The sequence below is a fragment of the Phasianus colchicus genome, chromosome 1 (genome assembly GCF_987193195.1).
Source record: "Phasianus colchicus chromosome 1, bPhaCol1.hap1.1, whole genome shotgun sequence".
Taxonomy (NCBI): Eukaryota; Metazoa; Chordata; class Aves; order Galliformes; family Phasianidae; genus Phasianus; species Phasianus colchicus.
In genome coordinates, this window is record NC_143436.1 from 183,672,816 (window position 1) to 183,744,306 (window position 71,491).

Here is a 71,491-nt window from a genome sequence, read left to right on the forward strand (position 1 = left end):
ATTCCTCAAACTCTGTGGGTATCCACAGAACTTCGTCCTGTCCACTTTCAGCCGAACCACTTTTAAAAACTCTGAGAACAGTTTATGAGGTCTTTAGTATCTGAAGCATCATTCCAACAGGTTTTGGTGAGAAAATGCTGTGATAAAATCTTACAAAACTATAGTGAAGCAACATCCTGATGAGCCTGCTTCATACTTTTTCAATTAGCTGTAGGCTACTATCAGTTAATAAAGCACCAAATAATCCCTTCCAAACAAGTCATGACTCTGATATTTAACATGAAAAAAATAATTAAAAAAAAAATCTGTTATTTCTTATTATTGAACCAGTAGTGCCAGCTGAAGAAACTGCTGCTCTAGCTGATGCCTCCCTGGCATGCTTAGTGACTAAGAGCACTCTTGTGTTCCTTTGATGTAATTCACTTGTAAAGGCCACCACATTTTTCAGGCACTATTTGCCCTTAGTCAAGTCGTAATAGCTGGCTAAGGGTCATTGTAGATTGCTACAAAAAGTGGTGGTCATATATAGATAAAAAGAAAGGACAAGAAAATATAAAGATGTCAAAGAACTCCAAGTTTATTAATGTCAAACACCTCCAAAAAATGGACTGCTACCACCACAGTCACATAGAGCTTAAGGCTGCGTCAATCACAGGCCAAGTGCATCACTCAGTGTTTAAAATGGTTATTCTAATCTCTGCACCTGAATAACTAAATACATTGCACCTACTACAAGTCATCTGTATCCAAAAAATTTTCTTCTTAAGAAGCATTGATTCAGAAACCATATTTTACACGTGATCTACACATGAAAGATAGCATGTAACATGAACTGAGGACCAAGACTGCCTACAGCTGATTGCCTAAATTTTCAAATGGTATCAATCACATACACCATCAGAATGACAGGCAGCTTCCTAGAGTACAACCCTGTTCTCCCTGCTCATGTCCAAAAGAATCAGAAAGCTCAGGCTTCTAAAAGAGGTGCCTTGAGCTTCAGTATGGTATAGTATCTTGGCTGAATATCTAAGTCACATTATCAAAGCTGTATGCTTTTTCCAGTCAGCACAAAAAAGAATTTCAGAACTTACAGTCTCTTTGAAGGACCATGTTCTTCACCTCTCCCTCTTCTTCTCTACCTCTTCTTAATCACTCCATTGTAATACTGATATTCATTACAGTGGATGAAATAACAGAATAATATTAATGACATGATTTATCTAATCATCTAACTGAACAAGTCAAATACTTAAGCTGTTGTTAAGAGATATGATCAACCATACATATGGATTTGTTTTCTGTCCTAAAAAACCAAGAAGCTTCAGTATACTTTCTTGGGGCTAAATGATCATCACCTTAACTGCCACCCTAAAGATCTGATAGCTTGTTGATATAGACTTAATAATGGAATAAGAATCAAACAAGCTGGGTCCTTATCCATGAAAGTGAGTGTTTTGGGAGAGAAAAGGGGTGCAGCATTTACCAACTTCTTCAGCAAGAAGGGTTGGATCATGAATACATTTCAGTTTCTTCTCTGTCTTGCTGTACTGGGGCACTGGCATAGTCTGAAGCTATTAGCTGCCAGCATGGCAAAGAGAAAACAGTGAATTAATTGTGTCTCACAACCACAGTGCTTCCTGCCTCACCCATTGCTCAAGGCCACATCTAACTTCAGATTATAGCCCCAGTAAATTGCCAATTATGAGAAGTCACATACAAGGTGCCAAATTTCAAAATTTTTATTCCAATTGAGGTCTGCAAACCTCAAAATTATGCAGCATTCTGAACTTTTTGTTTAATGACTGGTGACATAACATCAATGAATCCCAATCACTTTGTGAACATCTTCATGAGAAAATAAGCCAGAATTCAATGAGAGGAAATGACATGCAGCTTACGAAACTTGTTTATATAAATCAGCTAAATAGAAATGCGTAAATGATTTTGGTTTTGTTATTGTAGATAATACTTACGGACAGAATACCCATACAAAAAATATATCTAATTCCTAATTAATTAAAATCAGCCACTGAGCTTATCTCTACGTGCTATCTCTCAGTTTGCAATGAAATCTGGACAAAATGCCCAGCTGAAGTAGAAAAAAAAGAGTTCATTAGCAGGAGTTGTATGTAATAAAAGTAGGATGTAAAATCTCCTAATGAACAGAAGTATAGGAGACAAATACCAGACAAAACTGTGCTATTCAACTCAATACTTACTTTAGGCTCATTTTCAGAAGTCTCAAAATACTGTCATCCAGAGATAAAGTATTTCATTTTACAGTCAATGTTCTTTGATTTCACTGACTTTTAATAGCAAACCTATTTCTTTTGTTTTCACATGGCAAAGGCAGAAACCCCAGTCATTCCTAAAACGTAATTCCCTAAGCTATTTTAAAAAGTAAAATAACACAAACCCAACCAGTAAGTTAGAAAAGCCAGAAGGTAGAGCATAATGCCCTTGAGTTATTCAGAATATATTCCATTTCTGTAAAACTAATTTACTGAACCTCATTTACAACACAAGCAATTACTCTTTGGGAATATCCAAATGAACATGCAAGGCTCTGCTAAATTTTCTGTTTGTGTACCCATCCCAATCACTTCCTTGCTTTCTTCAAGTTAGCCAACACTGTGGCTCATATAATGATACAAAGTGCTTTTGTCATTCCTTGCTAAGTTATTGCTCCTCAAACCTCAGAACCTCTCCTGTGAATTTATCTTACAGATCTCTTCAAGTGGAAAATAAAAGCAGCATCTTGAAGGATGTGATGAAAGTCCTTCTTTCATGCCAGAATACATCCAAGATCTTCATAGTCCATCCTGCTTTTTTGGCACTAGCTGGGGAGAGTTTAGAAGCAGTATGAGGGAGGAAGAGCTGGGAGAGAAGGTATCTACCGTTCCTTCAATAAATGTAAGGGGTGAAATCATAGTGTATATGTGTCTAGTTTCTTCAAGCTTCCTTTGACTTAATGAGCCGTTGTTCATACAGTTAATGGCAATTGTGTGTATGAGTACTTTAAGTGTACTTCCACTTCTTTCCACAAGAAAAACTGCCAAACAAAACTGGCATGACACCTCTGAGTGGAATTTCAACCGCATAAAAATAAGAAGTGGCAAAATTCCCAGCTAAAATTTTGACAAATCTACTAAAATCCTGGCACTTGGGCTAGCCCTCATAAGATGATGTGAATTATGCTGTCAGAGAACAAGCAGTTCTGTGGTGGCAAATGCTCAGTCCCACTGCAGTGGTCTTCCTGGGAAAGTACCCACACAAGTCCCTTAATGCAATGATTAAGGCACGCACTGGTGATAGGGGATGTATGAGTCTGAGAGCAGATGGGGTGAGGGAAGAAATGAGCAGTATTCCCGAATTCATCCTGGCTGCTTTGCTGCTGCGTAAGCATCACCACTGTGTGATCTCCAGGGCAGTCAGTGGGCAACAGCCACCTCCAAGCTCACCAAAGGAAGCTGCCTCTCAGAGCAGAGGGCAATATCTATGTCTCATTGGATTTTACCTGTAGGGCCAGAGCATGAAAAAGGTACTGACTTGCTCAGCCTTGTCAAGAGGAAAGCACTTCTGGGATCTCAAGAACCCATGCAGGGCAGAAAGCACTATGGGAGGTCATTTCTTTCGTTCAGATCACCCCATGTAAATCACAGATGTGCCTTTCTTGATGTATCTCCACCATGTCCACTGGCCATGTGATTGTCAAGCATACTAAGCCTTTGATTAAAGCCAGAAAACAGTTCCTACTCACATTCTGTGGTACCTAAAGAGCTTTCCTTCATTTGAACCCTAAAAGGTTCAAATGGGTCTTTGGGGCCAGCACAAAGAAGGCAAGTCCTTTCCTGGATCTGCACGCAGGGGAAAAGCAAAGGCTTGCTCACACGCTTCAGTCATGCAGGATGCCTCACTGTGAATTTTCCCCACTTGTGCTGCCAAATGCACTGAGAAGGCAACAGCCAGCCCTTCCTCGGCACTCAACTGCCACTCCAGAAACATCAGCTCAAGCATGGACACAGCACAACAGCTACAGAGGAGCTGTAGCAAATCTACCTATTGGCAGCCCTGCAAAAGTCAGCAAGAAAAAATAGTTTGCTAAATATTAGACAGGGCTTGCTAAAAGGTTTGCCAATTGGGTTTGCTACATCTAACTTCTTCATCCCAGATCTCTTGGATGCAGCAAGCAGAGCGTTGACAAAATATGTAGCTGAAATCTAAGAGGATAACTTCCATATGTTAACTGCTGCTGCTAGGTGCAAAGAGATACAAACATTGTATTTAAAATGTTCATGCTTCACATCTGAATTTCTTTTCAGAAATACAAACACCGCACGCTACAAATGCAGTTTGGGGTGCCGTTCCACGACAAACTGAGACAAATGTTTACCTTGTTGCTGCCAAAAGGAGAGGGCCCAGTATCCCATTTTCATGCCTGGCTTACTCCCTGCATCCCCATTCCCATCTGTGCTGTCCCACCCCTCTTTTGTACTGGTGCTCTGCTCATGCCATAGGGAACCAAAAGAAAACAACTACAATTCATTTTTGTGGGGTACCTTTCTGTGGCTTCAGCCCTTTGAACCAGTTGCCCCAAGGGTTCACTTGATATTAGAGGGCATGGGGAAAGAGCAGGAATGCTGGCCAGAATGGGAGAAGCAGGAGCACACCTTTACAACAGCGGTGAGCTCTTGGCAGAGCCACCCTCATCCCACTACAGCCTCAGACACAAACATCGGTGCCTTGGCTCAGCGGTTCAGGGCTGTGACCTGGGTCAGGCATGCAGTGCAACCTTCTCCAGCCCATCAGTTCAGCTCCAGTTGCCTTTGGAAGGAGGCCATGCCCTCTCCCCAGGCCACCTTGCAGACTGCAGAGCTCAGCTGCTGCGGTGCCAGGGTTGTTTTTTGAAGCTTCCAATAAATTTGCTTTTTCTGGAAAAGTGGGCTTTTTTAACCTTCTTTGTCTCATGATCAAAACCAAGCAGATTATTTTTAGGTCAGTCTTCTCCTTTTGAACTTACATTTAGGCATTAAGTCAACACACAGGACTTTTGCTTCAAAAGACAGTGAGAAAGAAGTCGCTGTGTGATGGCTGTTCTGCAGCATCAGTAAAAAGTGTAATGCACCACATTCAGAAAAAGAATTGAGAAAAAAAAAGTAGAACTTCCAGCAAATCTGAGAACTTGAAATCTACAACTAAAATTATTGTCACCTTCCACTTAATTCTGGAGATGCATTACATTTTTATTTTTTTTTTAAGTCTCCATACCCCCAAGTAGTAGTCTCTAGGGCAATTTCCACCATTTCTTCTTTAGCTGTGAGAATACCCTTGGCTGATGTTCTGTATAGACCCAGATATGATCTGGGATGCTTTACTGAGACCTTTACATTGCGATGTGTGGGTTTCCAGAGGTGAATATGGGAGAAAAAGAAGGCAGCCATAAATCTGTGATTCCATGGGCCAGGCAGCAGCACAGGGGATGGTTCTGTTACTGTGGTTGGGGTGCTAGGGCTGCTCAAGAGGTGAAAATAAATAGATCATTTGTATTCTCGACTAAATCACTATAATTATCAGGCTAAAGGAAGGGGTTCATTCCTGAGGTGCTCAGGTACTGCACAGGTCCCACACTGAGAAAGGTGAAAGCTGTTTTCTGTAAGTCTCCTGTTAGGTGCCCCACGGAATCACAGACTGGTGTCCCTCACAAACACCAGGTCCCTGCAGCACCTCTGAAAAATGAGGTAAATTTTATCCAGGTGATCAGTTATAGAGATAGATACTTGCAGGATTAAAATACTGGTCCAGCTTAGGAATGAAGGGGAGAAGATACTGTCCGGTAATATGATTGCAAAATCATGGGTTTTCAGGGAAGGTAAACGGTCATGTGTTAGTCTGCTTCTAAAACGAAATTTGTTTTCTGTGTTTCTGTGGGAAATCAGAGGATGTTATTAACTGAGTCATGCAGCTGTTGACTTTAGCAAGCAAGCAACTGATATAAATAGAGAAGCACCAGTGAGCCTTGGACAGAAGAAGTGGTTGAGAGGTCTTCTTGAGAGGGCTCTGTCCAAGGACAGGGAGGCAGAGATGGAAATGAAGATGCTTGCTTTCCTGGGCTTGCTGTGTGTTTCATACTCTTATGCTTTGCCAGTGGCTCCAGAAACTGAAGATATGCAGTTTGCTCAGGTAAATTCTATAGACAAAATGTAAAAAACAATTTACTAAGAAAAAATGAATATAGTGAATATAATGTTAGTGATGCAGAATATTTCACTAACAACTCTTTGCCTTTGAAAAGAAATATTTATGCTCTAAACTGTTACATTTCCTTCCCAACAGAAATATCTGGAAAACTTTTATGATTTTAAAGAAGATAAAAGCTCTTTATTTAAATCAACAACTCTCGCTCACATGGCTGACAAAATCCGAGAAATGCAGTCATTCTTTGGGCTGGAGGTGACTGGGGAGCTGAACCGTAAGACGATGGACATGATGAAGCAGCCCAGATGCGGAATACCAGATGTCCGCTCATACAGCACCTTCCCACACAACCCTAGATGGCACAAGGAAGATGTGACATATCGGTAACATACATTAAAGCACGTTTCCCTGCACGTCAGTTTTGTGTCTGCCAGGCAGATGTAATGCCAGCAGGTTCTTTACTATTTTCTCCTGCGTTCTTGCAAGAACCTCATTCAGGGTGGCAGGGCCAAGAACGTGGGGAGCATTTGTGTCTTTTGCATTAGACTTCCAAATACTAATAAAAGAGACCAGAATAGGAGCCTACATTAGTTTACTAAGAGCATACTAAAGAATTTAATTAGTGAATAGGAGGGATACAACTGAGAGTAACTTTTGGGATTTCTGAAAGGTCTGAAAGAAAACTCTGAAATCTTCTCCTATTACATAAGCAGATAACTGGAAAATAAACAACCCAACATATAAATAATAACAATCAGTTCTTAAAATATTTGACCTCAGTATTATGTGCCCTAGACACAGTTCTGGTTGTTTTTAATTCCTTCTGTCTTGTTTTACAGGATTTTGAACTACACTCCTGACATGCTGCAAGCTGATGTGGACGAAGCAATTGCAAGAGCATTCCAGCTCTGGAGCAGTGTTACGCCTTTGAGGTTCACCAGGCTATACAGTGGTGATGCAGATATAATGATCTCCTTTGCTTCTGGATGTAAGGGAGCCCCTTGCTGGGGAATGATAATTGTCACTTTTTCTTGCTGAGCTGATGGAAAGTTTCACTTGCTTTTACTTCTTTATTTTAGTTCATGGTGACTTCTATTCCTTCGACGGTCCAGGAGGAACACTAGCTCATGCCTACCCCCCCAACAGAGGCATAGGAGGAGATGCCCACTTTGATGAAGATGAAAACTGGACCAAGTTTACCACCTATAGTGGCAAGTTGCCTTAAAAATTGTGTTGCTTGTTTTTTATTAGATAGTGTTTGTCTTGAAGACACTGTGAAGTAAAAGGCACTATGGCAGAAATCCCCACATTTGCTGAGATGTAAAATGTCAGAGTAACTTAGAAAAATGATTGTGCATATTCTGATCTATGCTGCAGACATGACAATTCTCAGAAGTTAATTCATATACTGTAACTGCAGCTCCAGTGAAGAAAATGAGATTAACATGAAATAGCAATTGGGTAAACATGACATTGTAAAGCAGGGAATTTGGGCCATTAGGAATGACCTTAAAATTTTTAATAGTGAGCTCTCCTTTTTTTTTAATAAAATTATTTAAACCTTTAAATTCTGTAAAGAAATAAAAGGGCCATGAATTTGTTGGTAAGCATAATTTTGAGATTTTCTGATGTCCAGCAATGTTCAGGGGTGATATCAGAGCTCACATGCTACCAGCCTTCCTGTAGTAGTCACCAACTGAATTCCATGCCACTTACGATGCCTAAAATACAACCAGATTATTAAAGCATTCTCATCCAATTTTCAGTCTTTGTTAACATTAAAGAATCCTTGATTCTTTGTTGGCAAGAAAATTTCTGCAGCATGAGCAAGCAATGTTCCCCAACTGGCTCCCCTGTGAGCAACAAACATTTATAATTGGAAACTCGTTTCTTTTCCAAGGTTTTAGAGAACGTCTTAACTGGACAATTTAAATTTCCTGTTTTATTAACACAATGAATAATATATAATGAGAAGTTAGAATGTGCATCCCACTGTCAAGAAGAAATTTTGTTTAGTGTTTGTTCTCTGCTGGATTTTTTTTTAGGGTACAATTTATTCCTTGTTGCTGCTCATGAGTTGGGCCACTCACTGGGTCTTGGTCATTCCAATGTCTTTGGTGCCTTGATGTATCCCATATATATGGCCAAGGATACAAGAAACTACAGGCTTCATCAGGATGATATCAATGGCATTCAGGCCCTCTATGGTAAGCAAGAAGCATAATTTTTGTTGGCCAATGGAAAAGCATTTACAATAAATTTTACTCAATAGCTAAAAAGTATTTATTTCTACTTCAGGAAGGATATTGAGATTTAATTTCCTGATTACATTTTGTGCAAATCTCTCAGTCTCTTTGTGGCTAAAAGACAATATTTGCAACATGAAATCTGTGAGCTGTGTCCATGCCAGTAAAACAAAATGTTTTACTCTGGTAGCTTCTTTTAAAGCTACCAGAGGAAGAAGTTACAGCCTGTAACTGTAGTATTAACTCTCTTACCACCCATAAAAAGATGTTCATATGCACGACTGCTATTTGAAAATTGGTTTTGCTCTACATTAATCCCTGAGCAAATGCAGTTTGAGCTAGCAATTACTTGTCATGGTAAAATCATGCAAGAGACTATTATAATGGTTAGCAACACAGACAGCCAACTTAAATTGCCCAATTTCCACTGGCATTAGCTTACTAGCTGAATTATAAACTCACCTGTACCTTAGGCTCAGTAGGGTACACTCTGAAGCTCTGCAGTGCAAAATTCTATTCCACCATCCAATTTTACACTTATCTGTTTCCCAAAGGACCCCCAAGGGAATCTCCTGCATTTCCAACAAAAGCATTTCTCCCACAAGAACCAACTGAAATGCCACCTACGGAAGAACCAACTCAAATGTCACCCCGGGAAGAACCAACAGAAATGGCACCCACAAAAAGACCAGAGGACTGTGACCCTCATTTGACTTTTGATGCTATCACTACTCTCCGTGGGGAAATTCTGTTCTTCAAAGGCAGGTAAGCGATTTCATTTCTACCAGCACCTGCTTCTGAGGCTCACAAAGGTAAAACATAATGTTCATTTCAAGGAATTTATCTTCCTTTGGTTACAAGGGAAAATATTTCTTTCTGGAAGTATTAAGACAGTTTTGCAAATTTTTACTAGTCCAGCAAGAGTTGGGTGAGTAACACGGTTTACTGACAGGTGAGTAAACTGTAGCAAGCCATAATCCATCATCACTGTTACAGTTGTGCAAGGCTGAATAATCTCAGCATCACTCCTCAGCCTGCAGCTAGTTCATACATAGCACTTTCCTCATCACACCACTCCAGGTATGGGTCATGGAGCTGTGGGAAGTCCTACTGGTATCTTTTGGCAGCACTCTAACCAAGGGGTACAGAGTGAACTAGTGCCCAGTACTGCTCATAGAGAGTCCCTGCCATTAGATGGCCCTGCTGTTTCTGTTTGTTCTGACACTGAGCACTTAACAGGGGATTGGCAATGTGCTTCCACTCTGGAGAAAGGGGACAGCATGTCAGGCCTAGGGTTTCATTCACTTCTTGGGTTGGTGACTGTGTTTCAATTGAATAAACTTCCTTTGATGAAGTGGGTCTGATTCATCTTCTAAAGCATGTGATGAAGAATTGTAGATTAAAAATATTCTAGGGAAGGAGAGGAAGGAGGAATTCCTCCTTACTTTGAGTTTTAATGTATTTTCCAAGGATATTTAGCGAATCTTGGTAACCAAATTGAAATTAGGAACAGAGCTGTACCAGCCCAAGTGGTACATGGTGAAGACAAAGCTGTAGTCATCAGCATTACTACAGGCATCATGTGTTGATGGGCGAGCCACTGGAGTCTTGGTGAAGTAGTCTGTAGCGCAAGCAGCTCTAAGTGGCACTGTTTGAGCAAAGATGTACAAGATCACCTCCAGAGATTCCTTCGCTCAACCATTCTGTGATACCAGAGTAACTAGTAGTAAAGGGGAAATGTCTGAGAGAGCAGGGCTAAGTGAAGCATTCCATCCCAGAAGGGGTGATGGCATTGCCCAGTAGTGAGAACTGGCTTCAGCATCCAGACAGTAGCATTTTAAGTATAATTCCGTGCAGCTGATCTCATAGTGAAATACGAACAATGGAACACTGCTGATTTTGTTTCTATCAGCTATGTCTGGCGCAAAAGTCCCTACTTCTCACAAATCGAGCACGACACCATCTCCACATTCTGGCCATCACTGGCAGCTGGTTTTGATGCCGCTTATGAGATTGACAAGAAGGATCGAGTGATCTTTTTTAAAGGTATTTCTCTTACATTTCCTTCTGTTCTTTTTATGAATTAATAAAGTTGTTGTAGTACTAGGAGCCTGTATATGTTTGTGCATGTTATAAGATAATAATGGAAGTAATATAATAATAACAATATATATTCTTAATATTTAAACCCATTTTCACTTTCCAAAAGCTAATAATGTCATCCCAGCAGCCCTTTACAATATGATATTATTCTTGCTACTAAGAGAGATAAGAACTGAGACAAAACTCATTACCTGCATTGCTATTTAAATATATTTTTAAAGGTGCCCAATACACCTAAAAACATGCTTAACTTTAGACACCGAGTGTTATAATATCATAATGAGTGTTAAAAATGAAAAATCCAACATCCAGTATCTGTATAATTCAAAGTTGTTCTAAAGGGACATCTTCTTATCCAGATATGTGTGTTACTTAGGGATCTTTACTACTCAGAAAACTTTGATGGGAAGTTCTGGGGCTTTGATGAAAAGTTCAGCCTCTTCAGGGATCCTACTAATATTTTCTGTTTTTCTTGACAGACAACCAGTACTGGGCTGTCAGTGGCTACAGAATAGAGCCAGGTTTCCCCAAGTCTATTCAGAACCTGGGCTTTCCCAGAAGTGTTAGGAAAATAGATGCTGCTGTTCATGATCAAAATACCAAGAAAACCTATATCTTTGTTGGCAACAAGTACTGGAGGTAAGGCTACTTCCTCTCTTGTGCAGCAGATAATCAAGATGGTTGTTTTTTAAAAATCAAACTACATAAGAATTTATACAGTAAATTTGTGGCCTCTTGTCATTCTTTTTAGCTAATATAATGCTAAAATCAAAGGCAGTTATTCATATCTTTTATAGCAAAAAGTTTGTAAAGATAATGTAGACATCAATTTGCTGTTATCAATCTGCAATTAAGAAACACAAGCAAACAAGCACTATTTATCTGTTAAAAAGTGTTATTACATGAAATTAGTACAAAATTTAGTACAAAAAGCCAATGTGAGTAGGCTTTGACATCATTTCTTTCACTCAGGATCTCTTAAGGGGCAGGTGCACTCTCTGAAATTTGTAAGTAAAGGACCTATCAAGAAAGCTGTGAAAGGAGATCAAAATATTGAATTTTTAAAGAAACAGTTCAGTGAAGGAGTAATATTTACCCTAATAATATAACTGGGAAAATATTATCCTGTTACACCAAAATTTACATCCAGTCATGAAGTCAATTCTTTGGTTGGATACTGTCGAAGTGAATTAATCAATTTGAATAAAGAGTTAAGCTTATTACTCAGTACGAACATTGACCAGCCTTGTTATCAGACTTGGGAAATAGAGTTGAACTATTTAGTCTGATGCTCTGAAAACAGCCTTGCTCATGACAGTAAAGATATGAATTTTACACAGGATTTATACAGTTCAGTTAGTATCAGTACAGATGTGTTTGATTAATTCTTCATAAGAGTAGGCTTATTTAGTAAAAAATTCACCTGGTTTTACCATTAAATATTACACTCTTTCTTCTTTTCATTCATTTCTTTATGCAGTTTTGATGAAAATACCCAAACAATGGAAAGAGGATATCCGAGAAAAATAGCAGCTGACTTCCAAGGGATTGGTCACACTGTTGATGCTGCCCTTCAGAAAAACGGTAAGTAAAAATGGAAGTAAAAACAAAATAGAAGACCATCAACTGATGCAAACAAAAAAAATATATGGATGTTTCAAATATATATGGATATGAAAGATTTTTTTAATCATCCAGGAAAACAGAAATTACGTATCAATAAGTAAACAAAAATTAAATACTAATTTGCTATTACTTTGTCCTTCTCATTCCAGGACATTTCTACTTTTTCCATGGATCAAACCAGTATGAGGTTGACATCAAGAACAAGAAACTTGTCCGTAAAATGAAGAGCAACAGCTGGTTTGATTGCTAGAAACCTGAAATGATAATGCAAGTTTGCATTTGCTCCAAAAATGTTTTTCTCATGTTCCTTGGCTATAACCAATATCACTCAGCTGTTACTGTGCATTTGAGTCTGCAATTACGGTCTTTGAAGAATCTAATTTAAAATTTTAATAATGTAAAACTTAATGTACAGTTTTAATTTATTTTTCCAAGTATTTATTAATCAAACTAGTTTTGAGTAATAAAAGTATTTTGCTGGAGAATAGTAGTGCGTTCTGGTTAATTTCTCTGGTGACAATACTCCCTGGATAACTGCACACAAGCCTGAACAGACCCAGGACCCCACTGCCATTTTCAGAAGTGCTCAGTGTCTGTAGCAGGGAAGTTAAAGAGAATCTGAAGCTGCTGCGCTGTTTTGAGGCACAATGAGAAATGATCTGAGGGACAGACTGGGGAAAGGAATGCACTCAGAAAAGTTGTGGGGGGACAGAAGAAGTAGAAACAGATCCTACAGAAGGAGAATCCAAACAGCAGCATTGGTAAGGATTCTGGGAGCCATGTCCTCACCTACCTTGACGTCACGGCACGAAGGAAGAGAGGTGAGGGCAGGAATGGAGACGGATCCTTACTGGTGGAAGGGGAACATGACAATAAGTTAAGAGGATACATGCTTTTGTGCCGCTTTGGGGTGGGCAGAGTTGGGAAGTTGGTATGGCAGGATTAAAGTAACTGGAGAGAAGAGCTGGGTAACAAGTTTGGGGATAGAGACAGTCTGCAGACAGGATGAGATGTGATGGTAGTATTGTCACGGTGTAATCACTAGGGAGCAAGGGGATTATTCCTGCTGAGTTGTGACCATGTGCTATGCTCCCAGTGCTGGACGGGAACCACTGCAATAACCACTTCCCATAGCAAAAAAGCTGAAGTTATAAGACAAAAAACAGGATTTTTGTGTAACCACTGCAGATGACTCCTCTGGAGGAAGAGCAGTAAGGCACAAACAAGAGCACACACATTTCCTCCTCTTGTTTGGGTTGCAGCATGAACCTCCTTGTAGTCTCCTCCACTATGCAGTCCATCATGTCACGACATGCATTCCCTTGGCAAATACACTAACACCCATGAACATGTACTGTGATCAATTTGCAGTGTATGTACAACTGAAACAGTCAAGTCAGACTGTAAATTTACTTACCTCTCAGAGTTAACAGAAAGAGTCATAACCCTCCCTCTGCTAGTCCAAACTAGTAAGGTACCGGGCTGTTCAGTCATCCAGCAAGAAGCCAGTGCAGTTATGCCATTTTCCCCTCTTGTCCTGAGTCTGCACTGTGTAAAGAGCCATCAGGTCAGCCTGATTCCTCTGCATTATTGATTGAGAACTGTGAAAATCCAGTTTGCTGAAGAAAGACATGCCTGATGCACAATAGGCCTCAGCACAGTAGTGGAGCCGTGCTAAAGGCCTCAGTTACATAACTGAGCATACAACATATATATTATATACATATATATATGTTGTATGTATAATATAATATATTAATATTAATTATATATACTTACATGGTAATAGCATAAACATTGCTACTGAGTGATGTCTCAGTGGCTAGAATACCTGTTCGACTGTAAGAAAGCTTGGCTGATCTTCATCTTCCTCTTTAAGGGATTTGATCTCATCTCCTATAACACTGATCTGATGGTGTGATTGTGTGAGGAAGGCAACTCTTCTGAACTGTTCCTTTTTCTCTCACAGCACTGGCAAAAGCAGCAGGAGTGGATGGGAATGGCTGATGAGGACGATCTTCCAGTTGTTGCTGTTCAAAATCTCTTATCTGCCATGTTTTGCTCCCTGTGTGAGCAATATGTAATGCTAACTGAGCAGTGCTGAAACAGGATGATAAACTAAACTAGGGGAGAAACTGAGCTGTTAATCTCAGCCTGCTTTAAAAGCCTATTAGGGACTGACTGGCTCAGCATTGCCACAAAGGCTGCGGTGCACCAGAGTGAAGTAATGAGCTGACAAGTGGGTGAGCTCACCTGGCAGGAGCCCAGGGAGGGCAGAGACACAGTGCAGCTGGTGTTGCCTCGACATCTCTCATTACCTTCATCAAATGTTTGTCTGTACACAGCCTGTACAGAAGAAACTTCTGTCCAAGGACATTAGGTGCCTCCAGGGTGAAGCAGGGCTCTCAGGAGTGCTTCTTGTGCATTCCTTTTCATTTTGAAAGTGCCTACACACTTTGATATCCTAATGAGACACCTACTTGCATGCCCAGGTTACCTTCAGGAATCAGGCCTTTAGGTCCTGTTTGTTGGCTGAGTATTGAAAGCGATGAAAGGGAAACCAAAAAGAACACATCAGCAATGGAGGGACAGAGCACTGATAGAGTTGACTCACCGTTACCATTATATATGTATAATGTATATAATGTATAGAAAATGCTTTAAGATAAGACTGGTACTGAGTTATCACCTCAACAAGACAGCTAACTGAAAGTAAAATACTGGCCTCACCCCCAGGTGTTAGTTAGCGTAAACTGCTTGCATGTGAAAAATGAATGGTAGTTACTTTGCTGTAAATGTAATCCAGCAAGTTCTCTGTTTTTTCATCTGACCAAGACTACAAATGGAAGAAGAAAAGGAATGAATTTTACCCTTACAGAGGAGCTGGTCAGTAGTGTTAACTGTGGATTTCCCATCTGTATTTCTGCTTTCTCAATGTCCTAAATTTTGGCAAAAAAAAATTGAATTGAGCAAAGCAAGAAAATTCCTGGAAAATGATATAATAATAAGTAACTCCAATTGTTTTGGAAACAGGAGCACCGAAACTGCCTGTTGGCACTTACTGAGCAAGTGGAACTTTCTTGTTGCTATGATTTCTTTATAACTCATAAATGGTTACTAGAATTAAGAGCATTAATACCAGCATACGAAATTTGCTCATAAATATAATTTCAGTAAGAATTTCTAAGTGTATGGACTTTCTCTGAGAACAGGCATGAAGATAGATGATGCACAGAATGCATCAACAGATGAAGATAGAGATGCACAGAAACATCATCTCTCAAATTCTTGATTGTACAACTGTCCTCCCAGACACAACCTATTGCACATCAAAACTCATGCAAAAATATCTTAATGACTTTAGTGGCAACTTTATAAGGCTCTTAAAGAGTATTAGGTGAATGAGCTAATAACGGTGCATCCTGACACAAAAATTTCACAAGAACAAGTGGTAAATGCTACAGCAAAGCAGCGGGCTCCAGACCCAGACATCAGTCAGTTCTCTCACACGGACTCAGTCTACAGCTGATGGATTGGTTTAGTGTTACCAGCAGTAGCCGTCATATGTTGCTTTTGGGGAAGGGAAAAGACTGTGTCACACAGAAGTCTTTGGAGATGTTGTGACAAGGATCTTCCCACGGCAGAACTGCTTTTCCTCTTCTTGAAGAAGTTGGATTTTCAACATTGTTGTTATGGTTCTAGAGGAGATTATGGAAAATATCTATCTAGTGCTGTTCTCTGTGGCTAGGATTTGAGATCTTCCTGGGCAGGTTTTCCATATAAAGCAAGCTTCCACTCACATACAGACAGCACTGCTACAATCATGGAGAAGATGAAGATGAATTATGCAGTAAGGAGGCCCTGACTCAGCACTGGACAGGAAGGGTGACCTGTGAGAAAGCTGACCGTGACAAGAGGAGCCCTGCTGGTGAATCAGCATTACTGTGATAAAAACAGGTGACTGTAATATAAAAAAAAAAAAAAAAAGCAGAAGCTAGTCTCACGTTCATCTTTACCACTAATATGTTATTTTTGAGACAGCACATGGTTTGCAGCAGAGCTAGGCAGGAGGTAAGCACTGCTCAACATCACTACGGGCTGAGGCAGATTAGAACCATCTTAGGCAAAAAACTGATTCTGAAAGAGGGGAAAAAAGGGCCAATTTTGAAAGATTGTCCTTTTTGAAGGGTTAAAAGGAAGAGAACATAACTTTCACACTCACTTCTTTAAGCCAGAACACCTGATTTTTTTGATGAAGTCTCCTCAAAAGACAACTTCAAAGGACATTGTTGTGGATTTTTCTTCATAAGACCTATTCTAGATAATTGAAAGATGTTTGATTTGGTGATTGATCTCTTGTGGGAAATGATGAAGAGAGAGAAAATGTTGTCAAAATAGCAACAGGATGTATTTCAGAAGGATGACAATCAGAAGATTGCATAAATTTCACCAGTACCCCTCTAGATCATCTCAACCTCCTCTTGGCCCACCCATTAGATAGAAAGAATAGTGAGGAATATTTGTACCGACTTTTACAGGTCAGAAAGTTACTTCTGTGCACTGGGACCATGGAGACACCATACACATAGAGACACATTGAACACTTGGTGAGAAGTTGCATCTCATGTGGGAAGTGAAAAAAAGCTATAAAGCTTCAGTGGGTTAGTTTGCAAGTACTAGAAGCTATTTCTACAAGTGATATTGTGGGTGTGTAAGCTGCATAGGAGAACATCACACTCAATTTATAGATTCATCTCACCCACCCAGTGTGACATACCTAGCAGAATAAGAGCAGAATTATCAGAAGATGCCTGTACGAGCTCTCTTGTGGTTCTCTTCCCGAATGCAGCTCAATTGTCCCAGTTCAGCATCATTCCCCAAGTATGTCCATCTCCTCCCAGGACCGAGGAGGAGGTCTTTGCCCCTTATGTAAATATTCCAATTAGTTGTCTGCTCTCAGGGCAGGAGTTCAGCCCTTGGTGACCTGTCTCCCCTGCCGAGCCCAATAAGCTGCCTTCTTGCTTCCATCTAGTCCAGGATTTGTCTGCATTCCATTTGCATTCTGTTTTTCAAAACGCTCTCCACAATGCCCTGCAGGAAGAGACAAGCTCAGTAAATGCTGGAAATACATACGTTGCTCTGAAAATAATGCCTCCTATTTTTTTCCATGGAAATTGCAACACCTACAAAGAACATAATAACACTATTTGATAGAGCAAATTCTCAGCGACAAAACTCTACTTTTCAGCATAGTCACCACCATTAGCCATGCAATTTCACCAGCAATGAACAAGAGTCTGCATGCTACATGTTAATATCACAGAATGGCCAGGGTTGGAAGGGACCTCAAGGATCATGAATCTCCAACCCCCTATCTGCATAGCTGTCCAGAATGCGGCTTGTCTTTCACATCACCACTTCTGAAACATGCCACTCATCACCTCACTGCACTCACGTCCTCTTTTTGATCTCCATTAGCATCAACACAGCAAGTGTTGATGAGTGTCAATGGGTGCCATTTTTTCTACACGGAGGATCTGCGCACATTTGAGTCTCAGCTTTCCTTACCAGCAGTAGCAGGCACAGAGAACAGAGAACTTCCTCTGAAGTTCTCTGAAGAAGGGGCAAAGCATCAGAGAGCTACACTAGAAAACCTCAGTGCTTTTGAAACATGAAAATCAGCAGGCAGGTAAGAGACTATGAAATAGGAATTTATCTGGCAATGTTCTGATGCTGAACATTCCTGAAAAAAGAGGCATTTTTATAAAAAGCTTAACATGACTATGCTGAAAAAGGTATTTTCGTTTCCTTGTGGGTGTTTTGCATTTTCCTGCAGACAAAAAGAAGCTCAATCCAGGTGAGAACTGTATCAAAGAAAAACTGCACAAAGCACTGCTTCTGCAAACAGTGCATTACAGCACTAATCTTCTCATTTTGAAAGTCTTCCCAAGGAAGAAATGATGGTACTACAATAATCTCCAAAATTACATACTCCCATATAGGCAACATGAAAAAATAAATAAAACAAAACAAAACAAATAAAAAATTTACTATCTACAGTTGTGTAACATTGTGTTTGTTTTTTGTTTAAGTGCTTTAACAACCCAGGTGGAAGTTTCCAAGGAACTTTAGATGGAAAATGTTGAAGTGACATGCATTAAGTTTTGGAAAGAAAGGCTACAGTTGTATAACAAGATCATTAATCTTTTAGTTATTAAGATCTACATGTCTGTTATCACCTCATTAATAAGATTTCCATGTTGCGAAACCTCCAAGAGGGTGGAACCGGATGAAAGACAGTACCAATCTTTTTACGTTAAAACTACTTTTTTTCACGTACTCTGTTGCTAACTGAAGATTGTGAGAAACAGTGAGTCAGAGACTGGAAGCTTTGTAAAGCAAATGAGAGCTATATAAAGGTGAAGCAGGTGTGTGACATACTCCAAAGAAAACTTTTCCAGGGGCAAGTGAAAAAGAAAATGAAGAACCTTCCAGTTCTCCTGCTATTATATGCAGCACTTTCTCATGCTTTTCCTGCACATACTGGGCAAAAGAAAGAAGAAGGTATGCAGCTTATCCAGGTGAGGATGGTAAACCTCAGGGGCTGAGGTCTCTAACTGTCTAGCATCCACTGTAGTAGCTGAAATAATACTAGTATATAGCAAAACTGGGGAGCTACTATACAATGCAAAATGTACTGCAAATTCCGTTAGAATGAATAACAAGATTATTTCTCAGAGTGGAGCTTCGTTACGTACTGTGACGGCAAAAGCTGCTTTAATCTTGACTCATCACTGTTTTATTTTTTGCAGAGAGGAATTAAAACTGATGACACATTCATTACATCAGTGATGAATTGATTCTACAAATAATGAAACATCTGAGTCAGTATACATTTGATTTATAGCGAGGTGAAAATGTAGTAATTTATGTGACTTCTGGTATTATGAGATGCAGCTCTTCATAAGATGTGGATTTTATTTTTTTTCCAAATTATTACTCTAGAAAATATGGTGTATAGGATACTGCTACTTAAATTTTGAAGTTACTCATATGTTTCTGTTTTTTCACTGCTGGCTTTAAAAGACTCTAGATAACCCTGGAGCACAGAGTAGGTAGAGGGCACACTATCAGAAAATATTCAACTTATTAGACAAATAATGAATCGAAATGTATTTTGAGTAAAACACAAAGCATTTGTAGTCATAATATAATCTAAAAAGAACTCACTAAGAGAAAAACATCCATACAGTCTATAACAAGCTCTGTTATTCATGTTCTCAAGGAACATAAAATATCAAATAAAGTATCAAACAGGTATGAAGGAGTATTAGTATAATCATTAAGAGCTTCAAAGATAAACGTATTTGACTGTCCTAAAATATCTTGTTTTCATTAGAAGTACTTGGAAAATTACTACGGCTTTAAAGAAGATGGAGAATCTTTCATTTGGAAAAGTAACAGTGCAGTGACAAAAAAAATAAAAGAAATGCAGGAATTCTTTGGGCTGGAGGTGACAGGGAGACCAGATTCCAGCACTTTGGACCTAGTGCAGAAAAGTCGCTGTGGATTCCCTGATGTAGCTGGATTCTCCACCTTTGCAGGAGAGCCAAAGTGGGCAAAACAAGTTCTGACATACAGGTAATTATAATGGAATCCTTAATGCGCAGAAAGTGCGTTATGTAGCTAAGTTGAATGCAGTTGATTTTCTATTTTGTATATTAAAGGATATTAAACTACACACCAGACTTACGCCCAGCAGAGGTCAATGCGGCAATCAGGAAAGCATTCAGCATTTGGAGCAGTGTGACCCCACTGAAATTCATCAAGAAGGACAGAGGTGATGCAGACATAATGATCTCCTTTGCAACTGGAGGTAAAAGTCTACATAACCATAATGAGTTATTCCCAACTTTTGCCAGTGTGAAGCAGTTCACCTGAAATAATCATGGTCTTTCTCATGTAAAACAGAAAAACAGAGACCTTGCCCAAGTTGTTATAGTGATGTGAAGATGTGAAGACGTCTGGGGGAGATTAAGAGGGAAATGAAAAGAAGGAGGGAGAAAGTAAATGTAGTGAGCTACCATAGTTCACTGAATCTATACCTAGCATTTGATGTCAATGCACACATGAACCACAGGAGGACTTGTGGAGTATAATCTCACTCAGAGCACCACGGCGTGGGTAGCTCTAGTATACTCCCAGGATTAGTCATGGGCTTTATGTGAGCTAAATCAGTTCTAGACATACTCAAGGCTTGTATTTTTGGCACTGCCCTCAGGGAAGGTTTACCTTCTCTCCTTTCATGAACAGCTGTGCACGCATGCACTTTCCTAGTCAGCTCTTCTCTTTCCACCCAAATATACCTAACCACACATCTAGGCACTGCACATAACCATTACGTCTATGCTCATAAATCCTGCTCTGGGGTTGATCTTCAAAGGCTCTCCAGAGAAGGGATTACAGTCTCCCCACAACCTTCCTTCTGCTGTCAGCACTTCAGTTACTGCTCAGGTCAGGGTCAGGTGGTATCTGAGGGCTGCTGACACAGAGCTTGAGAAAATTTTAACTTACAATCAAGTAAGAGAATGTACTTCAAGCAAAATCATGTCTCTCTCTTCTTCCCTCATGGAGTAAATACTTAAATGTCCACCCATGTCTTGAGGAGGCCAAGATTTCATTCCTGATACATCCCTTCTCCCTTTGCAAAGTTGACCTTTTGGTAAACCGTTGTAGAAATGAATCTTGAAAATTTACAAAATCAGCAAACTAGAAAGCTCTGTGCTTGACTGAAGTCTGTTACCTCACCTGCTGTAGCCTTCAGTCAGCGGTCTGTGGGACTCACTCCTCAGGTCACAACGATTTCATCCCTTTTGATGGCCCAGGAGGGTCTGTTGCTCATGCTTATGCACCTGGCAAAGACATTGGTGGAGATGCACACTTTGATGAGGATGAAACTTGGACCAAAAGCACAGAAGGTAGGAAATTAAGTTCTCATAACCCAAACAGAAGAAACGCAAGGTCTGTCTCTCCAATATGCTCAACTGCTTTAAAATGGGGCTGATTTGAAGGAGACTGGGCAGCTTTCTGTCCCTCAGCTCAGTCCCTGAGCTTTTTGTTTGAAAAAGTTAGCATTAATCACAGAATCACAGAATCACAGAATCGTAGGGGTTGGAAGGGACCTCCAGAGATCATCGAGTCCAACCCCCCTGCCAAAGCAGGATCCCTACACCAGGTCGCACAGGTAGGCGTCCAGGCGGGTCTTGAATATCTCCAGAGAAGGGGACTCCACAACCTCCCTGGGCAGCCTGTTCCAGTGCTCCGTCACCCTCACCGTAAAGAAGTTCTTGCGCACATTGGTGCGGAACTTCCTATGCTCCAGCTTCTGGCCATTTCCCCTTGTCCTGTCTCCGCACACTGCTGAAAAGAGTCTGGCCTCGCCACTTTGCCCCCCACACCTTAGATATTTATAGACCTGGATCAGGTCCCCTCTCAGTCTTCTCTTCTCAAGGCTAAACAGACCCAGTTCACTTAGCCTTTCCTCATAGGGGAGATGCTCCAGGCCCTTCACCATCTTTGTGGCTCTCCGCTGGACTCTTTCCAAGATATCCCTGTCTTTTTTGTACTGGGGAGCCCAGAACTGGACACAGTACTCCAGATGAGGCCTTACCAGGGCAGAGTAGAGGGGGAGGATCACCTCCCTCGACCTGCTGGCCACGCTCCTTTTAATGCACCCCAGAATGCCATTGGCCTTTTTGGCCACAAGGGCACACTGCTGGCTCATGGCCAACCTGTCGTCCACCAGGACACCCAGGTCCCTCTCCACAGAGCTCCTCTCCAGCAGGTCATCCCCCAACCTGTACCGGTGCATGGAATTATTCCTCCCTAGGTGCAAGACTCTACACTTGCTTTTGTTAAACTTCATCTGGTTCCTTACTGCCCAGCTCTCCAGCCTGTCCAGGTCTCGCTGAATAGCAGCACAGCCTTCGGGCGTGTCAGCCAATCCTCCCAACTTCGTATCATCAGCAAACTTGCTGAGGGTGGCCACTACCCCCTCATCAAGGTCATTGATGAAGATGTTGAACAGGACCGGTCCCAGCACCGACCCCTGGGGAACACCGCTGGTTACAGGTCTCCAACCAGACTCTGCACCGCCAATGACAACCCTCTGTGCTCTGCCAGTCAGCCAGTTCTCAACCCACCTCACTGTCCACTCATCTATCCCGCACTTCCTCAGCTTCGTTATAAGGATGTCGTGGGAGACAGTGTCAAATGCCTTGCTGAAATCAAGGTAGACTACATCCACTGCTCTCCCCCCATCCACCCAGCCAGTGACAACATCATAGAAGGCTACCAGGTTGGTCAAGCACGACCTCCCCCTGGTGAACCCGTGCTGACTACTCCTGATAACCTCCTTTTCTTCCAGTTGTCTGGAGATGGCATCCAGCACAATCTGTTCCATCACCTTTCCAGGGACAGAGGTGAGGCTGACTGGCCTGTAATTACCTGGATCTTCCTTCTTGCCCTTTTTGAAGACCGGAGTGACATTGGCTATCCTCCAGTCTTCAGGCACCTCCCCCATTCTCCAAGACCTCTCAAAGATGATAGAGAGCGGTTCAGCAATCACCTCTGCCAGCTCCCTCAGCACCCGTGGATGCACCCCATCGGGTCCCATGGATTTATGAACATTGGTGTTGCCTAGGCGCTCTCGGACCGCCTCTTCCCTGACTAAAGGGAAGTCTTCCATTCCCCAGACCTTCTCACTAACCACCAGGGCCTGGGATTCCCGAGGGGGAGCTTTTTCACTGAAGACAGAAGCAAAGAAGGCGTTCAGTATCTCCGCCTTCTCAGCATCCCCCGTTACCAGAACACCCCCCTCACTTAGTAGGGGACCTACATTCTCCCTAGTCTTCCTTTTACTGTTAACATACTTAAAAAAACCTTTTTTATTATCCTTTACCACCTTTGCTAGATTCAATTCCAGGTGGGCTTTAGCCTTCCTCGTCGCATCCCTGCAGGCCCTGACAACATTTCTATATTCTTCCCGAGTGGTCAGACCCTTTTTCCACATTTCATGGACCTTCTTTTTCCCTTTGAGTTTGTGCATGAGCTCCTTGCTCATCCACACAGGTCTCCTGCCACCCTTTCCTGATTTCTTGCTCACAGGGACGCACCGATCCTGGGCTTGGAAGAAGAGCTGTTTAAATGCCAACCAGCTCTCACAGGCCCCCTTACCTTCTAACACCCTAGCCCACGGGATAGCTCCAAGTAGGTCTTGGAAGAGATCAAAGTTGGCTCTCCTAAAGTCCAGGGTAGCAATCCTACTTTTTGCTTTGCTCCTTCCACTCAAGATCTTGAACTCCACCATCTCGTGGTCACTACAACCCAAGCTACCCCCAACTTTTACTTCCTTAACAAACCCGTCCTTATTTGTGAGAATAAGGTCCAGTAACACCCCTCCCCTCGTTGGTTCCTCCACCATCTGCAACTTTTACCCTGGGCTCTAGTGAGATTATCAGGGAGGGAGCTCAGAGAACTTCTCCCCAACCCTCCACCCTCTTCCCACACATTTATGTCACATGTACAATTCTAGGGTTCTTCTTCCAAGCTGACTTCTGCAGTACTACTTCCTTGGGTTCTACTCTTAACAATTTCATTACGTTTCTTTCTGACATTAAGTTTTACTCCAACTGAATTTTCCAGCTTTCACAGGCAAGCAGTTCTGACAGCAGTTCTTAAAGCCTGCATGTTTTGAGTTACAAATGAAAAGACACGTATCTCCTTTTATGCCTTTTGTTTGTTGTTTTCAGGCGCAAACTTGTTCTATGTGGCTGCCCATGAGTTTGGACATTCACTTGGACTTTTCCATTCCAGAGACCCCAATGCTCTCATGTACCCAGTTTATAGGAAATTTGATCCTTCAGTCTTCCCTCTTCATCAGGATGATATTAATGGCATTCAGTCCCTCTACGGTAATTCCCAATTATTTATCAGCTATTGCTTGTAATTTCAATCCCTTTGGAGTACCTTTCAGTAACTTTGTGTACTGGATTTATTTGAATTAATTTGCATTTTAGTATCTTCCATTAACTGATTCCTTTAGGACCTTCTCCTAACACCTCTAATGACCAAAGAGATTCTGCTGAAATAAAGGATCCAACTGAGTCAAAAGAACCTGTACTGCCAAACTCCTGTGGCCCTGATTTAACTTTTGATGCTGTCACCACCTTCCGTGGGGAGATAATATTCTTTAAAGACAAGTAAGTCAGCTTTCAGAAACCAAAATAGCCATGTATCATTCATAAATTATGCCCTACAGCACAGAAAAAATAATTGCATCCAGAATATTCCTAAGCTGGGATTTCTCACTGTGACTTTAAAGGGGTTCAGAAAAGAGAGAGACGTAATCTTTCAGGTAAAGGGCTAATTTGAGAACTGTTGTATGAACCACAGCCTGTGCCATATCACTGATGCTCACCATGGTCTTGTTAGTACCTTACCATTTGGTGATACCATAGAATTGAAAAGGAGTGCCTAGATCTCACAGGGATATTTATGTATTAGGATCACTTATTATTTGCAGAAGAATTCACCTGAGTGCTTGCAAGCTTCAATTCACAGTCCAAATAGTGGAACGCATTAATTATAAAGCAATCTGGCTGTTGCAATTGAAACAAGCATAGTATTCTTATTTATTACAGAAGGTTAACTGTTACCTTTATATCTTACTTACCATCTGCTGGTAATTCTGATTCTTTAATAGTGGAATCTATGCTAAAGAGCTAGAACTGATGATTCTCATTTGGGTTTTACAGTGTTTCCAGAGTACTCACTGATTTAAACAACCAAAGAATTATACTTAAGAATTAGAAACCTCTCCCACATCAAAATATTAAAATTCTAGTGAAGAACAAGAATTCTGGGTAAGAGACTGGAGGAAAAAAGGAAGAAGGTGATAGAGAAACAAAGAGAGGAGGAAGTTCACAAATGAAACAGGATGAACAGAAGGGACAAAGATGTCTCCTAAAAATACAGGCAGCTTTTATTTTAGGTTGGAGCAAGTCTCAGTAGCTGGCATCCAATGTGTTCAGCATCAGAAGAAGGTACCACCAGCCCTGATATGCTCAACACTTTCATTCTATCCTTGCTTTGAAATATCTGAGGTTCTACCAGTCTTGACATTACACCTGCTTGTAGAGCCCCTGCACTGGTGACTTAGTACAATAGTAAAAGGCAAAGGTAATTAATACAGAGCTAAGGTCAGATAAGTAGCCCATCTCCAAAGGCATGTCAGCCCAGAAAGTTGAGAGAAGGAGTATGAGAGGCGATTCCTTTCCTTTGCAAGAGGTAGGGCTGTGCTTCTCCCTGCTTCAGGCTCTCCTCAAAATCAGCATTAAAGGGAGCTTCAACTTCAAGGATTTGAGTTTACAAACCCAGAAATGTGTTATTTTGCAGAAGATACTTGCACATTCCAATCATTTCTCTAAGCTGGTGGAGATTTGTTCCCAGAACTGTACCCCAAACTGGCTTTTAGACATGAACTGCGTCCCTCTAGGTCATCTTCTGCGTAAAGGAAAAATAATGGCTGTTGTAAAGGAACGTTTCATCCGACCTCTTTTAGATGTCTGCATCAAGAAGAAAGGAATCCTCACCATGAAATGACATTCTTTCCACCGCTGTTACAAGGAGTTTAGGGTGACTAACTCAGGGGATGTGACTGCATTTAATCAGCTAAATCCTGTCCTGATTGCCATGATGTGGTTTCATGCATTAGTGTGTGTAAATGTTTGATTGTATCCAAAGCCTGTGCTATATTTACATCAGGCATTTTTGGCGCAAGCATCCTGCAGTCAGAGAAGTTGATTTTGATTTGGTATCTTTATTCTGGCCACGGCTGCCATCTGGTGTTGACGCTGCATATGAAATTCCTGAGGAAGACAAAATTCTCTTCTTTAAAGGTAAAATGTCTTCTACATTCCAATGCTATCTTTCCTAGTAGCTTAAGAGATCATGTCTGGATTGAAAAACACACTCTTTCTGTAGGATTCCATGAATTTTAATTTAGTCCAATGAATTGGTGTATTTCAGCCATGGAGATAACAAAAACATTATCCAAGATAAGTTATGTGTCTTTTTCTTTCTTTTTTTTTTTTTTTTTTTTTCCTGGAGACATATCTATTAATTTAAAAATGATAGAATGTCTGCTTCCAGCTTGTGAAAAACTAAGATAAATAGAGAGGGAGGCTGAAGTTTTCATTTCTGTAAAATATGGTGCACTGTTCAATTCTTGGATTTCTTGGACTGCAGAACAATATGTAAGATGTTTTCAAGTAATCAGTATTATCTCTCTGTGGTTTCTTTTTCATTAAAAGATAAGCTTTCATGTAAAGTTTTACATAATTCCTAGAAGATTCTGATAACACATTTTCATCAACTTTTCTTAATAGGGAATGAATTCTGGGTTGTGAAAGGAGAAACCATACCACCTGGATACCCACAAAAGCTCTACACCCTTGGATTTTCAAAGGATGTTGCCAAAATTGATGCTGCTTTTTATGACAGAAATAAGGGGAAAGCATATTACTTCACAGCAGACAAATTTTGGAGGTGATACTATCTATTACTTTTCTAAAATGGATCAAACATAATCTTGCAATCAATATCCTGTCATGACTTAGGATGCATTAGTCACACATTAGTTTTGGTCATCTCTTTCACAGTCACAAAATTCTATAGAAAACAGAAATATTTGCAAGAGAAATGAAGCAATGTTTTTAGTTTTCCTTTTAAGTGCTTTAGCTATTTAGTCATGTTACGTTTTCATTTATTTATATAAATTTACTTACCTTGGAAAAAAAGCCATCTTACACCTCCAGAAATCATGTCGTGAAATCTGACAGAACAAAAATGACACATGATTTATATCAAAGCCACTCCTGCAGCTTAAGAAGGAGAATTCCACCCTCTTGCCAGTTACCAACAGAAAGCTCATGAAGCTGCAGACTAATGGTCTTCAGCTGCTCTGATCCATGTTGCAGCCCTATATTTCTAACAACTGAAGGAGATGCTCCTGTATCAGAAGCAGCAGGTAACATCAGCTTTTGTAGGTGAATGACACAACATCTATCTTCCATATACATGTATATCATACATACAGAAAGCATCCTGGAGTAACTAATCAGCTACAAACTACTAAATTGAGCAGGAGATTACAATTCTATGTTTTCATTAAAAATCTCAGCCCGGATAGCTTCATTTGAGTTGTTTTCCTAATATTTCTTTGCTCTTGCTGAACAAACATATCAGAAATAGAATGCTTTTAGCCTTGTTATTAAGTATGCTGTAGTATTCCAGCACTGACAGATAAATTGAACTTCACTTAAAATTCAGTGCCTGCTGTAGGTAGCTTAGGTAGAATAACTTCAAATATCTTATAACTTAAGAAAAAATCAGATTTTTCCTAACAAACATTTCTTACAGAGAAGGAACATTAAAGCAATCTCTTAATAATCTCACAAATGTACTTATGTTTGAGATAAGATTACCCATTTAGCTCTTATCTACAGTTTCTTAAAAATAAAACAATACAAAAAAGGGCAGATTTGTGACAATGGCTTAAATATTAAGTATTCTTAGTCATAGCTTGAGATGATGTAAACAGAAGTAATTCTTCCTGTGTGGCCCATTGAGTAAATAATGGTTTATGAACCTCAGATCTGTCTCAAGGCTGTCTGAATATTACTGACAGTCCTCAGTGAACTTGGCTCCCTGGGTGGGAAGTATTGGCATGGGCTGAAATAATGATGAATTGTTTGCACTTTCAATTGACATCAGGTTGTTTCTTGTTTTTCTCAGTTACGATAAAAGAAATCAGTCCATGGACAGGAAGCCAAGACTGATAAAAGATGCATTTCCAGGAATTAATGCGAAAGTTGATGCTGTTTTTCAACATGAAAGTGAGTCTCTGTTCTCAAGTGAACCTGAATTAAATGACCCAGGGACTCTGAGGGTCATAGGACTGAAAGTGCTTGGACAGATAGAGGCTTTTCTGCAGTCTCTTCATAGCCCTGAGGCTGACCGTTGGGACCCCAAAACAGTCATGTAGCACTCACATGCTTCATTTTTCCTTCTTGAAAAATAATGATATATATATTTGATGTAGGGTTGAAAATTGTTGCACAGTTGAAATAGCCATTTCTAACAGACAGACTGAAATATCTGCATTCATGTTGATGTGTAATTAAGCCACAAGAATTATCAGTTAAGACATTGAGGTCTCAGCAGCATAAGGTCTATCTGCTGTGAGCAAGGCTATCACATCCTGACATGTCAGTACCTTGAGAATAATAATTAGCATGCATTTCTCCTGCATGACAGAGGATGTGATTTCAATAGAGAGATGCTGGGACAGACTGAAGAGCAGTGATCCCAAGCTCTAGAGCACCACCTTGCAAACATTATCCCTGGGAGCAGATACTGTAGGCAGTGTGAATGTATGCAAAATATGCCAAGTTTTTGGAATTCTTTCCAGCTGTTTTTAAAATGTATTAAGCTATACACCTTCAAAAATTTAATTAACCCTTCTTCTTCTTCTTCTTCTTTTTTTTTTTTTTTTTTTTTTCCTAGACTTCCTTTATTTCTTTCAAGGAAGAAAGCAATTTGAGTTTGACTCTGATAAGAAGAAAGTAACACGCCTGCTAAAGACAAACTTCTGGTTTCCTTGTTAAAGAAAAGGAAATCTACAAAATCTACAATGGTGTAGGAAAGAATGCAGTATTACTGCACTGTAAACACTATTTCTTTTGTAAATATATGAAACATACAGGTGCTTCAGACTCACTCATCATACCTCACACCCTGCATATTCATTCTGTGCTTCTGTAAATAACTGAAAAACAGTATTTAGCATTCTGATATGTATATATATGTACATAATTAACATCAGAATGGCTGACATATTTTTAAAGCATCTACTAGCAGGGCTACTCAAATTAGACACTCCAGTGTGTCTAAGAACAGTTTAGTCTGCATTTCATCAAAGTCCACAACACAGTAAAACAAAGTAAGTCTGCAGGACAAAAGAAATGCCATTTGTTCCTGCAGCAAGCAGTGCAAATGATGCTGCCGTACCCTGATGTAGGGAGGTGACAAACAGGGTTTTGCTGCACTGGCAAAACTGGAGACAAAATGATTAATTTGAGTTACATGACCTCCAAAAATAAGAAATGAATGGGTCTGATTGGTGTCTGACATTGCCAAAGTCAGAGAAACAGGTTCAAAAGTTCTAACTTTAATGTTAATTGGAATTCAATCAGAAAGCTTTCAGTGACGTCAGCTTGTTCCTTGTTATTTGACTCACGCTGTTCTTATTTCTTATTTCTGTTTTTAATTCATGTTTCTGGTGCGGATTTTGAGCAGTCCTATAACCACAAAATATTTTAATGTCTTAATCAGTCCACAATCTCAGCTACTATAGTAAAAGCCAAAAATATGCATGGATGACTTGGCTCACACTTTATAGGTTTTTATTTTCTCAAGGAATTCTCTGCCTCTGGATTTCGGTGAGTTCCTTCAGCTCTTCCTACTGCTCTTCCTACCTGTGCACTCCATAGCACTGCCACTGGCACTAACTGCATTAGGTCGTGTTATTTTAACTGAGATAATCACTTCTGACTCTGATCTTTTAGATGTTTTTTGAAATATTCTCCTTCGTGTGAGATTGTAATTCTGAAAGCAATATAGGCCTGTTGTAGAACTGTCGTGATTGTTCTGACTATTAGATACTTCCTATTTCTTTATTTTTGATGATTTCTGGGACTCTTTCCTTCCTTATTTCACCTTTTACATGTGCAGAGGATCATGCTAATTATTGCATAGGAAATTGATATGTAGCAGAAGTAGAGTTTCATTGACTGTATTACTATCTGTCTTAAAATAATTTCAGTGTTTGGTTGTTGGGTTTTTTTTGCTTTTTTTTTTTTTTTTTTTTTTTGTATATCAGTGTCTTATTTTTCTTCCCAATTCTTAGTTTGAAAAGCCCTGATACCACTGGCAAGTCAGCCTCATCATTTTTGTGAAAACAGAATTTTTAACCAAAGATTACTGACATACGTTTCAGATGTTGTACTCTTCTGAGGCATACTTTGAGAACTGGACTCATAGCTGATGCATTCATTGTTTGTGGCACACTCAGACCAAGGGCATCAGTAAATTGTTTCCTCAATTTCTTGTGTATTTCTATATGTGCCAAATTTCTAGCCTGTTTGCATCAAGATTGGGTGAAGATGAAATTCTCTTCACAAGGAAAAAGATTATCATGTGATTCTTTCTCCTATAGAGTTTATTCTCTTTAATAGTGTCTTTTTCTTCAATGATTTCATTTGTTTTTGTTGTCACTATCTTGCTGGCAGATATTTTTTTCAATATTTGAATGTATCTATTTGTTTTCTATTCACCAAGGACACCATAGTACTTTGATCAAACATAATCCAGGCTGCCCACCTGGAAGGCTTAACGATATGTTTGCTCAGGGTGCTACTTTTCATACTTTGTATTGGTTTTCTTGGTTTCACACGGTCATCCTCACCAGTAGGCACAAATCTCCTTTGATACTGTTCTTGATATGATTATGTATTTATTATCACAGTAGCTAAGGTGTGGTAGTAAATTAAAAACCCATTGTGTAATAACTTGGAAATTCAGAACTAGAAGACCCCAAAGTATCACATAAGTGAAATAGACAAAAATGATAAAAATTGTGCTGGCTGAAAAGATCCCTTGCTCCCTGTCAGCATGACAACTGACCCTGCGTGTTCACAAGCAGTAGCTCACAGTGAGATGCTTTAACATTAGTGCCATGCCTCCAGATGGGAGTCTGTGAGCCTGTACCAAATCCAGTATGTCCCAAATGGGCTAGAGTCCCTGGGTATATGTAGATTGAATTTTCAGAAATTTATCCTTATTGCTACCTCTTTCAGGCTAACTTTTATGACCTTCCATCTTCTATGACAGTTGCAATGTTTAGAGGTGAAGGAATTCAAGCTGGTGAGATCGGTTCTGAAGGCATCCCAAGACCTGCAGGGAAATCCTGCCCAGGACAGGATGGAGAAGTTTCCCATCCCAGGCAGCAGCTCTGGCAGGGAGGAAGAACCTGATTAGATTTCCTGTGTGTGTTCAGGAAACAGGTACTTGGCACGAAAAGTGGCACTCCTTCCCTTCTCCTTAAAGTGCTACTGATTTCAGCAGTGATGCCCTGTCTGAGAGTTGTGCAAGTCACCGAGGTGTAATTCAGGCACTACCCCAGTCTGTGAGCCATCACATTGCATTGCTCTTCTACAATAGAATAATTAGAGCTGATTCAGGACCTCACATCCTGAGCCCTATCTCAGTGGCCTTTGGACTTCAGTGCGGTTTGAACTATACACTTGTGCTCCTGCCACTGACTATCCCAACATCCTGGTTCGTAAATGGCATGACTGATCACAGTCTTGGAGCATGTACAATATTGGCTGATTGTAAATCACGAGATTGTGCAAACTTCAAAACATCTGAGTTGGAGGGTTGCCTTCGGCTTTTTCATATCAGTATTAAAATGTACATGGCTCACTAAGAGAAAACTCCTAATTAATCTGCTAATTTGAGGAAAATATCTGGCAACCAGCTGTATTGTGCCACAGAATTATGTGATTTATATCCCTGACGTTTCAGTCTTCCCAGAAAAAGTGACATCCTTCAAGGAAAAGAACTTGCTTCAGAATAACATTCTGGTTTTGTGAAAAGATTTTTATTTTGTTCCCTCAAAATATATTGGAAACATATGGAGAGATTAGGATATGCATAACAGTTCAGAAAGAACAAAAAAGTACTTCCTGGAAGAATGACGACTGTACTTTTTAGTGCCACCTGTTCATGTGAAAAAATATGGCAACTATAAATGTGACAAATTACGTTAACAAACAATTCTTAGAACTGTGAACTGTGAATTATTTCATTTTTGCAATGTTAAAAATATGGAACTACCAATCAAAGTTCCCTTTTCTACAGTAATTCTGTAGTGAAGGACTTTGATTTAGGGAAACCCCACTGTGATTCACACTGAGTTTATTTTTTCATTATTTAGTCAGTGATGAGCATTCAAGTTTCACCTTAGCAAGAGAAGAATTAAAGCCATTAGAGGATTTTAAAATGTTTCATATATAGTTCATATATAGGGGGAAGAGAACACTATCCTGAAGAATCACATACAAGCTATAGGTAAGTTATACACAAGGTCAGTGGAAATTCCTGTGACAGAAAATTGCTGGAGGCTCAAAAACTCTTCTGGGGAAATACTTGTCCTTTTATACTTCCGCCTAAAGATCATTTCCAGTTGGTGCCGAAAAGTGGATAAACCTAGAAGATCAGTGTGCTAGATAGGCCTGTGCAATGCTTGTGCTCCTACCTAGAACTGAGAAACAAGGAATGGTGAGTAGAGTACCTAGAAAAGGGATATTTAGAGGTCTCTTGACTCATGACAAGCAAAAAAGGTGCAGTTTTGTCAAGAAAGAAGTGCATGAATATTAAGTATGGTTATTGCTAATACAAAGAGTCATAAGGTTGTACTGCCTGGGGGAAGAATGGAAACCCCCCCTGAAAACAATGGTCCTTTGTTCACAACAGCATCACTCCTCCCTTTCTTAGACATCATGTTTGGGTTTATCTGTGCTGAGCAGATGGGTCCTGCACCTGGTGGGTGATTCAAGGTAACCTGAGTAGAGTATGGGTGCTTGTTTTCTGGGCAAGGGCTGTTTCTGAACAACAGTTAGAGGTAGGTAAGTGCCAGGTTTCTCTCTCTCCATTGGTTATATAGAGACATCAGGCATACTTCAGGAAGAGTCAGTGAGTTAGGAGATGCCAAATCGAGTGAGGTGAGGCTAGTGCAGCACCATGCCCAAAGTCCATCCAGTAGAGGTGTTCCCAGAAGTGCATCCACATCCACATACATACATACACGTACACACACAGAAATGTGGATCTGCCAGTAACCTAGGCTCAGACACTCTGATCATGGACACACAGACCTGCAACCTCCGGTCCCACCCTAAGGTGGGTGGGTCTGGTGAGACCTCGCTTACCCATGCATATAAGACAGAGACCCTTGCTCATGAAACATGCTCATGAGCATCCAAGGAAGGGATACAAAGATGGTGAAGGATCTAAAGGGAAAGACATATGAGAAGCGACTGGTCATTGGATTTTTTGGCCCAGAGCAGCTGAGGGGAGGCCTGATGGCGGCTGCAGCTCCTCACAGGGAGCTGAGGGCAGCGCTGAGCTCTGCTCTGTGTGACAGCGACAGGCCCGAGGGAACGGCATGGAGCTGCGGCAGGGGAGGGCAGCTGGGGGTGAGGGAAAGGGTCTGCACCACAGGGCCGTGGGCATGGAACAGCCTGCACAGGGCAGTGGGCACGGCGCTGAGGTGCCGGAGCTCATGACATGTTTGCACAGTGCTCTTAGTCACATGGTTTGTTTATTGGGCGTCCCTGTGTGGAGCCAGGAGTTGGACTCAATGGTCCTCATGGGCCCTTTTCTAACTTGGGATATTCAATGATTCCATGAGCCTTTAGCCACTCAATCTAACACAAATGGGTCTGCAAGCAAATTGAGGGACTGCGTAGACACCAGTTAGCACTCAGTAAATTCATTCCGGCACTTTCAGGTTTCCTTGGAAAGGATAGTATGGCAACATGCTAACTGCTGTGTGATGGGAAGAGCAGATGACTGAAAGCTGTCCTTCCCCCATTTAAGGGAGATGTGCTGAAGGGCACGCAGTGGGACACCACTGCAGATGGTGAAATGGGACATTACTTTGTGGCCCAACATGATGGAAATTCCCAAGACAGAGGGAAGACACTGCTTCTGCTTCCTCTTCCTGATGTTGTTTAAGTTTTTCAGTTGATGACTGTGAGCACATAAGTGGCTCCCACAGCTAGTCCTAGAAACCAGGACTCTCTAATCCTGTCATTGGCTGTCCTAAAAAGTAATTTATTTAAAGTTTCCAGGAAGATAGCCAGATGTCCCCTCCCACCCTCTGCCTGACTCAGTATCCTCTGGTCACGTTAAAATTTGGCAACAGTCCTTTTGCAGAAATGTGCATGGCAGCAGAACCTTCCAGTACAATCTGTAGCTTGTGATTTCCTAATGTTCCCATTGCAGCCCCTGGATCCTTCCAATTAATCTGCATGTCTTCTTTGCTTGTATGTGTTTAAATATGCCTATTGTGCCTTCAGAAAATAAAAGAAAAAAAGAATAGAGAAATAAAGAGTGATCTACTCCCTAGGGAAAAAAAATACTGAAAAAAAGAAGAAAGAAATGGGGGTATTAACTCAAGATCTAAATTTGAATAAGTATACAGAAATACATGAGGAATAAATATTTACAGGGAGAAACACTAATTTAGAAACAGAGAAGTTAAGGAGTATTTCACTAATCCCAGGATCATTTGAGTTGTTCAGACTTTGCAGATGTATCCAGTATCAAAAATGAAGTTTAACTGGACAAGGAATCATGCGATTGAATCTCTTTAAATCTGTAAAAGCTGTTTTCCAGAATCATCTTCCTACTTATTTCAATGACTTCAATGTATTCAGTGATTTCAATGTATTATTGCTTTGAGATGTTCAGTATTATTTTTATTCAATAACTCCACATAAGAAATATAAACATTAAAAAGTATATAGAAATTTACTTTTCCAGGAGTAGTATCTGCTCTGCTACACTTCAGTGTGGTAGGGGATGCTGCATTACAGTGATAGTAGAACTATATAGTAGTTATATAGCCTTGGTACTTGAGAAACTAATTTGAATACTTCCTGAAGGGTATTTCCAACTTCTTTGGAGCTGAACTCAGTGTGAATCTCTTCCAGTTTGGGATATTCCAAAATTCAGTGATTCTAGAACAATAAAGTTTTCACCCTGCATTATATTTCTTCAGATCAAACCCTTCTGAGGTATCAGAAATAAAGGAGAGTGGTACGTATTTGCATTTTCCCATCTCACACCAGCCTTTATTTTTCCTTTTTATGACATTTAATTACACACAAAAAAATTTTTATAATGTACTGGGAGAAACCTATAGAGGTTTCCACAGAGTGTCTCTGGCAGGAGAACAGCACCACATTCAGCCTGACAACTTTCAGAGTTAGCAAGCTTGCAACCCCTTCAGGCCACCTACACTGGTACTTAGCTGTCCTAGCAGTTAGAAATACCTTCTTGAAATTAGGGGTCTACACTATGAGTGCCTGCATACCCTACATATGTAAAATCCTCTTATTTCAGCGTAAACTTAGCCAATACAGTCAGCTTCTGTTGATCTTAAAATCTGTACCATATGATCAGTAGAGTCATTCCCTAGAATCCATTTTCAAAAAGGAAGGTCAGATTCCTACATTACATATAGAGATATCTATGCATCAAAACACTTAAAGTTGATTCTACATCAGAGCATTGTTCATTTGGTCATACCTGAGACACACACCTGAGGCTTGCTGCCATAACATGGGAAGCATGAAGACCTACATCCTTGCAGGGTAGCTGGAGTTCGGGTGGGATTTCCTAGAAGACCTGAAATTGCACAAATACTCAGTTAGCCAAACCCTGTGTCTACATATAATCACTCTTGTTTAAGACCACTGTGCAGTCTTGGAAAACATTTACAGCCTGTCTCTCAGGAGCAGTTCTTCATTTATTTAACAACACTTACGACTCTCCTTGATGAAACAGGGAACACAATGTTACAGAATGGTTTTCAATCTTTATTTTCAAGGTATATAAATGTTCCCATTGGGCTTTGTGTAGTCTTCCCAATCAAAGAATATCTCTGTGCATGGATCCAACCACTCCATTGCATTTTTTTTTTTCCAAGAGTATAAACATTATTCTGTTTATCATATATATGTATGGAAACATAGCTTATGTGTTCCAGTAACCTGACTGTTTGTTTAACATCAGTCAAAAACTGTTGAAGCATTTTAGCTCTCCGTTTTGGGAACAGCGCAAGATTGTTTCAAACAGAACTGCTAATTATCTCATGGCAACTCACCTGGATTTATTATGCTAATTACTCCCAGATCAGTTATTTGCATTTTCTTTTATGTTATTGATACTTATTTTGACTAAATGTATCTTATTATTTATTGTAAGAGAACATATGTTTTTACTGATTATAGTACAATGCAATATTATGTTATTGCTATATCTTATTTCATATTATAGCTCCAGTATCAAGAACTTGCCCCACAAATTGCATATATATATATTTCATATATATTGTATATATGTGAAATGTAATTCCATCTTTTATCTGATGAGTATTTCCTTAATTATTAAAAACACTATGAAATTGCCCAAAACAGAAGGCTCAGGGGAAAAAAAAAAAAAAAAAAAAAAAAGAATGGTAGCATTAGTTAAACTCATTTCATCACTCCCTAATGATGAAACAGTTATGCATCATTTTTACTAATCAGAGGATATTATGCAGCATGAGTCAGACTGTCACTGATTTACAATTTAGCTATATAAACAGAGCTGAGAAACGTGTTCAATAGGTCAAGACTTCGCAGTGTAGCTGAAGCAGAGAACCTTTGACAAGAATGAAGGTCCTTTCTCTTCTCCTCTTGCTGTATGTGGCAGTCTCCTCTGCTTTCCCTGTGGCTCCTGAAGAAGAAGATGAAGGAAAAAATATAAATCTTGTGGAGGTAAATATTTTCTACTGCATTTCTAAATGAAAACAGAAAGTAGTCAAAGAGATAACCAGAATTATTTTCAAAGAATGTGACTTTAAACGATTTTTCATTTTGCAAAGGCTTCAAGAGAAAGCTTTTCCTATTAACCTGCAATTTTTGAGAGAATTTTCTTGAAATTACTTACCTATATGTTATCTAAAATTGCACAACTTCACTTTGATGTTGTCAGTAAGATGTTAAAAATAATACAGACACATAAGTTCTAGTCTCAAGGCTGCATGACTGCAGAATTAGTCAAAATCAGGAACAGGTTATACTTCAAAATGTGCTTTGAAAACCGTGACCTGATCAGGCTTGGTAACACAGGGAAAGAAACTCATTTGAATTATGTATGTATTTCAGTATTTGTTTGAATTGATCTTTTACGGAATATTTTTTTAGACATCTTCAAGAAATGCAATAATTATATAAATATATCACTAATTATTGGAGAAAAAGTTGTTGAAATTTAATAGGAATATCTGGTTTTCTCGAGTCATATTTCATAGCTAAAAATAAATGACATGATTTGCCAAATGCTGACTCTCTTGCTCTATTCACTGAACTTGTCAGGAGTCCTATGTCTGGAGCTTCACTGCTAATTTGTATTTCCTTGAATGAGATATATGAAGTTATAAGCTTCCTTAAAAGCTCTGCTACTAAAATAACAGGTTATAATAAATAAATGTGGAATTAACTATTAGTAGCAAATATTAGATTTTAAATACAAGTTCTCCATATAGTCAATCAGTGAAAAAAGTAATTCAGGTAACTGTGAAAGCTGTAAATCATATGTACCTTTTCACACTGATTCTTGGAAAAAATAGGTGGCTTTAGCCCTTGGTAGACACAAGGCTTCATGATAGAATAGTTCAAGATTACTTAGGAAATGTAAATGTGACTGAAGACAATGCTGATACATCATAATACTCTTCTTTTTAAAAATTCTGGTTCAGACTTATCTACAGAATTTCTACAATCTTCAAAAAGATCATCGACCTCATCTAAGGCAGGGGGGTAAAAATCATCTTGCTGAAAAGCTCAAGGAAATGCAGGAATTCTTTGGACTACAAGTGACTGGGAAACCTGATCGTGACACTTTGGAGATGATGAATAAACCCAGGTGTGGTGTTCCTGATGTAGAGCAATACGTCTTCACAGCAGGGAATCCAAAATGGAAGAAAACTAATCTGACATACAGGTAACATTTCCTAATCTGCTTCAAATAGATGTAAATCTAGCATTTCAGTTTTGGGGGCCTGAAGGAAAGTACATTATGACCTATCCAAAATGATATCTAGAATGATTAACTGATTTCTAGAAACAGGCACTGTAGAAGGCATTATCTAAAGTTAAGTCATTATTGATTTGTACTTATGAAAGATATACTTAATATATATTACTTTTGTAAAATGTTTACAATTTATATTATATATAATATAAATGAATATTTTTCAATTGAAACTCTGTATTTTTAGTATTATGTAATGCTTTCATTTTCCTTTGAAGGATTGTGAATTACACCAGAAAGATGAGACAAACTGATGTAGATGAAGCAATCCAAAAAGCTCTGAATGTGTGGAGCAGTGTGACACCATTGACATTTCAAAAGATTGAGGACAAAATTGCAGATATAATGATCTCATTCGCTTATAGAGGTAAAACTGATATCTTTACATATTGAATAGATATCTGAAATCATAGAAATAACTTGGGATTCTAAATGATTTTTTACTCTTCATTTTAGATCACAGAGATAACTCTCCTTTTGATGGGCCTGGTGGGCTGCTGGCTCATGCTTTTCAACCAGGAGAAGGTCTTGGTGGAGATGTGCATATGGATGAGGAGGAAACCTGGACAAAAGATGGAAGAGGTAAAGGCTGAGACCAAATCCATTTACACAGTTTTACCTTGTACAATTTTTCTTGTGTGGTAGTTAGCTCATAAGACTAGTTGCAGATAAAAAGTGAGTAAGAGGCAGAGCTTGTCCTTTTAATTTATTTTTTATTTTTTGCCAATGATTCATTGGTAGGAATCTTTCTTCACCTAGCACTTCAGTGTTCCAGATTAGTGAATTCAAATGTCATCAAAACTCGTGTTGTGAAATATTGTTCTTTTGAATCACTGAACTTTCAAAATCATTGGAATGATCTTTGATTCTGAGCAGTTTATGCAATAGCAGGAGAAATAGGGATTGTGTTTAAGATACAAGGATACTGGAGGAAGGATAAAGGGATCATAATTAGAACATCCAACATTCTTCAAACACTCATATAGATCTTCAACTATAAGATTTTTTGAGTTATAATGTGGGTAGAATTACTTATAGCCTGTCTTGTAGCTGTAGCACATTTTGTTAAGTTGCATAAAACTCTTTTCCATTATAAATACTGTGGTAAATACCAAAACAGATTTTATCTGTTTCCTATGATTTTTATCACACAGGCTACAACTTGTTTATTGTTGTTGCCCATGAGCTTGGCCATTCACTCGGTCTGTCCCATTCAAATGATCCTGGAGCCCTGATGTATCCAAATTATGCCTACACGGACCCCAAAGAATTCCTTCTTCCTCAGGATGACATTGATGGCATTCAAGCCATATATGGTAAGAAATAAATATTTTTTGTTTAATAGTTCTATTTGGAGACTGGCTAATAATGATAAGAATATATTTTAAAAATGTTTGTTTCACGTACATGAAAAGTCTAAGTGTTCTAAACAATGGATAACAGAATAAGGAAAAACCTGGAAGCTACCTGCAGCTGAAGAACCGCTCTGGAAAAAAAATCTTGGAAAAAGATGAACTCAACTCCTTTAACAATGTTAAAAGTTTGGGTTTTCTGACAGAGATTCAGTACACGATGATATGCCCTTTCATTTTCTTTAAACAAGATCTTTGGCAACCATGGACACCTTCTGAACACTGTATTTATTCTATATTTTCCTAAATACAAACCAAAAGATTTTTATTTTATTTTCCTTCCTTTAGGACAGTCTAATGATGCTGTGCAGCCTACAGGGCCAACAACTCCACAAGCTTGTGATCCTAATTTGACATTTGATGCCATTACCACTTTGCGTGGAGAAATGATATTCTTTAAGGGCAGGTAATACCAATAAGCACATATATCATCTCTTAAAAGTATCCAGTAGCTTTAAAAAAAATCAGTAATCCATGAGGGAAAGCTATCATTTTGAAACGTAGTACAAAGACAAAGAGTATAAAACTACTATGTACCAATTTACCCAAGACAGAGTTCTTAACTCATTAATATCAAGAGTCATAATTGACAAAAGCAGTGAAGGAGATCAAGACTGGTAGTCTTTTTTCTAAATATTATGCCATTGTGGCCATTGCTGTGCTAGATTTGGTTCTGAACTAGATTCAACTAATAGCAAAGCAACACTATTCGTATATTCCTTTATGATGTGCTCATGTGTCCCACAGTGTAAGCCTTCTGCTGCACACCTATACAAGAGCAAAGCCATGACTGAAAGTACTAGTACATAGAAAGACATACTAGGTGTTCACTGACACCAATGGTCAGCCTTCCTGCCCTATGGAGAAATAGAAGGGCTTATATTTCTCTTGCCTGATTTTGGTGCGGAGGTGCTAAAGTTCAGATTGCAGCCACTCTAGACTTCCTTTGCATTCATTGGAGAGGGATACATACCCAGAAGGTCATTTTGTCATGAGACAGAATATATCACTTAGTGGAGGTACTTTTCTCTCTCCAAGAGCTATAATCATTGTCTGACATCTGTGAAGAGTGGAACTATTTTAATCTATAAATTTTGTTCAAACCAGATACATGCTGCGCAAACATCCTGAGAGGTCAGAGACAGAGCTCAATTTTATCTCACTGTTCTGGCCAAATTTGCCATCAGGAATTCAAGCTGCTTATGAGAACATCGAAAGGGATGAAGTTTTACTCTTTAAAGGTAACGGCATCTGAAATTCTTTACTTTTTCTGACCAGTTCTTTCCATAACCTTTGCAAATTATGCAATTTCAGAGGCTAAAGTGTTTCTATAACAAAGGTCAGTGAAACAGGGTCTCTTACAAAGCTGCAAATTATTGAACCTGTGCCTGATAGAGCTATAATTCTGAAAGAGACCTCCAGAAGCCATAATGCTAAAAAAACCTCCTTGCTCTGCTTTATTCAGTGCTCTGAAAAAGAAGACATAAAAATAGCTTCCCTTCTTTAGATCTAGTTCTCTTCAGATAACGGCATTTCACAGGATTTTTGCTAAGTTCTAACAAGTAATTCAACTGGTAAATAGAGGAATTTGCACATCACCATTACTCTTCTCACTATTAGCGTAGAATATATTGTTACAAGATGGTCTAATAGGACTCTTACCAAAAAAGTCTGAAGTCTAATTTAAAACAGAACAGGATAATTGTTTCTTAGACTAGTAAAAGAAAAATTCTGGAAAGATATTTCAAAATGTATTTTTTAGAAATTATATCACGAAAGCCATTTTATGTGCTTCCCATCTAAAATACAATTAAATGTTTATTAATAACAAGACCAAATGAAACATGCTTATATTTTTCAGAGGATAAGTACTGGGTTATCAGAGGATATGACATTGCATATGGCTATCCCAAACCAATCTATCGTCTGGGATTCCCAAAGACTGTTAAAAGAGTTAATGCAGCTTACAACGATGAGACCACAGGAAAAACGTATTTCTTTGTAGCTGACAGATACTGGAGGTGAGATTTAATATTTATCTACCAGAAAGAATATTTTTACTTGTTTCTGAAAATTGATATAATTAACATAAATTAAGCTATGACATTCAAGTGTACTCTGGAAATTCAGGCAGGTTTGTCTGAAAGTTTAAAGAACTAAAGCATTTGCTAATAAATGTCAATATCTCTAAAGCTTTGTTTGCCATTCTTACATTCCTGTCATGGCGACGTAAGTATTTGCTACCAGATGAAATATCTGTCCATTGAAACAGCTATTTTATAGCAAAATTATTCACTTAGTATTCACAATATGTTGCTTTTCTGTGTAATGCTATGATAGTGTACACTTTTCAGTCACATTTCAAGCAAAATGAACTATTAATTAAAAGTGTTGTAACTGAATTTTCCTTTGAATAATCAAGCTGTGGATCATCAACAGTTGTACAATTAGCATTATTTGTAACTTAAATGCAGCTCATGATAAATTTCAGAGAGTAATTTTGTTTAAAAAGTACGTGATTGACAGTAATACAAGTATGTTTCAGGTCTGTGCTTCAGTTTTTCTATTCCCCTCCTTTATGCTACGATTTTAGACCAAACTGGATATCCAACAGCTAGATATAGAAACACATTTTAGATGCAGTGATGGCCAAGGTGTTAGCTTAGCCTGAAAATCATTAGTATGTTCCTGGGCTTCATTCCCAGGATCCTTGAGAGCTTTGTTACAAACATCCCTGAGGGAAGGGTTTTCAGATACTCATCAGAACCTTACTACATAACAGAAAAATATCAAAATCTACTTTAGTTTATCCTTATGAGACTTCACTCTAAGAGCAGAATTGCATACATGTATGAACCTGCTTTGAAGTTTTAAAATGTTATCTGCTTCACTACAAGGGGTAATTATGGCTTTTTTGTGTGCTCAGATATGATGAAAACAAAAAATCCATGGATCATGGTTATCCCAGGAAAATAATCTCCGACTTTGGAAAAATTGGCAGAGTTGATGCTGCTTTCCAAAAAGATGGTAAGTAAAAAAAAAATCTTTAAACTGAGTTTATTTGAATACCTGCTGTTCTGTAGGTAAAATCATTTATTTTCAAAAACCTGTTATTAGCCCTTAAACAAAGCAGCTGAGATGGAAATGAAAAATAGCAAGTATGCATGGAATATTTTTGCTGATTTTTCCCCCCAGAATACTAAAAAGAAGTCATCTATGAAATATAATTTGATTTAATTTTGTTTCCAGGCTATGTCTACTTCTTCCACAAAACAACTCAGTTCCAGTTTGATCCTCGTACCAAACGGATTGTCAATCAAATGGAGAGCATTAGCTGGTTTAATTGTTAATTGCAGTGATTGTGTTTCTTCTCCACATGCACACTGCGTATTTTTATGTGTATATTTTATATGTATATTTTTGTGCTGAATTTTTCAGCATTTCATGACTAACAGGTCAGAATGGATTTCTGCCTGGATTCCGTAGATGTATTGTTTTAATAAGTATTAACTGTAATACAAATGTGTTTATATAACTTATTACACTTTTACCTGCTGCATTAAATATTCCTAATAAATTGTGTTTGTCATATCTTCTTGTCCTTGCTTCCTTATTTGTACTACTATTCAAAGCAAACTCTAGTTTCAACACTAAAAAATATACTCTGGCATGAAAAGACAAATATTTTTCCCATACCAGGCAGAGGAACAACTAGCAGGCTCTGGGCTCCATTGCCCCACACAAACTCTGGTGAAAATATTATGGGTAATTAGGAGAGCTGGGACTCAAGAACGTTAGTCCATAAAACCCACTTCCACTTTTTGCTCTTTCTTTTCTTCCTCACTTTCCAACCTGAGCCTTTCCTCCAGAGCACAGCTCTTTGCAAACGCAGGCATCTCTTCCCCTCATGCCTTTAGATTTAAGAACCAAATTTAAAACTGAAAAATATAATATTGTACAAGAGATCGCTGAAACCTCTGCCTTGATCTGTCAGATCATATTATACAAGGGGTGGGTAAACCTCATTTGTAGCTCTGTCAAGTGCTTACTATTTCAGTATCTACTAAATCCCTCCTAATTTCACTGGAATAAAGGATGAACTGAAAGTATCACTTTAAAAATTACAGTCCTTGGCCAAACAAGAAATTCATTAAAAATACAGCTTTACATCTAGCTTTACCAGAATTTTCTTCAAATATCCTCAATTAAAATGGTCTTTGATGGTCTTATTCACTTTCTTTCTTTTTGTAGCTCACCTGATAACATTGGAAGCCATATGGCCATAACAAAGTTCATTTTCTCATACTTCATCTGCATTATGCAATGCAGTAACCCAAAATCTTCAGAGGAAGATTCTGGGTTACTGCAATAGAAATAATAGGAATCTGAGAAAAGATCATATATCCTCATAAATTTTTTCATTACTTCTTTGTCTGTATTGGAAGTCTGTATTGGAAGTCTACAAGGGAAATTACATCCCTTGTAAATAAAGAACAGGCTTAGTAATTCTCACCTAGAGTAAAAATTAATCTAAAAGTTTTTGAAGATAAGAAACGGTATAACTGAAAATGGAGATTAGGTTTTATAAGGAATATCATATATAAAAAAGAAAAGTAATTAAATTACAGTAAATAAAAAACTTTAATTAAATTTGTTAATATGAATCTTGTTCTCACAGAGTCATTCATGTACCCATTATTTAATTCAACACACCAGTGGCAATCCTTTTTAATATTTTTCTTGTGTAAGCTAGTGCTGTTGAACAATTAATCCAAAAATTGTTTCAAAAATATATAAATCTAAATTGATTATGTTGCTTTAATAGAGATTGTCTCCAGGCATATCAGCAGAAGATTAGAAGGAAAGATAATACTTCTTTCCAGATCAAGATTAAATTAAAAAATAGAAAATTGTGTTATATATTCCTTTCAGATGTGAACAGATCCTCAGAGTTACAGCAGAACCACTAATATCCCTCTAGAAATTTTAATTAGGGGTACTTATGGAGCAGAGAAAATGTTAAATGTGAGACAAAGGGTAAGGAGGTGGTTATGTTTTAAGGAAAGAAAAAGAGAAAAGATAATTTACAACCCTGTTTAGGCAGCTGAATTGCAGCCTAAGAGTTTTCATGTGATCTCAGGCATAGGCTGTCATGAAAGTCAAAGGTTTTTATCAAGACATTTGGTGAGCTTCTGAGAGCTGTACAGATCTCATCCTAAATTTACATCCTACATGCAGTCAGAAAAAATGCCATTTGACCATACTGGTCAGATTTCTGTTGATATCATGCAAGCCTAGACAGTTAACTCACATATAGACACCAACAGAGTGAACAGTTTGGAGAGCTGAATCCATGATGGTATCATGCTAAGATGACCATGCTGCAGAAGTTTGCTATATGCTTTGGGTGTCACTTGGTACTGCTGATGTGGTGAGGAAAGACAGTGACTTCCTGAGTGAAAACTTGGGTCACCTTACAGCAATTTGGATAAAACCTACTCTAAGACTACAAAGGAAGTCACGAGGTAGATCAGCATCCTTTAACACTAACCAATGCTAAAGATAAAAAAGAAACCGCAATCAGCAGCTGCTCTACAGCTACTTCTTTCCTCAGGCCTCAAGGCTCACTACAGACGTATTTGTGAAACATCGTCTGTGAGAAACTCCACTTCGGCCTCCCTCCCATGAGCAGTGGGAACTGGCTGCTGCATTGTGCAAGCGGTCAAGTAGCAAAAACCTTACACTAGCTTTGAGTAATGCAGGACTCCACAGCTGGCACACAAGTCTCTTCTAAGCAAAAAGTAATGTAGCTTGAGCTGTTAGCTGAAACTAGAAATATATTCTAAATCAGTTGTTTAATCTTTTCTATGCTCAGTAAAGACAACAAGAGACTACCTATTGAGACAGTTCATCCTATCCTAAGACAGCTGGTGGACTTACTTTCCAGAGAGACATATTTCTCCATTTTCTGCACACAAATGCTCAGCTAATAAATGTATAAAGGTAGGTGCAACTAGTCTTAACCTAGCTGCTTTCATTGTCTTTGTCCTTCTGCTGCTATACAGCAAACAGCTGTGGAGAATTGATGGCCAACAGCAGCAGGAAAAAAGGATACCAGGTTCTCCCAGTTCATATCAAATCTCACAATGTTGCCTTGATTTTTTACAAAATTATATTCAAATCAGAAAAAACACTTTTTTGAAAAGGATCCTCTCATATCATCAAGAATTATGCATGGTGCAAAAACCACTGAACAGGGGTTTGTATTTCATAACCTACGCTATGTATATAATCAGAGGGTAATGCCTTCTAGGTGTGAAGCTATTGAGACAAACAAACATTTCAGTTTTAAAATGAAAGCAGAGCTCAGAAAAGACATTCTCTGTTTCTGGGTAAATGCACATGTCATCGGTTGTATCAGTTCAGTCATACTCCCCATCTCTTAAAATTTGTTTCCCTCGTTTGTACCTCAGTAAGATAAATGAATGGTATCCAGGTCCTTTGGGTCTCTTACCTTATCACAAGAAAATGATTGTAATGACAAATTAAGGGAGGTGGAGTTTTTTGTTACTGTAACTGAGAAGTACCATTAACAAGAAAGTTTAACAAACAAGGATGCATTGTGAAATTTAGGATAGAAAATTTGTCATTAACGCCTCCAGTTGGAGAAAAGTTGGCTGCAAGTGACAGCAATAAACCAACAATGTGGAAACAAGGATTTCCTTTAAAAGCCACAGTCCAACATGAGGGTATTTCTTATAGCTCTTTCATAAATTTTGAGCACATACTGTCAGAGGTCCTCAGAGGTGTTGAACACCTTCAAATCCCATTACTATTGGTGAAAGAGAAAGGTGCTTGACCAGCACAGGATGAAATCCTATAATTTGTCACAGTTTGTGTGACTTGAAACTTCCTTTATTTTGAATTACTTAAGACAGGAAATAATCATATCCCCTGCGGTTATTGTGGTTAAACTGAAGTAGCCTTTCTTGCTGAAAAGGAAGACAGATAAATAGATAGATGGATTAATAGATAAAAAGATGACTGATGCATGGATAGAAAGATAAATAGATGGTTGATAGATTAAAAGGGAGGAAGGAAGGAAGGAAGGAAGGAAGGAAGGAAGGAAGGAAGGAAGGAAGGAAGGAAGGAAGGAAGGAAGGAAGGAAGGAAGGAAGGAAGGAAGGAAGGAAAGTATGCCATCATTCACATTCTATGGGCTGGATTTATAGGGAAAGAAATTTTGCATATGTACATCCTGGAGTTTACCACTTTAAGTTAAACATACCACCTTTTTAAAGAGTTGCAGTGAAAAGATGGTTAGTGAGTTGAACTTTTCCTCCAATTTCCAAAATAGCCATTCTCACTTAATTCAAAAAGAAAATTTTGTACGTCTACATGACAGTAATTTATCCCAAAATTTTAATTTTTAGGAAGGGATTCATATCTGGTGTTTGACTCCTGTTCTCCTGACTGAGAGTAGATAAGAGTCCCTCTACATTTGGAGGCCCTGTTTCACACAGCTGGGCTAGGACACCCATTGTCCACCATTGTATCACTCAAAATTGCTTGGGTTCTCTAAAATGCAGTGTAAAATATCTAAAATTGAGTGTCAGGTTCAAAATGTCAGCCAGGCAACTTAGAAGTACTCAAACACTAATTGACTTCAGATGTCTGTGAAATCGGATGGCTTTAATAAACTGTTATTTTGTCAACCAGCAGTGTTATAGGATGTCTGGATGCAATCAGAGCATGGCAAATTCTGAGTCAGTTTACAGCTGACTCTACAATTGACTATATAACCATATAACTGCAATCTCAGAAACGATGCATACTAGGCAGAAAGCAGACTGCTCTCGTACGAGGATGGAAAGGAGTGTAAGAATGAAGAATCTTTTGCTGCTTCTCTTAACATATGCAGCTGTTTCTAATTCTCTTCCTGCCCACCCTGAGAAAGACAACAAAGAAGATACAAAGCTTGTAGAGGTAACTTTATTGTCTGTATCTGAGTCTATAGCCTTTCCTCTTAGATTTAATCTGCTGTTGTCCTAGCTGTGCAGAAGTTTGTTGTCTTTCTGAGACAATGCTGTTATACAGAACTCTGTGGTCCAAACTATTTAAATCAGTAAAAACTTGAAATGTCAAGTAAATAAGAATCCTGTTTCTGTTTAGCTATGTTCCTCAGAAAAACATCTGTTTTTCTCTGAAATCAAAGGCAGATGATTCTGCTAGCACAATACACAAACATTATCAGTCCTAAGGTATTTGTTTAAGAAACAGATCAAAACATGAAATGTGTTTGCTTTGTTTTTTTCATTAGGATTACTTAAGTAAATTCTATACCATTGAGACAGACTCAAATCAGCGTGGATGGAAAACAAATGCTGATTTTACAGCTGAGAAACTGCAAAAAATGCAAAGATTTTTTGGTTTGAAAGTGACAGGAAAACCAGACACCGAGACATTAGAAATGATGAAGAAACCTAGGTGTGGTGTTCCTGATGTAGGTCTCTATGGTGTTACTCTGCCTGGATGGAAGAAAAACAATCTGACATACAGGTAGTATTTCCATAATTCATTTTCTGTGGTTTTGTGGGTATCCACTTTTGTTATATTTAAATATAACTTCCATAGCAACGGTTTCCAGATGGGAAGACAAAAATATTTTTCTTTCTCCAGCTGTTAGCTGAGCATATCCCTGAGAGCAATCTTTGAGAGTCAAGCTGAATATTTTACATTTTATGAGTCAACTACAGAATTTTGCCTGTTATGTGTCATTCCTAATATATATTCTGTGAGCCAAACAGAAATATCAGTTGCACCCAACACAAACCCCTTATCTTCAAAATTTGCTGTGACTGACAGCATAGTCCCCAAAACCCAAGGAAACAATTTTCTTTATGCTTAAGAGACCAGTTCCTGGATACAGTCCATTTTGAGAAAAACTGTTACCATGTACACAATTATTTTTCTGAAAAAGACATACTGGACAGTCATCACATCCCTTAAACTCATTCAGTTCAAGATGAGTTTGGGGAGCTATTGGGTTACAATGTAAATTGCTTCTTATGTATCTCTGTTTATCATCTTAACAATATCAGATAAATTCTTTATGCAAGCACTAAGTATTATTGCTTGAACCCTCATAACTGTAGGATTGTGAACTACACACCAGATATGAGCAAAGAAGAAGTGGATAAAGCAATCCAGAAGTCATTTAAAGTGTGGAGTACTGTCACCCCACTGATTTTCACTCGCATCCAAGAGGGAATAGCAGATATAATGATTGCTTTTGGGACAAAAGGTAATACACTGACTAAAAATCAATGGTAAGACTAATTTAAAGATTTCCCTGAAGTCATGACATAAGCTCAAAATTATTTCAATATCATATTATAGGACAATATGATAGAACAAGAAGTAATGGCCTTATTAGGTTATTAGGAAAAATATCTTCTAGGAAACAATGGTGAGGCATTGGAACGGGCTGCCCAGGGAGGTGCTGGAGTCACTGTCACTGGAGGTGATCAAGAAATGTGGAGATGTGGCACTGGGGGACATGGTTTAGTGGGTATGGTGGGGGTGGGTTGATGCTTGGACTGGATGATCTTAGAGGTCTTTTCCAACCTTAATGATTCTACCATTCTATGACTCTACTTAGCTCATGGACATTGCCCTCGCTATTTTGATGGCCCTCTTGGTGTTCTCGCTCATGCCTTCCCACCTGGCAGTGGTTTTGGTGGTGATGTTCACTTTGATGAGGATGAAGACTGGACCACGGGCTCAGATGGTGGGTAACAAAAGGTTTCTGAAATGCTATGCAAATGGTAAATTGCTTTCTGATTTTATTAGGCAAAGGATAAACTGAGACAAAGCAAAGCACTAGTTTGAGGATGTTACATGCTGCTGATGTGAAAACCAGCCTGATCTACTCTAGACCACATTACCAGATCCATGCTAAAAGCTGGCTCTGTTTCACCCCCCAGTACACATGCTGGCTCCTGGCCTGCATTACTGCACACTTCCAGTCCTCAGCAATAACACTAAATAGGTCCCTCAATAGTTTGTTGTAGCTTTACTTTGTATTCAATCTAGAATGGGCTGTTGTGTGCAAGTGTTCTCCCAGCAGTTTCAGCTTCCTGGCACAACTAGGGATCAGAACATTCTGTTAGGATCACCCATGGGTGAGTGGGGAAATGACTACTAATGTGTGCCACCAGGTCTGAAAAAAGAGGAACATTGGGTATTCAACCTTCCACTTGGGACATGGCTGTTCTGCACCCAGCAGGCCATACAGCACCTGCTGCCTCTGACAGATGTGTCTGTACATGGGCACATTGCCCTCTTTTATTTTACACTGTTTTCTCATCTGATTTTGGGGATGGGAAATAGCAGAGGAGAACTGCAATAGACTTGAGGTCACACTGCAGGAAATACAAGGAACTAACAAACAGGAAGGTGTTGTAAGAGCACTGCACAAGGAGAGATGTGGGCTCACTGTGGCAGAAAAGAGCTGTGGCATGGTGGCTGGGCTTGTCACGTAGACAAAATGCATTGTTTACCCTATACTGGTAACGAACGGGTCAGCCCCAGCTTTGCTGCTATTCCTCAACAACACCACTGCAGCAGTGCTACAGAACTTGTTGGCCAGCTTGGAAAGCTCATGAGAAGAAAGGACAGGAAATGTGTGTGGAAACTTACGGCTTTGTTTGTCTTTTTGAGAAATGGAAATATTGGCTTCAGACTGCCTGTCTTGGGCAATTGATGACAGTCCTCTGCTCTGCCACAGGCTTGTGATCTCCACTGTTATGTTGCTGGCTCCCAGGCAGCAGGGCAGATGATTGTTCTTCCCAAATTCAGAAAGGCGTATTACTCGGAGGAATGCAAATAATTAAATGCACGTTGAAGGAAGTTCCATTCTTATCTGCTTATTGTGTTAATATTTCACTGGTAATAAGCATGTATAAGCATAATTTTTAAAAGATATTTTATTTGGCAAGGCTACAGAGAAGATATATGCTTAAAACTCTTAGATAAAAAGGTAAATCATTCAGGTAAAACTGTATTTTTCCTTGTCTGTTCATGACCTCAGCTTTGTTACCCACATGGAGGAGGGTGGCACACAATGACACTTTGGTATCTCAGCTGAGCACACAGTGCACCCTCTTCGTTCTCTGGATGCCGTCTGTTTGACCTGACTCATGATCTAATCTGCTCAAACTCGGCTGGGAAACCCTGCCAGGATACTCCTCAGGGCTGCACCCACACTCATCTCCAGACATCTATTCATGCCACACACATACTTTCAGCAGCTAATAGAAAGAACAGCTGGAAAGAGAGCCAAGAGTTGCTCCCTTGAATGGTGGAAGAGTGAAACCTACCTACATGTAAAATGTTTGTGCATATGCACACATTATGTATAAGTACATGTACATGTACATGCATACCCTAGTGAATTTTAATATATTGTGTGAAAATCATTATAGCAATAGTTGTGTTGTGCTCAGAATGTATTACTCAACTGTAGGTCAAAATTAGACCAACCTCTGTCTATTTCTTAAGGATTCAATCTGTTCCTGGTTGCTGCTCACGAGGTTGGCCATGCACTGGGTCTCTCCCATTCTAACGACCAGAGGGCCTTGATGTTCCCCAATTACGCATATATCAGCCCCAGTGAATTTCCTCTCTCTCCAGATGACATAAGTGGCATTCAGTCTATTTATGGTAAGTAAAATCCACTTCCTAAAAAAAGAACTAAGCAACAGGGAAGTAATTTCTTTCACAAATTTTCAACGTAAAACTCTCATTGTATTCACATAATATCAAAAATCCATTTATATATGAAAAGCTTAATGTTTCTACAAATTCTGTGCTTTCTGAAACGTCTCCCTAGGTTCTGCAACAAAAATCCCAGGTAAAAAGCCAGCCATCCCTACATCACCTAATGCCTGTGGCCCCCAGATATCTTTTGATGCCATAACTACACTCCGACGAGAAGTCATATTTCTAAAGGGAAGGTAAAAATTGATGTGGCTTTTGTCTATGTGGAGTTTATGTTTTCATGTTTGTTTTCTAGAACGACTGAATGCCCAGGTGGATAGCATAACTATGATTATGGGATTTACAATGAAACAAATGGATAGAATTCAGAAATAATAGTATATTGAAACAAAGATTGTTAGCAGACAGATAGGAATTATGTTAATCTTTTTGTAGGATCCCTTGACGAAGTAGCCTACTTGTTGTTTCAGAAAACATCTTGATCCTAGTAGATTTCCTCCCAAATGTATAGACAGTTACACCAAGCAGTGAAATGAATAATTGCTGCAACCGTTTCCTAAGGGATAAGTATGTTCTACAATATAGTTTGACCACTATCTCTTCCAGCTAATTATGTAAAGCTTGTGTCTGGGCACACAGAAAAAGCCTTCTCATCTGGGACCCTATGCCTCTCACATTATACAGTACAACATCAACCTGCATTTGTCAGCTGCTTGTAGGTGATATCATAAATCAACCAATACCAATGAGAAGGGTAATTCCAGAAATAAATCAGAACCAAAAAAAGCCTCGTATCCCAAACAAGGGAGTTTTCCTTTCTGACACATCAAGCCAGGTAGTGCCACTGACATGAAGGAACTTGTAAGTCGCAATGTTGTTCACATTCTTGTGCATATGTAGAAACATCTGTGGTTTATTGTTTACTACTAATCCTGTTCCGTATTTAAATCAGACACTTATGGCGAGTCTATCCTGATAACTCAGAAGTTGAACTTGAATTAATTTCTGCCTTCTGGCCATCTCTGCCATCTGGTATTCAAGCTGCGTATGAGAACATGAAAGATCAGATCCTGTTTTTCAAAGGTGAAGCACGGGATTTTCTTTAAATTTTTCTTCTAATTTTGAGGAAAAAAAGGAGGGACAAGGGTAGTTACACTTGAATTTGAAAACCATATCACCTTTAAAAAGGGAAGCTGGGGGGGTTTCACCAAGTTTTCCTACAGTATACACTGAGGGATTTTTATTTTTGTTTTTTCATTTAGTTTCTCAAAATCTAGAGTAGAAGTTCAGAATTCTTCCTTTTAATAGGCAATAATTTCTGGATTGTCAGCGGATATGAGGTGCTGCTTGGTTATCCAAAGAACATCAACACACTAGGCTTTCCTAAAGGTGTTAAGAAAATCGATGCAGCTGTTTGTAACAAAAATACAGGGAAGACAGACTTCTTCATAGGTGACAAGTACTGGAGGTAAGAAAAATTCACAAACACTTTCTTATGATTGATTCCCATATAATTACACCATTAAAATCATCTGTATGATGAAAGAGAAACTTGACCTCTAGAGAACTCTGTGGAACCGGGTAACACACAAAGACATAAAAGATGACTCCTGCAGGGAAAAGAATAAAGTTTCCACTTTAGAGAGCTTAGTAGTGTGCTGAAACAGGCACCCAGGATCATAGAATCATTTTGATGTGTTATAACTGGAAACTGAAAAAAAAATCCAACATCTAGACTGTTTTTACAAATAAAGTAGACAAAATTATCCCTAGAAAATAAAGAATCGAGAGGTAACCTACTTCAGTGGAAGGCTGCCTGGGATGGCCTGTGCAGAATTTCTCTGATTTCAGTTCTGAAAAGTCCTCTTTTAGACAGTTCATTTCCCTTTGTTTAAATGATTAGAATTAGATTTACAACACACAACTTTCAAATTTAGTATTAAATGTTGGAGGTTGGTGGCCCTGCCTGTGGTGGGGGGGGGGTTGGAAATTCATGATCCTTGAGGTCCCTTCCAACCCAAGCCATTCTGTGATTCTGAAACATCCTATTCATTATCTGTATGAGTGATAAACAATTCTTGAACAACAGGCAAATAGAAGTAAAGTTAGCTTTGAGAAGCTGACAGATTTCTCCTATGTGCAAGGGCAACTGCTGCAAAGGCTTCTTCAGGCAACCAGGAGCATATGTGGGTCAAATTTACTTTGTTATGACTAACTGTGGGGCTCCTTGGTGAGACATACTTTATCAGCTGCATTTTTTGGCTGCGTGTGGTTTCCTGTCCTTTATTTTTGATAGTTTTAGAAAGAATGTTTACAATATCTTGCAGTGCTATTTTACTGCCTTGGTCACAAGATAAGAACCTAAGAAAACCACGACAGCACAAATTTCTTACCTAGTAACACTCATTCTCTGAATCTCAAGAACCTGTGACAATTATTTCTTGTACCCAAGGAGGAGTAAACAAAGACTTGCTTAGATTTTATTTTCCCTCAAATTCCTCAAATTTGTTTCCTCAAATCTTCAGGAATTTTGGTTCCTCCTTTCAGTTCTCAAATTCAGTTTTATCTTATAAAAATTGGCCTGGCTTGATTAGAGACAACTTCATTTTCCTGTCTTCCATCTAAATCTGCGTGCTGATAAAGAACTATGTAAAATATTATATCAGAGTCCAAAAGCAATTTAAAATTCATGATATTTGTGCAACTACTACAGAGAAGTGAATAACATTCAAACGCTGCTTCATCCTTTACAGAATTGATGTCTAAATTCTGTAAATTCCATGTCTCTGTTTATATGATGTAGGTATGATGAAAACACCCAGTCCATGGAGAAGGGTTATCCTAGGAGGACAGTCAATGACTTTCCAGGAATTAGCCAGAGGATTGATGCTGTTTTCCAACATAAAGGTACAGGAAATTTGAGTACCAGTTTTAGCAGGAGAGTTGGACTTGATGATCTCTTTGGGTCCCTTCTAACCCCCGTGATTCTGTGATTCTGTGAAATGAGCTTTTAATTAAAATCAGTTTACTTGTAACGAGTATAAGTTCAGGAGTTATTATAGATGTCATATTTCTGAATCTTGCAAAAGACAGAACTGAACAGATGCTCTCCTGTGTGCACAAAGGTGGTGTTCTCCAGTTTGTTATAATGAAGCTACTTCTTGTTTGCACAGTGTAATGACTTATTTTTTATTCCTAGGATTATTCTACTTCTTCCATGGATCAAGGCAGTTGAAGTTTGACCCTACTGCTAAAAAAGTTATCAGCGAGGTAAAGAGTAACAGCTGGTTTAACTGTTAATACCATTAATCTTTCCTATACACAGCAAATGAAAATAAGTCATTCTAGATTTCTCTACAGTTGTTCATTTATACACTGTTATATGGAAGAAATAGTTGGACTAGTTTTTGTATGTTACTACTATTTTAAAGAACCAGCACTGCAGCTCTAATTGTATCTCTAGAGGTCAAGAGAAGAAAAAAAGGTATTTGTTCCCCTGATTAGGTGCAAAATGTCCAACATAATTTATGGTATGGGACAGAGGGGTCAAATATTTTGGTAATAAATCATTTTAAGTTTGATGTATTTTCGGCTTCATAAGTTGAAGGCATTTTGTCTTTCTAAGGGAAAGTGAAATACTTCATATTAATATGACTATTAAAGTTGTAAAATATTCTTCCAACACAGAATGTTTGTATTTTCCTTCTTTTCTCTCCAAACATCTTCAAGAGCCAGGCTTTTTGTTACTCACTTATTCTGCTGCCTCATCTCCTGCCATATTGTCCTGTACCTCTTTGGCTATAGCAACTTTGCACCTTTCACACCAAATCAGTATTGCTGCCACCAAAGTCATCTCCCTGCCACAGTGTCCAAAAACATTTACTCACCCCAATCTGTCTTTCTCTCCTAACAGTTATTTCATCAGCAGCCACTTAGGATCAATTCACAAATCTTTGTAAGCCTACAAAAGATATCCTTCACAAATCCTATTTAAGAAATGCATTCTTCTATCATTCTGTACTGCACTACTATCGTTTGCTCTGATAGTACAAAATCTAGGCTTCCAAGTGGAAATACATCTGACATTTATTGTGTGATTCCACTGCACTCGGGGCAGACCCCTCACAAAACCAAGCAAAAACTATAAAATGACATCTATAACTTCTTCAAGCATTTCCTTTACAGTTAATTCTGGAAAGAGGCCCAAAACACACTGCCAAATGGCTGACATATCATGTGCACAGCTGGAATATCTGAGAACTTGGTATCATTGATATTGACTAGCCCTGCTCCCTAGTTCTCCCATGTCTGGCCGTTTTACACACCTGTTGCATGTTTAAGTAAAAAGTTTATTTTCATTATGTGCTCTTACCATGCTAGATGCAACAGTGTAATGGTTCCAACCCAAACCTTAACTGCTTGGTTTGGTCTAAAGGATGCTGTCCTTATGTTGCTGCCATTGCAATGAAACTGTCTGGCTTGGTTCCCAATGGGAAACCATAATGGAGGATCAGATATGCTATCTCACTGATCTACAATAGTAATCACAATGAACAACAACATACTCTAGATCCCTAACGAAATTTAAAGTGGGATGAAGCGTAGACATTTGATGGAAATCCATCTGACAACTTTAGCTTTCTGTCTCTCTGTATTCATAGTCTACATGAGTTAGGGAAGATCAAAAGAAGAGGGAAGTTCTCCACAGTGTTACTCATCTCATCCAAAGACTGTGTTAGGACAAGTCAGTACCTCCACCTCCTGGAGAAAACGTCTAAAACAACTAACCTAGAGTAACTAGTTTTCAGACAGCTGAAGTTTGTTGAAATGTACAGTGTCATTGCTAAGCATTTTTCAGTTTTTATGGGATCCCAAACAGAAGGGCATGCAATTTTATCTTTTCTGATGCTCACTTTTTGGTGAGACACACCACTGCTTTATCACTACAAGTCAATGATAAAGCTGAAGGCACTTACTTGGACCAACACTACCAGTGGAGTAGACACGAAGGAGGTACTGAGCCAGGTTACACCCAAATATTTATACCCAGAGGCAAGTTTATTCTTTCATACACTCTGCTTGTGTGTAACACAATCGTAATCTTAATTGCAAGAAAAGTTTAATCACTGAGTCATCAAGGTTACTCAGTGTTTCATAATACATGGGCAAGTTCCTCTACTTCAATACATAAACAAACATCATAGCTATTTTGTACTCCCTTCTTTTCTTTATTTTGTACTCCCTTCTTTCATTGTTTCACAACTTGAATAACTTCAGGAAAGTTAATTTTTAACATTAAAATGCTGTTAATGTTTTCTGACTGGCAGCTTAGGGATTGTGTTGAACCAATGTAGAGTACATGTTCATAGGTCATCTGCAAAAATAAATAAAGCAATGAATACTGCTTTTCCTGTATTCACAAAGAAGATCTGAAAAGTCACACCCAACAGAAAAGGGCTGGACTTTTGCTTAGTGATAATGGCACAATCACTCTGATTATCCTCTTCATTTATTGCTTCTGTGGTGGAATAGGAATTGAACAGGAACATCACAGTAGAAATCCAGTGAGGCTGTCCTTCTCCCCCAGTCTCTGTCAGGAGCTTGGCTAACAAGGGATTATGTATTGTGCCTCACTGTGCCTTCCCACAGCCCTTGAGAGCTGCCAACTCCACCTCCCCAGCATTCTCTTACAACATCTATAACTCCTCATAATGTGTATAATTTCTTATCACATTCCCATCCCATGTAGGTTACCAGCCTTGTAATGCTGTGTGATTACCCATGAGCCGATCGGCCAGCTGGCCCTACAATCCTAACAAGGAATCAGTTATCACCCTTCCCTCATCTAGTAGTGATTCCTCTTCTCTAACCTGCCATGTTCCACAAAACTCCTAGGAACTTCAGTGACTCAATTCAGTTGGCTGAAGTTGGCCAGCACACTCAACACTTACTGTGGGAGCAGATGGGCACACAAGTAGATACACAGGACAGGATCCCATGTGGTCAGCCTGGAATAATTTTGTCAGTGTTTTCACTGAACATCCTTCTTGCTTTTCATTGCACATTTCCATTTGGTTTTGTAACATTATATTCTTCTTCTGTTGACCAGGGGATTTTGAAAGAGCAAACAAGGCAAGCAAAAAAGACATATAAAAACAAGGAGGTACCTAATTCACACTTGTCTCTCCAGTTGTTTCATATCACATATATATAATAAAAATAAGAAAGTAAATAAATAAAAATTGTTCTTTGTTTCTCAGCCAATATATATTTAATGATATGGGGACCCGAGGCAGTCTGATCTAGTAGTTGGCAACCCTGCCAATGGCAGGGGAGTTGGATCTTGGTGATCTTCAAGGTCTCTTTCAACCTAAGCATAATGAGACTGGATTAGGAAATGAGAAATTTATGTATTCTGATGCAAAATATAGCATCTGTGATGGGTTACCATGAAGAGTTCCTGCTCATTCCTCTGACTGTGAGGACGTGGATTCCCAGTATTTATATAGAAGTGCTTGAGCTACCAGAGCATCACATCCTTATCTCCAAATTGGAGGAATGTGGATTTGATGGGTGGACCACTCGATGAACAGTTTAATTACATTAACCCTTCTAAACTCTGAACCTTCATCATATCAGAACTACATCCAAGGCACAGCGCTGGCACTCAGTGCTACCATTGCAGGTACCAAGTCAGGAGATTAGCAGGAAACACAGATGGGTTGCACCATGTATAGGTGCCTAAAACAGATATCTAAAACAGGGGCAGAGACCTTTGCAGAACAACCACTCTTAACAACAGCCATCTCAGGGGTACAGCCAAGTATCTCTGGTACACCTACTTCGTAAACAGGACCTGAAGGTTTGTGATGTGGATTCTGTAGTTCTGGCTGTGCGAGTTTTCCCTGGTCTGCCTATGTTCTTTAATTAAAGTCTGTGAGGGGTGGTGGTAGGAGACCACACAGAGCTGTGGGCCCTCACCAGCATAAAAGTGCCTCGAGGGCTGGGACAGGAGATGCACAGCTGCCACCCAGCGGTGACAGCACTTCTGGCATCTGCTATGGGCTGAAAATGTTACAGCGATTCAGATGAAAAATCAGTGTTGGAAAAAAAAGAAAAAAAAACACAAAGAAAAAGAAACCAAAGTCTTACAGACATATGGCAAATGTTGTTATTACATTGAAGAATTTGGTAATAAAGATGAAAAATACATAGTTCATAACAGCACTGAAGAAAACTTTTTGAACATATGTATATATAGTACAAGTACTCTTATTTCTCACTGCATTTCAGACTATTTTCATTAGCTTTATAAGCATTGCTCTTATTTTTTTCTCAGGAGAAGGAGGCCAAACTGCTAGAGGTATGTTCTGGAGCAAAATGCTGCAAGTGAACAAATACAGAGTGTTTGTGTACAGATATATATAAACATCACCTGGATGTGTGCTTTAACAAGCTTAGAATATAGAAAGAGAATGGTTATAATTAAATAAATCTTTTTCAAGAGTTATAAACTCTACTTTCCTTTCCAGGATCACAATGCAGCAAGAAGATAAGCTTTAATTAGAGAAAATTCAAATATATATTTAAGTAACACTACTTCGAAATCTTTTGCTCTGTCAGAGTCCTTCTGAAAATATCTGTTCCCTGTGACCACAGAAATGTATCACCAATAACAAAGCCCACACAAAGCATGGCCATTCCTCAAGTACTTGGATGAGCAAATGTTCACAAGTTATTACAACCAAACAGATTCTTTTGCCAGCTTAGACAAGCATCAAAATATGTATCATGTTATGTTCCGAACACAGTTAACAAATTCTGCAGAGGCCTTCATATACAGAAAATAAGTTACATTCAAGGTCAAATGCTGGGCTAAATTTCTACCAGAAAGGTGAGTGGAAGCAACTGGAGAACAAATACCTAATGGACACATGGAATTGAATTAACTCATGGAAGCATGTGGAAAATAGATAAAATCCCATAATTTAATAGTGTTGATTATTCAGTTGTGCATGAAACAAGACTGGATCTCACCATTCTCATTTCCTGTGTAATCCCCTCAATTCTCATCCCTATAGCTAAACCTCGCACTACACTGACCTTTCCATCTCTGTCTCTGGTTTTGCACAGGTGATCCTCATGTGCAGATACTTGTAAGTCACAATTTTGAGAACTATTTCTATTGCTATTAAAGGGAAAAAGGCTAAATAAAATATTAACTGTAGAATAGAAAACACATTAGGACATTATCTTACTTATTTTTTATTACGTTTTTTTGAGGGAGGTGATTGTCTTCCTCTACTCAGCTCTTGTGAGGCCCCATCTGGAGTACTGCATCCAGGCCTGAAGCCCCCAGTACAAGAAAGACAGAAAACTCCTGGAACGGATCCAGAGGAGAGGCACTAAGATGATCAGAAGGCTGGAGCATCTCTCCTATGAAGAAAGGTTGAAGGAACTGGGCTTGTTTAGCTTGGAAAAGAGAAGGCTCCAGGGCAACCTCACTGCGGCCTTCCAATACTTGAAGGAAGCGTACAAACAGGAGGGGGAGCACATGTAAACAGCTGTTTACATGTGTTGATAGTGATAGGACAAGGGGGAATGGTCTTAAACTGAGACAGGGGAGGTTTAGGTTAGATATTAGGAGGAAGTTTTTCGCACAGAGGCTGGTGACGCACTGAAACAGGTTGCCCAAGGAGGCTGTGGATGCCCCATCCCTGGAGGCATTCAAGGCCAGGCTGGATGTGGCTCTGGGCAGCCTGGTCTGCTGGTTGGCGACCCTGCACATAGCAGGGGGGTTGAAACTCGATGATCATTGTGGTCCTTTTCAACCCAGGCCATTCTATGATTCTGTATGATTTATGGATATTCCTGACCACCAGAAGCACTTGTGTGTTGTGCAGGTGACAGAGCACATTTGCTTTAAAAGAAATGACACACTAATGAGGACAGATCCTTAACATTGAGTGAGAATGATGATTAAGTGAGAAAGGACAAAAATAAGGACTCTACCTCTTATAGCATGTACTAGGGACAGGAGACAAGGGACATTAATAAACTAGGACCACTAGCTTACTAATGCATTAGCATTTTGTTTCAGAGTAGCAATGCAGTTTTGAAGTCAGTCTCCTCCTCATCCTCACTTGCCATGCATAGTTTCAGTTTGCAGAGCAGTTTGGGGCCACAGAAATCAGAGTACTGGTGAAGGACAATCTGTCACAGCTGCCCACATACTGACAGAGATCAGGGTTCAAACTGAAGAATGGTCCTTTGGGTACTTTGTAATGATGTGGACAGTGGAAAGCACTTCAGCACCAGAAATCAGTCCCAAGTCTCCTACTGAATGCTTTGCCTGTGGGTTGCTAACAGCAGGGAGTTATAAAACAGATGAATTGAGCCATCTGGTAATATTTCTATCAGCAATAGTTATAGAAATTCAATTATGCATGACTGGGATTGTGCTGGAATACATTTGTGGTGTTCAAGGCAAGCAGATGAGTACATGGTCTGGGCATGTTTCCTTGACAAAACTGTTTGCTGGTGGTAACCACAATCACCTACATTGATACCATGTACAAGCCTCTATTTAATATTTTTTTGCTAAGAAATTGCAAAATCATTCAGTTTTTCAGAAATATAATTGTAAAGTCTCTGGCAGGAGTAAATATCCAGAGTAACACAAGGGCTAAACAGGTAAAACAAATTTATGCATGGAGAAGTCAGTAGAACTGAAGGCTAAGTGCACAGTCAGAGGTGTAGCTGTCCCACAGAGTTGTCCTGCAGCTATCCAAAATCCCACAGCTTCATTTCAGGGCTGCACTTCGAAAGGCCATGTCAGAAATTGAAGTCCTATGAATAATACAGAGCACCCTGTCAGTATCCAAGTGTTGCAATGTGAGCTGAATTCAGCAATGCTGCTGAAAAAATTAAAGGATTGAGTTTAGTTTTACACAGAAGCGAACAGAGCTGAAGAGCAGTGATGAGCCAGAACCTGCATTCAAAACCTATCTGGGTTTCTATATGTCCCTCCCACATTCACCTGGCTGTTCCCTGCACCTCATGACAAGACAGCTAGAGACATGTAGGCATACCTAGTGTCCAGAGGACAGTGGAAACTGGCCCACATCACTGTGATCATGCAACAGAGACCATGACACGGGGTTCCTGACAGCAAACTACCAGCTTTTTTTTTTTTCACAGAATCACAGAAACATTCCAACAGAAAGGTTGGAAAAGACCTACAAGATCATCCAGTCCAGATTTTTCCAGAAGCTCTGAGTTCTGGATTTTCTGGCTTTGGAAATGAGTAGGCATTGTTTGGATGATTTAAATGGGTCACTGGCATTTCTGAATTTATATCAATACTTCTCCTGTTTGTTACTCAAATCTCTAACCTTCATTCTGAATTTAGCCCCAAAAGTCCATAGTGCGATTTTGCTGTAAGGTACTGGTACTTGAAATTACAGAAAGGCACTATTACAAAAAAAGGCAGAGTGCAAGTTCAGATGCAGGATTTTTCATCTGTTTTAGTGCAAAACACACGCTTGCTATGGTACCACCAAGTATGCTGCAATATGTTATGAAGACTTTTGAAAATATTTACAAACATAGGTTGGATGTCACTAAACAAAATGCTGTTACTACATGCTAAACATTTTCATAACATTTTCATAAACATTTTCACCTGCTATCTCATTACTATTACACAACACCGCCACTAGATGTCACATTATAAAACACATTATATTCATCCCCCAAATGCATGAATGTAGTTAACAACTGAAGTAAAGTATTGCACATCTAACTATTGATCTTTCTTTCAGCAGTAGAAAACTATTGGTCTTCTCCGAAGACTCCACTGTTAACAGCATAAAACTATAGGAAAGGCCATGAAACCATGAAACCACCTCATTCCTTTGGGCTCTGACAAGGTTTTTAAAGCATCTTTCAGAATGGATCCTGGTTCATGACAGGAGCGCTTAGGATTTACCACATGGGAAAGTGTTCGTAGAGTGCTTTTTGTTCACAATACTCCAGTCTGTTAGCAATAAATTAGCCTCCCTGTGTTGTTTTGCTTGTGACAGAAATTGGCTCATGATAACCCTGTCCTTATCTCCTTATCCATCAGCCTTTTTTTCCCTATATTTTCTCCCCCCTTTCTTTTGAGGACAAGGAATGAGAGTGTGGCATGGTGGAGTTTAGCAACCTCTCAGTGTGAAATCACCACACAGATCAGTTCTGAAGCATTTATCTGCTTGTAGTGTTAGAGGAAAAGGGCCCAGAAATACATGTGGATCATAGTAGTCCCTTATCTATTCTTGAGTAAATTAAGCGGTGTCACACAAGCATTAATCTATGCCATTACATTATTACCTTGGTTCCTGGCACTGCTTTGCCCTGGATAAACTGATGTCTGGACATGATTCAGGAGTCAGTACAGTTCATCGATGTTTCTCAAGAAGTAATCTACATGTAGCTGCCCTGTATTAAAAGATAATTTTAGATAAGTGGAGAGTGTACAGCGATAGCCTGTGTTTGTATCTTGATGGCTTGCCGCACTCGTGTGAATAAGTACAATGTGCCTGAGCCTACCTTCTTGTTTATACCAACAGGTTTTGCTCCCACCTGATAAGTAGTCTGTCATTCACCTGGATCTTATACAATCCTTTCCCCTTCTCTGAAGTCCTGGGTTTTAACAGCCTTTCTTTTGGGGGCTGGAAAGGAAGGCAAACCTGACTCTTGGAAGTCAGAGGTCCAACTTTAAGACCTTTTAAAAAATTGCAAAAGCTCGTATTTTCTGGATATTCCATTGCTTCATACGTAGATTTCTAAAAGCACATCCTCTCATTCATCTCAGCCCTTAGCTTGGTTATGCCACTGAAATCTATCGCAATGGAAGGTCTTGTTCAGTGTCCAATAATTCTTTGTTCTACCATTCTCTATAGACTCCATCTCTGTAAGGCAGACCTAAGAATAATATCTGCTACTGTGTCACTTGTGCTCTGTTCAAAACAACCAACTCTGAACATACCCAAGACATCAGATAAGCCTCCTTCTGCAGACCTTTCTGCTAAGCCTTAGGCTCTTCAAAATCTGTTCTTTTTTCCAGTTTGTCCCAGTATCTCAGCTTTCACCTGCCTGATTCCAGCATCATACAGTTTGTTTCATCTGAAGGATTTAGGAGCCCAATCCCACCTTGTTTCTTCAGTCCTCCAGTTTACCAGGCAGCCCCGGCTCCACTCTCAGATCATTGGTCCAAGTGAAAGCACTCCAGGGACAAAACAGATTTCAAGTATCGCTTCTGAGTTTCTGGGAATTATCACTAATTTTGTTTTTCTCAGATATTTTAGCATCTGAGAAATGTTTAACTTTTCTAAAAGTCTATGTAAACTCAGAATCATGAACTCCAGCTGTTAAGTGGTAAGAAACAGAATTATTTGCACGTGATGGAAATACATGTGTTTTTTTTTTTTTTGTTATGGTGGTAGTTTTGTTGTTGCTTTTATTTTTGTTTGACTTTTTGTTTTTTTAATTATTTAAGATTTAATATTTTTCACTGTTGCTACTCATGAATTTGAACACACTCCAGGCCTTGACCATTCCACTGCCCCCTCTGCTTTGATGTATCCTGCTTACAAACAACAGTCTCCATTTGAACTTTGTTTGCAAGAGGACAATATGAAAGGCATCCAAGCATAATATACTATGTCCTATATCTTGTGGTGTTGTATGTATCTCTTAATAAGCAATCTGCTAAATATGAAATGAAGAGAATTGCAAGAAGTTTCTGCCACTTTGATGCTCTTAAATTGCTGGGGAAAAAAAATAATATCTTCCTCAGAGATGGGTAAGGTTACATCCTTTATGTCATACAATGTGTCATTCCTGAATCAATAAATGTTTCCAGAGGTTTGTGAAGTTCTCTTTGTTAGCTTTTGTTTGCTTGTTTTGTACAGTTTCTCAGTGCTTTGTATAGTTTCATTTTGGAATAGCTGAACCTGAGATTCTTTTCTGGCTATAAGCTTTTGGAAGATATGAAAACTGTATGTTTCATTAAGACTTTGTTGTCCAGTTATGATAAAAGAGATGGATGCTTTTATTCCTCCAGGCAATTTTAACACAAGTCTGAATGAAAGTCAGTCAAAAATGCACTCAGACCTGAGGGGAATCTCTGTCTTCCAAGGATTTCAATACTGTGACAAAAAAAAAAAAAATCTGGGATCTGAGCTACAGGGCAGGTGAGCCCTCCTGATTACACAGAGTCTTTTGGAAACACATAGATCTACTTAGTCCTGGAGCCTCCAGAACAGACATTGAAGAGGTTGCAGAGGGTGTAGGAAGATGGGTGTCCTTTCTGCAAGAGCACTGATCAAACTGTCACTTTGAAAAGGGCTGCAAATGTTTGCTTGGATCTTTTTAAGCGCTAGTGTACAGCAGGAACGACTGAGTCAGGCAGGATTTCATTGAATCACACAAAAATCAGACCATATGACTGAGAGTGCTGCCCAAGCACTCCCTGAGCTCTGGCACCTCAGGGCCGTGCCCACTGCCCTGTGCAGGCTGTTCCATGCCCACCGCCCTGTGGTGCAGACCCTTTCCCTCACCCCCAGCTGCCCTCCCCTGACGCAGCTCCATGCCGTTCCCTCGGGCCTGTCGCTGTCACACAGAGCAGAGCTCAGCGCTGCCCTCCGCTCCCTGTGAGGAGCTGCAGCCGCCATCAGGCCTCCCCTCAGCTGCTCTGCTCTGGGCTGAGCACACACAGGGGTCTCAGCCGCTCCTCACACGTCTTCTACTCCAGACCCTTCCCCATCTCTGTAGCCCTCGTTTGGACACTCTCTAATAGTTTTGTGTCATTTTTTTTTTTTGTGACACAGTGCCCAAAACCACAGACAGGACTCGAGGTCAGGCCACACAAGTGCAGTGTAGAGCAGGACAGTCACTTCCCTTGACCAGCTGGCAGTGCTGTGCTTGATGCGCTCCGTGACATGGTTGGCCTTCCTGCTGCCTAGGCACAAAAATCAGTGTCAGCAAAATGTCATTTTGAAATGCCATAGTGCTATGAAAAGCTGTTTCAGAAAATATAGGAAACTTCCTGAAATACAGTGTAATTACTTTTTATTTCATCTTCTCATCATAAAACTGAAAAAGGCCTGAGATCTCAAAACCGGTTGCTGTACCTTTTGTGGCCTCTGAGTCATTGCCTAGATCTTTAGAAGGGAGAATTTAAAGAAGTAACAGTGTACAGCTTTTACTGTAATTTGGTCTCTCATTCTGAGGCTTATAGAGGAGGTAGTGCCTGTGAAGACATCTGACTGACCAGAAGCAACATGCTCATAGCCAGATTAATGCATTGATCAGTGCTGGGGAGTGATCTTTAGCTACAGATGTAATCTATATGATCAAATCAAAGAGAAACCATAGGACTGATATGATGAGCTACAAAATTGAAGTTCATGAGACAACTTTTCAGATGGAGACTAAAACCTAAGGCTACCTCTGTAGCAGGAAATCAAATATGTTTGGGACGTGGAAGCCAACAAGTTTAAAATTGCTCATGTCCACATTGTTCAACTTGCTCACTCTCCGAAGTAGGTTGGATACATCCAAACCAGTTACTGGAAATACTCCTTGGTTCATGATATATCATGAATAGTTCCTGGGAATCATTCAAAAGGGTGAGATAAAATGGTACCACCCAGAAGCCACTCCAGCAACAAAGCAGTACAGACTTTGTGCCTGGGAATGCTTTATATACTTTATATGCTTAAATTCTTTATGACATTTTAAAATACCATCCATAGCCTAAACTTCCACCCATCTCTCTCAAACTTCTGCTAACATCAGGCTCACAGATTCCAGTGTAGCAGCTTCCAGTGAGGCAAAAACTATGCTTTATGTTCTTCTCTTTCCTTTTAATTTTATGACCATTTAATTAGTCCCCATTTAATTTTATTCTTGGTAGTCTGAGAATATACATTACTTCAACAAGAGTTTCAGAGTGGCAGCTGTTGCAATCGTTTCACAAGAGAAAACATAACAGTGTCTCATAGGAAGCCACAAGACCATAACAGGGAAGAAAAGATGTTATAAAGCAGGATATGCTTTGGAGTCTGCTACTACTCATTCAAAACAGATGTGAAATGCATTGGTCCAGTGGAAGGATGAGCAGACACAAGATTACCTTAGAAAGCTGGCCCTCTAAACTTACACAGAATATTTTTAGACATGCATACATTCACACGCAGATGTGCATAAGCAAATACATGTAAGTATATATTTAAGAGCTCATCTATGAATGCCTATACAGATATGTAGGTACATATATACATATGCAAACAAGCGTTGGATACAACATGTTACTAAACATTTGAGGAAGACTCAGACAACAGACTTTTGAAGTGTTGCGTGGGTGTGTAGTGGCTGCAAATGAGAAAGGCACACTCAGTAGATAGGTAGTGCTTTGACTGCCTTCTGCTACTCGCCCTGTTTCATGCAGCCTACAGCCTGATAGCTATGGGCTTACTATGAGCAAGGCAGAAGTCATAGTTTCAGTAAATAAAGTGCAGATTTCCTATGGACTTCTTTCAATTGATGCTCCACAGAGTGAAACTATTTTCCTACTTGCTGAATGAAAGCCCTACAGAATTAGTCTTTTATGTATGTTCCCCTTATATTACGTGTTCAGATACAAATGTAGAAGAGGACACTTTCTCAACCAGAACTCTTTTCTGTCCCAGGCTCTCTGCAGTGAATAATCTTGAGCTAGGTCATTCCAGAAGCACATCTACATATGAGCACCAGTGGAGAGAAACAAGTATTTTTGTGGAGTGAGATGTTTCATTCTGAAGTCAGGAGAGATGAATCCATTCTTGTCATCCAAACCTGCTTCTGACAGTATGGCAAATACTCATGCATTACCTATTTTAGTGTCTTTCTTGCTAGTCCTCTGGTACTGATACAACTCTGGCAGACTTCCTGAATGTCTTTGTTTCAAGGGAACATAAAGTAGTAGCTGACAAGGAAGTCACTGCTGTGATGAGCCACTGAGCAAAGCAGAGCCATCTTCAACACAGCAGGGAGCACTGAGCAGTCCTTCTCAGAGACAGTTTTCATCTGTTTCCCAGAAATGTTCTTCTGAAGAATACAGACTCAGATGACCACAAAGGTACAGCCATTTAACAGCAGGAGTTCCTCTCCTGAACTCATATCATATGTTGATGCTGTTGATGAAGTTATAGAGATATATTTGGCTTTTTTCCCAAAAGCCAGTTATTTGGGGGGGGGGGGGGGGAGGGAAAGGAGAGAGGAGGGGGGAAGTAAGATAATTTAGGAAAGATAAAGTTCTGTTGCCCTCTTGAAAGATTAACACAACTGTCCATAATCTATATGGAAGTTAAATCATTAGGTCCAAATTCTACCTACTCCTAAGCTACCTTTTAGACACATAGCCTGGAATTCGCTAATTCAAGGCAATAGGCTAGTTTCCTCAGAGTCACTAGAATAATTCTGTATGAACTAGGACTTCAAGTTTTGTACATAAGTTCTAACTCTGTATAAAGAAGTTATTTCTGCAGAGGAGAACACTTACTGATGATAACTGAGCACTACTGAACACTAAGTGTAAGTAAATATACCAATATTTCTTAAGAAAGGAGATGTTTACTAGCATATCTGCATTTGGAAGATGCTATTCCATCATTTCTTTTCACCTCTTGCAACTCAGAGATTACAAACATCTCCAGTAGTTCTTATTTTCCATTCAAAAGGCCTTATAGTTGAGTAATTTTTTTAACAAGTGGGTCCAAAGAATTTCCAAACATTAAACGAGGTGTTTTAGTATTTGAACTATTTTCTGTTAATGTGGATGGAAAGGTACAGAATCTTTAATAAAATCCAAGAACTTAGGGCTTTAGATACCATTTGTCAGATCCCAAAGCTATGCAGAAAAACCAGTGCAGACTCTGGTGGCACTTATATCCCAAAGAAATATATCATCAGTTGCATCATACAGCACTTTTTTTTTTTTTTTTCCTTGTGCTGAACTGTAGCAGTGGCAATCTTTTTCCTTAAATTCATATTCAAGGACTGTATCTGCAACTGGAGTGCAAAGAAGCCAACAATTTTGGTAAAACATCTTTCCTTTCCTTATCATGAGCACCTCTTCTGCCTTGGTCACTCTTCATCTTCTCTCCAGGAAGATGTTCTGAAGAAATATGCACAGTCCTTACGCCCATCCAATCAAACCTGAATTTAAAATAGAATCAATCATCCTTCAAATTTTCTGGTTTTCTTTGAGTAGAAGTGCAATTCTAAGTACTTACAATAGTTAAGGAAACAAAGAATAAAAATATCTTTAAATTGCTGAATGAAAAGAAAATCTCAGTAGAAAAAAAAATGTTTTTATGTATTTGTCTGCCTAAACAATTTTGATTATTTATCACCTGTCCAATATATTGCAGTTTTTTCCTGATCTAAATAATTCTGTTTTCTTTGCTTTTCAAAAGGAAATGAGAAAAATAAACGGTACTGAAAATTGCTGAAAGATGCAATTACTCCAAAAGAAAATTTTTAACAAATCCACAACTTTTCCAAGAAAAATTTTCTGGGAAATTCTAGTCTATCTATCTTACAATCAGTTCACACTTACTAAGCTTATGAAATAAGGATGCAGAATGAATGCAATATTATTACAGCTGTTCAAATGACTGAGCAAACACACTGGTTCATTCTAAAGAAACCGCAAATGAAAGAACTGTAAAATCTTTAGAGGAGGTATTAAATTAATTTGACTTGGTGAATACAGAGCATGTGTATATTCTGGTACAGGAATGGGTAATAAAATAAGTAAGAATGAAACAAAACCAGATGTCTGTGCTACTGTAGTTGTACTTAGCAAACTTGTTCAGCTGATGGACTCCGAGTTTTGATGAAGTCTAACATTCACAGAATCACAGAATCACAGAATAGCTGAGGTTGGAAGAGACCTCTGGAGATCATCCAGTCCAACCTCCCTGCTCAAGGAGGGTTCTTTAGAGGATATTATCCAGAATTGTGTCCCGGTGACTTTAAATAACTTCAGGGAAGGAGGCTGTACAACCTCTCTGTGCAATCTGTGCTAATGCTCTGTCACCTTCACAGTAGTTTTTTGTCTTGTTCGGATGGAACTTTCTGTGTTTCAGCTTGTAACTGTTACCTTATCTTATCACTGGACACCACTGAGAAGAGACTGGTCCCATCTTTCTGACAATCTCCCATCAGATAGGTATATTCACTGATCAGATCCCCTGAGTCTTTTGTTGTCCAGGTTGAACAAGCCCAGCTCCATAGGAGGAGTGCTTCAGTTCCTCAATCATTATAGTAGACCTTCAAGTTCTACACTTTTGAATCACTAAAAGTCAGTAGCGGTACTGTCTTTACTGAATGCTCTAAGTAATCACAGAGCCAGACAGGGAATTGCAATAATGCTACCATACTTAATGTCTAGCTTCCTGCAGAGTTTCACACGGCTCAAGTCATTAGGAATAGCCACCCACTATCTTTTCATGGAGTTACATTATCTTTGGCCATGCAACAAAACAGGTAGCATTAAAGATTTCAATCTGATTTTCCATTTTATAGAGCTGACACTACGACAATAACTTTAGAGAAAGAGACATTGAGTTGATTTCCAATAGTCTTTTCTACCAGTCCTAGAAAACTTCCATTATCCTGTATCTACTGTTTGTTACTTACAGTTTCTATAGCTTTTTAAAGATTAAGGCTACAGCCTTATAAATTTTCTCCTTTAATCAAATTTTTCACACATTTCTTTCTTATGACCTGTGCCATCCATTATTTTTAAAGTATCAGAATGCATCCATAAAGACTATACCATGATGTCTGCATAATCCAAGTAAAACTGTCTTAAGCTAATTGCAGTGATGATAACAATTAGTTAGGCAAGCATAGCCGGTGTACTGAGAGTGCTAATGCTGTTCGAGGGAAAGGCAGCAGAAAGAAGGAGGAGGAAGGAAGTACTTTTGTTGTCTTACTTTTCCGTGAACGCTACTGAAAAGAGCTGCCTCTGCCCACTTTCTGATATTCTATATTCAAAGTTCTGTATCAAAGGCAATTAAGGATCTTAGTTATTGATTACCATGAAGAAGTCTTGCCATCCCAAATATATTTTTAAATATACAGTGCTAACATGGGCCTACTATAACATTCATAATAGAATTCTTCCAAATCTATTATGAAAAGCAAAGGACAGAAAAAGACTATCCCAAGGGCATTGGGAAGGATTTTGTAGGAATCAATGGCGAAACAGAAGCAGACCTGGAAGTGAATGGTGAGTATTTAACTATACAGCACTTAGGCCTGATCCTGCCAGTCTGCTCTCTGTGAGAGTAGGGAAGTCAATATAAACAAAACATCTGCTTCAAAAAAAGCTTCTTTGTCATTTGATGAAGATGAACAAGACTTCCTTTAATCAAGACTGCTTTAACCAAGACTCTGAAGGATATCAGTTCCGGATCTGAACTATGAAATTCCCTATTGATTTCAAATCCTAAGTTATAACTGGCACTTAGGTTAGCATTTTTCTCCATGTTAATTTTAAACTTAAGAAATTAAGAAATTCTTAATATATCTTGTCTTCAGTTTTCTGCTGAAAAGCCCACAATACACAAAAATGATGAGGTTCCAATTAGGAAAAAACTGTACATATTTTTATTATGTAACTGAAAAATAATCTCTTTAAAAGTGACTTGGAAATCTCATACAAAGTGTCCTCTTGCCATCTCTTCCAGAGAAGATGTCTTTCTGTTGAAATATCCTGTCTCAATCCTGGGTGGACACACTGCCCCTTCACAAGGTCTCTGGTCCTTGTCAACCTTCTGAGTCTCTCAAATTGGAAGTGTCTTGCTGGGAGAAGCTGTGGATCCTGGGGAAAAAGCAACATAAACCACTGGATTTTTAGGCATCTTGTTTGGTCAGCCTCTGAAGAGTCCTACTCCTCTCCAGAAAGAGGATGAAGAACCTGGACCCAAACACAGACCGTTACAGGATTATCTTTTAGATGAAATCCTACTTCAGAGTTCT

General features: G+C 39.2%; 4 protein-coding genes across 4 annotated transcripts; all 4 read left to right on the plus strand.

The window, feature by feature from the left end:
• Positions 1–5,860: 5,860 nt before the first annotated feature.
• On the plus strand, positions 5,861–12,730 carry LOC116230616 (stromelysin-1-like). Its single transcript, XM_031595885.2, has 10 exons — positions 5,861–6,180; positions 6,334–6,578; positions 7,035–7,183; positions 7,275–7,406; positions 8,241–8,402; positions 8,996–9,206; positions 10,354–10,487; positions 11,024–11,183; positions 12,025–12,128; positions 12,320–12,730. The coding sequence occupies exons 1-10, from the start codon at positions 6,082–6,084 to the stop codon at positions 12,418–12,420; spliced, it is 1,497 nt and encodes a 498-aa protein (XP_031451745.2). The 5' UTR covers positions 5,861–6,081; the 3' UTR covers positions 12,421–12,730.
• Positions 12,731–18,649: 5,919 nt separating this feature from the next.
• On the plus strand, positions 18,650–29,061 carry LOC116230607 (stromelysin-1-like). The gene is made up of 10 exons (XM_090150757.1): positions 18,650–18,751; positions 19,570–19,811; positions 19,898–20,046; positions 21,023–21,148; positions 23,981–24,142; positions 24,274–24,430; positions 25,995–26,128; positions 26,618–26,777; positions 28,026–28,126; positions 28,797–29,061. Exons 1-10 carry the CDS (start codon positions 18,650–18,652, stop codon positions 28,895–28,897), a joined length of 1,434 nt encoding a protein of 477 aa, XP_090006883.1. The 3' UTR covers positions 28,898–29,061.
• A 7,537-nt stretch (positions 29,062–36,598) lies between these two features.
• On the plus strand, positions 36,599–43,195 carry LOC116230604 (interstitial collagenase-like). Its single transcript, XM_031595863.2, has 10 exons — positions 36,599–36,901; positions 37,885–38,129; positions 38,438–38,586; positions 38,676–38,801; positions 39,374–39,535; positions 39,920–40,037; positions 40,739–40,872; positions 41,493–41,652; positions 42,558–42,658; positions 42,881–43,195. The coding sequence occupies exons 1-10, from the start codon at positions 36,797–36,799 to the stop codon at positions 42,979–42,981; spliced, it is 1,401 nt and encodes a 466-aa protein (XP_031451723.1). The 5' UTR covers positions 36,599–36,796; the 3' UTR covers positions 42,982–43,195.
• Positions 43,196–47,452: 4,257 nt separating this feature from the next.
• Positions 47,453–54,869, plus strand: LOC116230603 (matrix metalloproteinase-27-like). Its single transcript, XM_031595862.2, has 10 exons — positions 47,453–47,617; positions 47,952–48,190; positions 48,787–48,935; positions 49,293–49,421; positions 51,194–51,355; positions 51,525–51,648; positions 52,365–52,495; positions 52,721–52,880; positions 54,216–54,319; positions 54,612–54,869. The coding sequence occupies exons 1-10, from the start codon at positions 47,459–47,461 to the stop codon at positions 54,710–54,712; spliced, it is 1,458 nt and encodes a 485-aa protein (XP_031451722.2). The 5' UTR covers positions 47,453–47,458; the 3' UTR covers positions 54,713–54,869.
• The last annotated feature ends 16,622 nt before the right edge of the window (positions 54,870–71,491 follow it).

Coding starts and splice junctions, on each gene's coding strand:
- LOC116230616 (XM_031595885.2), top strand. CDS start 6,082: ATGGAAATGAAGATGCTTGCTTTCCTGGGCTTGCTGTGTGTTTCATAC. Junction 9,207..10,353: donor ATTCTGTTCTTCAAAGGCAG/GTAAGCGATTTC, acceptor TGTTTCTATCAG/CTATGTCTGGCGCAAAAGTC. Junction 11,184..12,024: donor GTTGGCAACAAGTACTGGAG/GTAAGGCTACTT, acceptor TTCTTTATGCAG/TTTTGATGAAAATACCCAAA.
- LOC116230607 (XM_090150757.1), top strand. CDS start 18,650: ATGAAGAACCTTCCAGTTCTCCTGCTATTATATGCAGCACTTTCTCAT. Junction 19,812..19,897: donor AAACAAGTTCTGACATACAG/GTAATTATAATG, acceptor TGTATATTAAAG/GATATTAAACTACACACCAG. Junction 24,143..24,273: donor TGGCATTCAGTCCCTCTACG/GTAATTCCCAAT, acceptor TGATTCCTTTAG/GACCTTCTCCTAACACCTCT.
- LOC116230604 (XM_031595863.2), top strand. CDS start 36,797: ATGAAGGTCCTTTCTCTTCTCCTCTTGCTGTATGTGGCAGTCTCCTCT. Junction 38,587..38,675: donor GATCTCATTCGCTTATAGAG/GTAAAACTGATA, acceptor TCTTCATTTTAG/ATCACAGAGATAACTCTCCT. Junction 42,659..42,880: donor TGCTGCTTTCCAAAAAGATG/GTAAGTAAAAAA, acceptor TTTTGTTTCCAG/GCTATGTCTACTTCTTCCAC.
- LOC116230603 (XM_031595862.2), top strand. CDS start 47,459: ATGCATACTAGGCAGAAAGCAGACTGCTCTCGTACGAGGATGGAAAGG. Junction 47,618..47,951: donor AAGATACAAAGCTTGTAGAG/GTAACTTTATTG, acceptor TTTTTTCATTAG/GATTACTTAAGTAAATTCTA. Junction 52,881..54,215: donor ATAGGTGACAAGTACTGGAG/GTAAGAAAAATT, acceptor TATATGATGTAG/GTATGATGAAAACACCCAGT.